Source organism: Python bivittatus, unplaced genomic scaffold (assembly GCF_059951505.1).
Source record: "Python bivittatus isolate LINGU-HERP-01145 unplaced genomic scaffold, Pbiv_v1 ctg000470_np1212, whole genome shotgun sequence".
In the NCBI taxonomy this organism is placed as follows: Eukaryota; Metazoa; Chordata; class Lepidosauria; order Squamata; family Pythonidae; genus Python; species Python bivittatus.
This window is the reverse complement of record NW_028277065.1, coordinates 3,735,417-3,796,364: the sequence shown is the minus strand read 5'-3', so window position 1 is coordinate 3,796,364 and position 60,948 is coordinate 3,735,417. Positions and strand designations below refer to the sequence as shown.

Sequence of the window (60,948 nt, the reverse complement as noted above, 5' to 3'; positions counted from 1 at the left end):
TCCACATAAGACTTACAATAGAGTAAATATGAATAGCTCAGATTTCTACATTTTTGCTGAATGAGCATACATGTATTCTTGTGTATATATGTGTGAGCATGAATACACACACACACACACACACACAAACGGGGGATCAATTAATGTTAAAAATGGGATGCCTGTGAGGGGATCAATTAATGTTAAAAATGGGATGCCACATAAATGTGCTATCCACCAATCCTTGACCTGGCACAGAAATGTATGCCTGCATGAAATTTTCTGTTACAATGGTCAAGCCCTATTCTGCCCAGTAAAAGGCCAGGAAGTTGTCCTTTCCTTACAGTTTCACCATGGGACAAGTTAAATGAAGTGATTGATGGATTCCCTTAGCTTGTTTTCCTTTCCATTGAGAGGGAGTTAAAGAAAATATACATATGAGTTAAGGAGGCATTAAAAAGGTAATGATGGGGTATGACCATGCATTTTTCTGAGCCTGTGTGACTACTTTGTGAACCCTGAAAACTGTGTGGCTCCCATAAGGACCAGACAGGTTGCCCAAATTTGCTTGCTTCAGTTCTGAATATTGTATGCCTCTAGTAAATATCAATAATATGCATTAATATTTACATTTAATATTAACAGTTCTTAGGCACCATGAGGATGAAGGTTTGGACCCTGAAGCAGCTGAGAGAAACAATCAGAATTTTCCACTGCCACTATTAATCAACTGCTGTTTGGGCTGTTTCAGATGTCTGTCCTGGGGATTGATTTGAAGATCTGAAGTCAGCAGGGGAGAACTTGTTTTGAAGGAACAGGGATCTCCCGTTGTTGTGTATCAGAATGAACCTAGAAAACAATTTCATGGCCTGGAAGAAAGGGGACATTTCTCAACAGCCTGATGTGGCCAACTGAGGTTCCTTGACTTCTTTCATAGTGTGTCTTGATGGGATGAGGCTTCTCCTAAAGAAGCAAGTCCACAACTTGGAAATCCTGCTGGACTCATTGCTACTGTTGGTTCTAAAGTACTAGTTCTACTTTATTATAAGATTATGTTAAGAGAATCTTGCAAGTCTGAAACTCTTTCTCCCTCTCACCTTTATAGTCCAAGAAACTGGAGAAGGTCCTTTCTGAGACATTTGCCATGCCCACATTCCTTCTGCAGACTCAGATTTCATTTTTCAGACCATTGTTTAGTCTGCAGCTCTTCCACCCCTATCCCAGGGTCATTCCCACATACCATTACATCACCATATTTTTGTATTTGTTAAGGTAAAGTGGGACAGGTTCTGAGACAGACAAGCAAACCAGAAATTAAGTCCAATGAAAAATGTTGGATGCAACTGGTGTAAACTAATGCTTAGCCTTCAACAGGAAAAACTAAGAGGTAATATGATAACTTCTGTATATCTGAACTGATTTCCCACACAGGAAATTTAAGACTTGTTCTCTATCATTCCAGGGTACAGAGTAGTGACTGTATTAAGAAATAGCAAATGAATGTTAGAAACAAACATTCTAATGTCAAGAACAGTTTGGCATTGGAACCAGTTAATCAAAGAGGCAGTAGATTCCCCAACATGCAAAGATTAAAAGCCATATGTTGAGGTTGGTCTAATTTGAATGCCTGGGGTGGCTTAAATGGTCTTTTTCAACTTTATGGTTCTATGAACTATGAGGCAATTGTCTCAGTCTACATAATGACTGACCCATCCCAGATTCATGTATTTTTATATATGTGGGCATGTGTGTATGCACACAAATACATATATAGCCTAGTCTTTCAAAGAATAAATGAAACAAAAGTAAAACTAGTAATTTGTTAAAATAATCTTAAGTGTAAGTATAGGTAGTTGTACTTAAATGTGCTATCATTTCATTGTAGGTAATAGAAGATTCACGACTTTTACTTTTCAACCAAGGGAAATCTCTTTTCTTAAGTCAATCTTTGAAGCCATTTTAATGATTCACAAGAAACTATATTTTAGTAGTCTACTTAGTAATCTTAATTCCCAATGGCATTTTCTCAGCATCCAATGTGTGTATTTTCTATTTAACTCATTGTTATTCATAACAATTTAAAGTGTGTAGAGCTCCATAGATTTTAATGAGAACATAAACTACAAGTAGTTAGTCCATGAGTGTAATGGTATCTCTGTTTGCATTTGTATTTAGAAGATTGCCCTTTCTGACACCAGAAGGAATATATAAACATCATAACAACTTTGTATCAACAAAATGAAATGTATAGCTCTATGTGAAAAGGCATTTAAAGCCAGTGAACCAGCACAGAAAATCCTTGTTTTGAAGGTAAGCCTTTTATTTATTTTATTTTATTTTATTTTATTTTATTTTATTTTATTTTATTTTATTTTATTTTATTTATTTATTTATTTACTTATTGCTGACTTGGGGTAATAGTTTTTTAAAAAAATATATAAATGGAGAGAAAGCACCATAGAGGAGAAAGAATGAAGAATCCTGATTCTATAGACATGTTTCCATAGGCCAAGGGATGAGCTTAAAAAACAAGCACTGTTTTGAGGACAACTATAGATACTTGTTTACATTTTAATTACAGGCATTTCTGCTCCACCTTCAATCATGCATTGAATATTTGGAAAGAGGAAGAAAATTTTAAAAGGATGGCAGCAGGAAAGGAGATTAGTGTATAAGGCTAAACATTGCATAGTTATAACTAAACTAGAATGCATGATCATTTTAATTTTTTAATACTTTTTATTAAGGATTTTAACAATACTAAAAAATAATACAAACTAATATCAAAAAGAAAAAAAGAAAACAGAAAAGAAATACAAAGTGCAAAAAGAAAAAGAAAGAAAATACAGAAAGAAAGAAATAGAAATAGAAATAGAAATAGAAATAGAAATAGAAATAGAAATAGAAATAGAAATAGAAATAGAAATAGAAATAGAAATAGAAATAGAAATAGAAATAGAAATAGAAATAGAAATAGAAATAGAAATAGAAATAGAAATAGAAATAGAAATAGAAGTGACTCCCGATCTTCGCAATAAGACTTTTCATTTGTCATATTTTCATTCTCTCACTCAGATGGTGTTTATCAGGGACTACAGTCTGATAAATCAGACTCTGAGACCTGGCTTCATTTTCCTTGAATACACCAATAATTCTGGAGTGCGAATATTATTCTTTGCTGGGTTCTTTACTATGTATACTCTTACATTTTTGGGGAATGGACTGATTATAACCCTCACTCTGGTCGATTTAGCTCTTCGTACGCCTATGTACTTCTTTTTGAGAATCTTGTCCTTTATAGAGATTCTGTACACTTCAGTAACCCTCCCCAAAATATTAGTGAATATTATATCTGAATCAAAAGGTATCTCCTTTGCTGGCTGTGCTGCCCAGATGTATTTTTTTCTTTCACTTGGAACAGTTGAATGCTACCTGTTGGCTGCCATGGCATATGACCGCTGTATGGCGATATGTTCCCCACTACATTATCCCCTGGTTATGAACCTAAATGTTTGTGCACAGATGGCCATTGCCTCTTGGATCTGTGGAATTGTAATGCCCCTTGGCAATGTAGTTTGGATCTTCTCCTTGCCCTATTGTGGCCCCAACCAGATTAATCACTTCTTCTGTGATGTGCCACCCCTGCTGAGGTTGGCTTGCACTGATACCACAAGGAACGAGATATCCATCCTTGCCCTAAGTGTGCTAATCACATTGTCCCCCTTTCTGTTGGTGTTGGTTTCCTACATTCGTATCCTTTTCACTATAGCGAACATGCCGTCAGTTGAGGGTCGGCATAAAGCATTTTCCACTTGCTCATCCCATCTCATTGTGGTCACTTTGTTCTATGGCTCTGCCAGTGCAATGTACCTACATCCAAAATCCAGCCACATGGAAGATATAGACAAGATGGTTGCCTTGTTTTATTCCATTATCACCCCAATGTTGAACCCTATGATCTACAGCCTGAGAAACAAGGAAGTGAAGGATGCCCTGAGGAAGTTGATGAGGGGAAAGAACAGGTTATTTTGTGAACTGGGCAAATATGTTTGTGGGAAACAAAAGTTTTAGTAAATAAATAACTATTATGTACATTAGTTTGAGAGACCAATGCTTATAACATAAGTTTTCATATTGTTTATACTCATTTCCATTTCAGATGGTGAAGTTATTGGATTTGGCTATAAGTTAGAGATGGGGAGTGGGACACTCCAAATCTTACATAGAATGCTCTCTACATACTCAGTCCTGCTTCCTCTAAATTTGACTAAGGAATATTAATCTTTTTAGTAGTAGGGGACATATATATTGCCAGGCAGTTGACTGGAGTTCATATATGCAATCTGATTAACCAGGATAGGATGAAAGAAGAACCTGGACAAACAGGCAAGTAACAAAAAAGCTTGAGGTAGATGATCTTCTGTCATCAAAAAAATACAGTAAGCATAAGACACTATTGCACAGTCCCACTTCAGAATAAATACGTTCTAATGCTATGTGGATTATTTGAGCAAGTTCCTCTGTTTTTCCACTCACATGTCCTGCCTAAATCAATGGGAAAGACCATTGCAAGAGGATGACTTCCTGATTTTGAAGTCTGGCCTTGGTGAAGAGTTAACAATTGCATGTGTTTTGGCGGATGAGCAATTACTATTAAGAAGGGAAAGAAAGAATAATGAATTCCTGAAGATCTTATTGCTAAACAATATCTCCAGAATATTTAATTAGTTAATTTCTGTTTTGGAGCCACTAACTCAAATTAATGAGAAGATGCCTCTCTGAGTCAGAATAGGATAGATGGTATTAGTAAGGACTATTCTGCTTTGGATAAGAATTCTCAGGCTGGGAATGAATTGAGAAATGCTCTTTCTATAAAGAGAACTGATAAGATACGCCTACTCACAGATTTTGATCTACACATCATGTTTTATGTTAAATATACTGAAATAATAGAGAAAATTTTAAAGTGATGTCACTCTTATTAAGTCAGGTCTTACATGGTTGAATCTGTCATGCTGAATTACAGAAAATTGTGTGACTTCCAGGCCAAGATTCTGACAAAAGAATTTTGTTATTCTTGAACATGCAGCGATTCTGCTAATGCTTTTTAAAATGAAAAATTCTCTACCTGATTCTCAAATATTCCTGAGACTTACGTTCCAAGGTGAAAATGTCTCCACATGTTTCTACAGAGATCAGTACTGAATTACAAAAGAGTGCATACTCCAGCTAACAGCACAGACTGTGTGGAACAAGAACTCTGTTCACCTATGATTCAGAATATTGGGAATCATTTATGAGACATTAATTTTACTGATTTTTGAATATGCTTTGTGTATTTTTTTCATATTGTTCTTTTTGGGTTCATGTTCATGTAATGTTTCTTTGTATATTAATGTGTGTTTGGGATATTTTTCAGGTATATTTGTAACTTGTTTCATATATTGTAAATGCATTATTTTGTTTCTTTCAATTTTCTGATGAAGAAGTATTCCCTCAAAATACAGTAGGAATTTTGATGCAATAAATAATTTTTTTTTCTCACACTATTTTTTTTTAAATTCTCCATTTATTTATGGATTGTGTTTTCTCTTCAGGTATTGCTGTGCCCAATGGCTCAAATAATTATACTAGGAAAGGTGAACGAGGGGCTATTTCAGTGAAGGTAAAGTTAATCCTAAATCAAAGCAGAGTTATAGTCAATCCAGACATCAATATCTATTAAAAATGTGTAATGAATGTGGAAAAGAATTAGCTAATGAGGGAGAGAAATAAATTCCAGCAGATAAATATTTCTCTATCAAACAAGCAGATGAGAGATCCTCCAAAAATGATTGAGATGACTCCTTCACTACAAAACAAACAAAAATGGCTGAAAGAGATTTCACCAGTCCCTTCCATATGTAGCAGAGCTTCTAACCTTTTGAATTGGTCATACTGTATTACCAAGTTTGATCACAAACACATAAACAAACACACACACAAAGAAATAGACAGATACCCATATATATGTATATATAACACAATAAATACACAAACCTACACATGCATGAACATATACTCAACTTCCCCAACAACCTAGGGGAGAGAGTACAAATTAGAGTGTCCTGACATGTTTAATTGATTCTTTCCGTTTCTAGTACATCCTTTTCCTATACCATAGATGATTTCTGGGACATTTTGTGGGGGAGAAAAAATGGCTGTCTTCATTTAAAAACAAAAACAAAAAACAGTGATTGTCATAGCTTTCTTTTGGAGGGATGGTATTCATGACTGGAGCCACCTGGAGATGGTTAGAAAGAATCCAGGATGCACATCAATGGTGGGTTTGCCCTTCCAAGCATGCTGGGTACGACCACCAGATTTGAAGCAATTCACCAGTCTTACTCTATCTCTGACAGTCATACAAATAAGCTAACAAAGCTTATTTTAACTTAGGAGGAGGGGGGGGGGAAAAGGAAAAAATGGAAATAATAGCTAGATGCAGGGTAAACCAAGGTCACAGATTACAGTGAATGCTATTAAAATTATGGACATCCACAGAGGGCACAGAGGGGTAAATGACATTTTTATGGCAACATTATCACACAAATTCCACAGGCACATAATGGGATATCCATATTGATGTCATTGTGCCCCTGATGTCATTTTGGCATCATGATTTGCTGTGGATGCCACTGCTTGAGGACAAGGCAACATATAACTGGACTTGTCAAGTAAGCAAGCAACAAATAAGAAAAGAAAGAAAAACAGGAAATAAAAATAGTCAGGAACAACTAAGATCCAGCTTGATTTATTTGAAATACTTGCTTAATATGAGTGAATATATACTGTAAGCTAATGAGCTATGTAGTAGAAAATGAACAGGATTGCTCATCTGCTTCCAAAGTACAATAATACTGTGTTAACTACCTTGTCTGGGAAACAACTATAGAAATTCTGTTTGAGAAGAATTGAACCTTCCATATTTTCAAAGTAGACCTACGGCTGTGTATTTCAGGTTATGGTAGGGAGGATTCCAGTAAGTTCCACTGAAATTAATGGAAGAAGTTAGTGAGAAAGCAGTGCATAGTTTCATGTTTCATGTCAATGAACATGTTTTCTATTTCAAATATCTGTGTGGGGCCTTCTCCAATATGTATGATAATCATGCAGCAGAGTCTCTGTTTATCATTTGTACCTTATATTGTATTAATATTAGGACTACCAGATGTGGGTTGCAAAAAATCTGCATCTAGGTTTTCTGTATCTCTTTGTTCCCATCTAGTGGTAGTCATTCAGATTTTTGCAGCCCACATCTGGTGTCCCTAGTTAGAATAATTATATTTAATTAAATCTCAACATTTTTTGTGGGGAATATCTAAAATTTCATAGTGAAGACTCAAACTTGCACAGAATTTGGTCCCTGGATGCTTATTTAGTCCTGGGTATGTTTCTCACGAATGAAAGCAATAATTAGCTTTAACTACCAGAGCTGAATGAAGATCAGGAATAAAACCATTTTACTAATAGCAAAGATACAACAAGTTTTGCATTATACTGTATTATGCAAAGGATAGAATTTTGTTGAAGTTCTGTCCCTTTGCACAATAGTCATTTCAAACTCTGTACTACTTATCTGTCAGAGCTTCCCCTTATCACAAATGAATATTGTTTGTTAGGTAGGCATTAGCTAAGTTTATTTATTCTAGTTTATACCATAAATAATATGACTTTGAAACATTAACACTTTTACATACTGAATCCCTCGATGTCTCATCTGCTGTTCCAATTAAGCATACTTTTTCAGCTAATTTAAACTGCCTCTGAGAAAAACCTAAGTGGATATCTGTCTCCAGGTACAGACCAAATATTTTAAGGGTGGAAGTATTCACCTTTGGGAAAGTGACAGCGCTTGAGTCCTCTGTATTTTTAATAAGCTCTCTGGACAGTAAGTTTGGATGCTTTGTTTACAAATTACGACTAAGGAATTAAAGACCTGTGGGTCCAGTTTAAAACTTCTTCATTATGTCTGTTGAGGAATATGCAGTTTAGAATGATTAATGAAGTCATCATTCAGAGTAAATTTTCCCGTTGTAATAAAAAAAAAAGAAAAAAAACTTCATGTGAATCACATGTCCAGAGACACTCCCCTTCCCCTTCCCCTTCCCCTTCCCCTTCCCCTCCTCCTCCTCCTTCTTCTTAACTTGGTTTCAAAGTCTGCTTGTTTTTCCACTATGTTCACTTAGTTCATGCAACAAAGCCATCAGCGCATGATGCAATGAGGGTTTTGTCTTTCAGCCAGCTTGTTGAAGAGCCTGAAAATGATAGGCTGAAAGGGAGTGATTGGACCAAGGCCACCTAATCGAGTTTTGTGCATAAGAAAATACAAGAACCTGAGTAATTCTGCTCCTAGTCTAGCCCCTTAACCACTGCACCTTACTGGGTGTCATGTAGAGACACATTTAAAGATCAATAATCAAGTTCAGGGAAAGAAAGTAAACAACATATCAGCAGAAATGGGTTACCAGATCAGAATCTTTAACTTGAACTACTTCGCTGAATAAAATATTTGAACAGAAACCCACAGCATCTGTTTTCCCAGGTGCTACGCCATCTCAGGTATCAAAAATTCCATCAAAAGCCTAATGAGATAAATGAACAGTAGAACACTTCTCGTACATGACTTAATGTAATATCTGTATCACTCTAACCTAAGAGCTTGAGGGATGGTAGACTGCATAAACCATTCAAATAGACAGAACACTTCTGTAATCTTTAAGTTCAATACCGCTCCAGCAAAATACCATAGTTGGACAATTCACAGCTATTAGATGCTAAGCCAGTCCCAAACTGTATGCCTCCCCTTCCCTTCCCTCCTCTCCCCATTTAGAACATTTAGAAAATGCTACTTAGACCCAAACTGTTGTGTCTTTCTCCTATCCTCTATGGTTGTTACCATCAAAGAATATTAATTGTGGCCTCAGCTCCAGAAGAACTCCTTTCTTACTTTAGAAGAAATGGACAGAATATAATTTACAGTATGTGTGTGTGTGTGTATGTATGTGTATGTATGTGTACACACACACACACACACACACACACACACAGACACAAACATAATTGTCTTTATGTGTTTACATTTTTATTATCATTGCATGTAATTTTTTATGTGTGTTGGAGTATCTGTGTGTGTATATATTGCATTGAGCTAAATGTGTTCATTTTGTTTAGCTAAACATATTCATTTTGAATATGAGCTAAAGAAGTTCATTTTTTCTCCCTATCATCACCAAATTATTTATATATAATAAATAAATGTGTGTGTCTGTGTGTGTCTTTGTGTGTGTGTGAAACAAGAGGAACTTAAAAGTAAAAAAAAAAAAGATTTAGCAAGGCTGAATTGACAGATTTGTTCATCCCTAATAAAAACAATCCAAGAAGAAATTATCCAAGAAAGATTAGGTTCTCTTAGAATCCTTCAACTTCTTAAGAAAGCAAGGTTAAAAGGTTGTTTGAGTGTCAAAGAAGAAGAAAGTGCAATCAAGTTTTGTCCCTCATGGCATCAAGTTGCTTATTGGGAGTTTCGTAGATGCGTCAGCCAATGGTCTACTTTGCTGTATCATAACCCTTTGGACTTTTAGTCAAGGTCAAATCAGACTAATTCCTCCTGGTGATGACATTTCATCCTGACAGAGGTGACAAGTTGCATGTTGGAATTTTAAGAAACATACATTGCTTTTACCCCTCCTGATGATTACTGCACAGTCCCTCAAGTACAATAATGATGTAAAGGAAATTAAAGTATCATTGGGAAATTTGCCTCCAAGGGCAAATCAAGGGTTATGTCTAAATCATCATGAAGTCTAAATCATCATACTCCAGATCAGTAAAGGATAGGCCACAGGTGAGATTAATCTGTTTAAAGCATGGCTCTTTCCTTCACTTTCTTCTTGGCTATGTGTAGATAAATCAAATGTGTAATTATCTAGTTCTCTTTTTATGAAGAATGTAACTGGCTTTTCATAATTGGCTTCTTTTTATCCATTTATCATTCACCATACACATTCACACACACACAATGTACCTGGGAGTCACATTACAGGTGCATCTTTTATTGGCAAACTCAACTAAAGGTGTTTTCCAGCACCAATGCTTAAAGCCTTTTCTCTAGGAATGCAAGGGATTTTATGTACCTCCTTAAATCCCTGTGTCTTGAAATATACAGGCATAATTATGCAATCCCTTTGTAAAGCAGAATTGCTTTTGTTTATTTTAAAGAATTTCTCATAATATCCAGCTGTATTTGCACTGGTGCCGCTTGTGTGTTTCTACATTCATAAACTGATTAATACAAATAATAATCAAATAATTGTTATAGTATAGTTGCAGTTTATAATTCTATAATGATATCAATTGGGCAGGATCCAAAGTGTTCACACCCAGATGAATCCAATGATCTACAGGTAGAGAAACAGGGACCTCACAAGGGCAAAAGACCTGATATTTTGGAAAGCAGGCAATTATACAGAATTTGCAGAAGATGACAGATTCAGAAAAGAAACCCAGTGTTTATTAGTTTGAGGGTTTTTTTTTTAAATCTGAGAACAGATAATAGAGCTAAAAGGGCCATTTAAATGATTCATACCCCATATGGGAATACAAATTAAAACATTCGAGTCTCTACTTAAACACATTCAGTGAAGGGTAGTTGACAGCTTCATTTGATAATCAATTCATTAATGAATTGCTCTTAGTACTAGGACATCTGCCTTCATATAACTTAAATTTATCCTTCCACTTCCTGTACTCTGAAATTAAAGTGAATGGTTTGATGTCTCTTTAACTCTGTTAAAAAATAGAATGATATCTGCTACTCAACTATTTTTTTTTGTCAAAGCTAAGCATTACCAGTTCATTCCATCATTCCATCAAGATCCATGATCACCTTTACCGCCCTTCTTTGAACCTATTCCATTTTGTGAATATTTCCTAAAGTAAGAAGTTTTAAAAATTGATGTAATATTTGAGAAAGAGTCCGATCAAAGCAGAAGGAAGTGGGATTCTTACTTTCCTTAATTTGGATATTGTAGTATATTGTTGCAACTTAAAGTAACATTTGCCTTTCTGCTGCTGTATCATACTGCTGACTCATATTCAGTTTGTAATTAACATTTTTTTAAAAAATTAGATTTGTTATAGCCATCCAACTCTTGTTCAAGATATTTTTCATAAGACCTACTGTTAAGCATATAACTTTATACTGTGTATCTGCTCATTGGATTTATAATTCCTAAATAAATGCCTTTTCTTAGGTTAACAATTGCATTTGTCTCTGCTAAATTGCATTCTCAAGATCTTTCTGATTTCTGTTGGTCTCCTAGAGTATTATTAATCCCAAATAGTTCTGTGTCATCTACTGTACATCATAAGCAGTCTGTTCACCTCCTCATTCAAATCTTTATAATGAAAATATTAAAGAATACTAAGAGTATAAAAATATAATTTCTTCTTTGAGACAGTTATGTACAGCTCTGGTTGCAATTGCTTATTTGTGAGAATGTTGTTGTAGAAGAAAGGTAAGGAAATGATTAAATGCATCCTGTTTCATGTCTCTTTTGTACTGAAAATCATTCTTTCTCATAGTTGCCATTCCCTAGAAAAAGAACTTTTTTTCAGTTCATTATTTTCTCTTGAATGTCTGTGATGCATCTTCAAATCTGTGTTGTTGGCAGGTTTCCATTACCTAGCATAAATGTACTTCACACTCCTTTTAATGCAAAATGGGTGCTTTGCATGTTATTTGACCTTTCAATCATTGACTTCCTTTGATATGAACTGTCTTTTGCTGGAAGATCCAAGTCATTGTTTTCAAGATCTTTTTTGTTTTTCATTGTGTTGAAAGGATTATCTTCAAATAACCTTCACTTCTCCACTTACTCCCCCACCACAGGTGCCTTTTAACTTTTTCAGCCTTTTGGCTAAGATCAAGTGTAGTGTATAATTTATTGCCATCAGAAAATTATATATGTTTATTCTTTCTCAGGTTGTAAAATGAAACAAGGCAGGAAATTGTCCCAGACCAGGTAACTAGCAAGCTGGCACATGTTTGTTTGGTGAAGAGAGAAAGAAACAGCTATTTTGCCCAGGAGATGATTTTTGACAACAACACTGTTGTGAGTCACTTCATATTATTGGGTTTTTCTGAAGTTTCAGGAGTGCAGCCATTGCTATTTGCACTACTTTTGGCTATCTACGTCATCACTCTTTTCTCCAATGGTCTTATCATTGCAATAATAAATGCTGATCACACTCTTCACATGCCTATGTATTTCTTCCTTACACAGTTGTCCTTCTTGGAACTTTGCTATACTTCTGTTACTATCCCAAAGATGTTAGAAAATCTGATGGTGGCACAGGCAACCATTTCGCAAATTGGATGTGCTTTACAGATGTTGTTCTTCCTCCTCTTTGGAGTAGCCGAGTGCTTCCTCTTGGCTGCGATGTCCATTGACCGCTATGTGGCCATATGTAGACCTCTGACCTACCAAACTGTCATGAATAAGAAAGTGTGTATGCAGATGGTGGTTGGGTCCTGGGTCTGTGGGAGTGCTGTGGCAATAGGACACACCTCCTTTATGTTCAGCTTGCCATTCTGCCAAATTGCTATCAGTCACTTCTTCTGTGAGATTCAGCCACTATTGGAACTTTTCTCAATGAGGTTCAAGTTATTGCAGTGGCTGTACTGGCAATCATGGTGCCCTTCTGGATAATCATCTTCTCATACAGCTGCATCCTTCACACCATTTCCAAGATGTCTTCATCACAGAACAAATACAAAGCTTTCTCTACTTGTTCTTCACACCTCCTGATAGTCAGCCTCTTCTTTGGTACAGCTGGTTTCATGTATTTAAGGCCAAAATCCAGTTATAGACCAACAACTGACAAACTCTTGTCTCTGTTCTACGCAGTTGTGACTCCACTGTTGAACCCTATTATCTACAGCCTAAGGAATAAGGAATTCAAAAGAGCTCTGTGGAAACTATTTAAAAAGGATTTCTCTCACTGAACTAGTAATCAACATATCAAAAAATTGTGCTGTTATCACAAATACAATCTTGTAATAAAGTGAAATGCACAAAGCTAAAAACATCAAACCATCCATTGTGATTTTCAGTCCAAAAGCTGATGTGGTACAATGATTACAACAGTATCTTATGAAGGATGGGTGATTCAACATATTCCAATACAAAGGAGATCTAAGCAATTACTGGCACTTTTGGAGCAAGTCAGTTCTTCTCTCCTTTAAGCATCCAATCATGATTTGGTAAGCTAGACAGGAGTCATTAACTGTGCTGGAGGTCAGTAAATATATGATTTCTTTCACTATGGTAGGATGGATGGATGGATGGATGGATGGATGGATGGATGGATGGATAGACGGAGGGAAGGAAGGAAGGAAGGAAGGAAGGAAGGAAGGAAGGAAGGAAGGAAGGAAGGAAGGATAGAAGGAAGGAAGGAAGGAAGGAAGATAATACCAACAAAGTACAATGGAGACATTGGACACTGGAGACCTTGGCCATCCCAACAATTATCCACCATACAGAAATCTGTCAAATTACATGTTCTTTTTTCCCCTAAACCTTGTCCTTAATTAAATACCGATGACAATATAGCTATTTAGCTATACCACAGGGAATAATCGATTCTTACTGCAAAGGGACAAGAATCATTCTACTTGTAAAATCCTCTCTGGATCAGTCACAGAACTGCTGTAAGAGATTCTCATGAGAATTCAGGAAATGGGAGAAATAAGGAATCAACCTTCACAGGGCAGATGTGAATGTAGGATGTTGATATTAATACTCCTGCTGCTACTGTTTCCTGAGTTAATGAGACAAGCTCAGGTTGCTAAATGTAAGGCATGGCATTTCCTGCCAAGACTTCACAGATATTCACAGTCAGGGGATTTCATCTATGGAGGTATCGCTTCATTGAGCACCTCCGAAGCCAACCAAATTTTCTTCAACCAACTTCCTCCTGGACCTGTCTTATCTGAAATGTTGGTATTCCTTCCTTTTTTTTCCTCTTCCCTACTTATGTCTCATACTTGGTAGGGCCCAACATGTAGGAAACATCTCTAGCACTCCTTACACAGCATTTCTATTCCTTCCAAGAAGGCAAAGGGTAGCTGCCTTGGATGTTGATGTTATCTGTGAAACAATTTCTGCATTCAGGCACTGACCTATTTCATTTGAAAACAACTTTAACAAATCAAAAGGAGTTTTCTAAAAGCTTCTCTTCTTCCATGAAGTATTTTTTTTCCAAAATATAAATCTGTGTATATATATATATATTATCTCTGTGTGTCCTTTTTGAGTCCAGCCTGCCTGGACTAGTCACTGCAATTTTCTCGGAAAGATTTCAGAAGTGGTTTTCCATTGCCTGCTTCCTAGGGCTGAGAGAGAGTGACTGGCCCAAGGTCACCCAGATGGTTTGTGCCTAAGGTGGGGCTGGAACTCATGGTCTCCTGGTTTCTAGCCAGGTTCCTTAACCACTACACCACTCTGGCTCTCTGGGTTTATCTGGTTTGGGTTATTGTTGTTGCTATTATTGCAAGTTGAACTTTGGAATTAAACTGTTAATTTAGGTAAAGTTTTTTCAAACTGTGGAAATTTGGATAATTAGAAGGAGCTTTTGTCATGATTATATTGCAGTATATCTGTTATTTATTTCTGGAATTTGGGAAAACTGGTATGGATCTGAATTTCAATAGCATATTACCTCTGAAGATGAGATTCAGCACAAAGATGGAATGCCGCCAATGTATATACTTGAAGTATGCTGCTGTTTTCAAATATGTCCTGACAATATTGGGTGAAATTTCCGGCTTAAATTATTTTCATTTCAATTCTCTACCAGTTTATAGGTATCTTCTGAAATAGTGTTTCTACCATCAAATCTTTTTCTCATACTCATTAGGAGTAATGGGCTAAGTCGTCTGGCTAACATCAGTAAAAATCAAGCTATTCGGCTCCCACGTAACCCCCCCCCCAAATATATCCTTACTGTAAACAAACTTACTAAGGTGGTCCACCATGTTCCCACTTAGATTCCCCAGATTGCATTGCATTCTGTCTTTTCCCCACAACCTTTGTAACTGTGATCATTAAAAAAGTGTTTCCTTCTCCATGTAAATTAGGCTAGCACACTGCTGTTAACAGGAGAAAAAAGCTGTTCTAATACTAGGAAATTTATGCCCTCAAGTGCAATACATCTTAAAAGAACAATTGCCTTCTTAATCAACATCTCACATTATTTTAGTGAACAATAAAGAACATTGTAATGAACAATATTGAAAAATTGACAGTACAAAACCAAACAGAAAATCTGTCCAATGCTAATAATATTTAATGGAAACCTTTTTGCAGGGTAGTGATGGAGAATTATCAGCACATCTTAGCTTTGGCTTTTGCTGTAAAGGAAATCAATGAAAACCCCAAGATGTTACCCAATATTACACTTGGATTCAATATTTATGACAAGTATTTAACTTCCAAGTGGACCTATCTTGCTGCAATACAATTTATCTCCTCCAACAACAACTTTGGGCCTAACTACAAGTGTGGCATCCAGGATACCCTATTGGCAGTTACCGAGGATCTGAGCTCTGAACGTTCTCATTGGAAACTCAATATTTTGGGCATCTACAAGATTCCACAGGTGGGACATGTAAATATACAGAGAATAAGGTAGAAACTGCATGAGAGATTTCATGCTAGCACATATTCCTTGTAGTTGCTCTTGAGAGTAGGGAGAAGGAGGCAGAGGAGGAGGAGAAAGAAAAGGGGAAGGGGAAGGGGAAGGGGAAGGGGAAGGGGAAGGGGAAGGAGAAGAAGAAGAAGAAGAAGAAGAAGAAGAAGAAGAAGAAGAAGAAGAAGAAGAAGAAGAAGAAGAAGAAGAAGAAGAAGGAGAACAAGAAGGAGAAGGAGAAAAGGAAGAAGGCTCAGACAAAAATCCGTGAATGGCATTACTAGCTGGAGCATCCGAGTCATCTATGGGGGCATTGAACTCAATCTCTTTTATAGTAGAAAGAGAAATCCTGCCCATATATATGATGGGGCTCCACCTACCTATAGTCCTGAGTTTTACACTAATTAGCCTTAATGAGTCACCCATTAGGGGACATGGGCAGCATACAAATTTAATAAATAAATAAATAAACAAACAAACTGGTTAATACTGCTGCTAGTGATTTGTAGCATTTTTTAATGCTGCCCAACCTTTGTTTCAGTTTTCTTTGTTTTCTATTTAGGATACTCCTATGTTATGGACTTTACCACAGCCAGTTATAAGACAACCATGATTTATTTATTTATTTGTTTGTTTGTTTCAGAAATTTATTTCAGGAATTTATTTCGCCTCCCACCTCACTCATGGTGACTCCGGGTGGCTTACAGGAAGCACTGGTGATCATCAGAGTTTATATCTCTTAATTAACATGGGTGATAGGATACATTTGACAGATTTTGCAATACATTTATAATAACTGGGGCTATGATTTTCCGCTTTTTAAAACTGCCCAATACGTTAATTGCTGCTAAATATATGACATGATTTTTAATACTATGCATACATTTATTTTATTTTATTTTATTTTATTTTATTTTATTTTATTTTATTTTATTTTATTTTATTTTATTTTATTTTATTTTATTTTATTTTATTTTACTTTATTTTATTTTATTTTACTTTGCTTTATTTATTTCTTATTTATCCATTCAGTCATGTCTGAATTTTGGAGACTGCCTGGACAAGTCCCTGCAGTTTTCTTGGCAAGGTTCTTCACAAGTGGTTTCACACTGCCTCCTTCTTAGGCCTTGGAGAGAGTGACTGGCCCAAGGTCACCCAGCTGGCTTTGTGCCTAGGCGGGACTAGAACTCACAATCTCCTTATTTAGACCTGGATGCCTTAACCACTGCGCCAAATTGGCTCTCATTTAATAATTAGGATACTCCTATTTTACATACAGTATTTGTACATTCTATTTGCTCAGGATTATTTTTCTCTGAGTGTTACACTGATTGAAAGATAGAAAAGAATTCCTCTGTTTTCAGTTAAAATACAATTCAGTAAGGTGTAGAAATTGGAAGTCAAGGAAAGACATTTTTAACGGAATAATACAAATCTGCTCAATGTGTAGGACTTCAGTAAAGAGGCCATTTACAACTGAACTCCACTGGTTGTAATACAATGAAGGGGAAAAAAACACAATCAGCAAATTGTCTTTACAAAATTATACAACTGAACAAAATCTGGAGGTCATGGCAATTGGACTTTTTTTCATTTTTGATTACAGACAATTCATTACTGTCCAAGCAGCTTCTTCAGTCTAACAAAGTGTTAGGGGACCCCATAAAAATCTTCCTTTTGAAGGAAGGGGCAATAGAGCCTATCCTACTACATAGAAACACAGCCATGCTGGAAAACTTTTATGGGGTCCCCTTAACCAACTTTTTTTTAGACTGAAAAAGCTGCTCAGGCAGTAGAAAAATGTCTCCAACCAAAAAGCAAAGAAGTCCAGTTGCCATGACTCAACCTCCAGACAATTCCACCTGGATGACTGACAATCTTCATAAACAAACTGAACAAAGTCCACTTTCACTGTCTTATTACAGTACTGTGCACTCATGACATTTTGAACAATGTATTTCTTATCTCAATGCATTTTCAGTTCACGTATGGCTCTGGAATGGTGGTTAGAGAAAAGACCCATCTGCCTGAGTACTATCAGATGATTCCAGACATACTTTATCAGTACAGAGGGATTATGAAATTACTCCAGCATTTCAACTGGAATTGGATTGGATTCTTTATTTCCAATATGATGCATTTACACAGTGTCATGAATGTCATCATTCCAGAATTTTCAAAACATGGGATCTGTACTGCAAAGGTTGATACATTCATGTTTTGTTACGATGTAGAGTATAAAAAATGTGCAACCAAATATTACAATCAAATCATGAATGGCAAAGCCAACGTTTTGATTTTCAGTGGAGACATGCGTTCCATGTTATTTCTGAGATGGCTGCTATCTTCCAGACCTCAACATGTCACAGGAAAACCCAAAGCCCATGTTTGGCTTTTGACCACTGGGATGGAGCTTAAAACTGTTACTGCAAAAATTGGCTTGCCCATAGTAGAATTCCATGGTGCTCTATCCTTTGCAGTTCATTCCAATGAAGTCCAAGGATTTCAGCAATTTGTCCAGGAAAGAAACCCTTTGAATTCAGAAGGAGATGGTTTCATCAGAGATTTCTGGGCTCAGGCGTTTAAATGTTTATTCCAGGACTCCAGGTTGGATCAAAAGAATTGGGGTGCCTGCACAGGATGGGAAAAGCTGGAGAACCTTCCTGAGCACATCTTTCCAATGAGGATCACAGGCCAAAGCTATAGCATCTACAATGCTGTTCATGCAGTGGCTCATGCCTTACACAGCATGTATTCCTCAATCTCCAGACACAAGGCAATGGATGGAAGAGAGAGAAGGAAGCTTCTCAGTCAGCAGCTCTGGCAGGTAATAAACCCAATATGTTTAAATAGAGAAGATGATAATGATAAGTGGCACTCTTGATGTTGGAGAGCTATAATCTTGCCAGTCCTGGCCAGTATAAATAATGGGCACAGATAGTTGGTTTTACAGGTCACGAAAATTTTATTCATGTTTATTTGAAGTTTTACTACTGTCTTGCGTGCATTCCCAGGAAATAACTAAAACTACAATTAACAAAACAAAACTAATCCATTGAAATAAAATTGTGATGTGCTTATATTATAAAATACTTCTCATTTTCCCATTACAATTTCTTTCTCATTTTTTTCAAAAAAAGTTTTGTTTTAAAGCCAATTTGAACCAAACTCAAGATATTGCAATTAAAAAAAAAAAGTTCAGAAAATTAAAGTTATAAAAAGCTTTAACAAAGAAAGGAAATCTGTTTTCATGCTTTGTCAGGTGTGTCACCTTTGAAATGTCCTTCAGTGCAAAGTTGGAGCCAACAGACCCTCAATCATTGTTGTCCCTTCTTTTTCACTTCAGCTGTCTTATCTCCTGAAATCATTATTGTTTAACAACAGTGCCGGGGACAAAATTTCCTTTGACCAGGATGGCTATCTGCTTGCAGGATTTGACATCATCAATTGGGTCACATTCCCAAACCAATCTTTTATTGGAGTGAAAGTTGGAAGGATAGATCCATGGGCACCTCCACACAAAGAACTCCTAATTAAGGAAGAGGCAGTAGTATGGCACAAGGGATTTAACCAGGTAAAATCATCTTAGGGACTGTTAGAGAGACTCCAGATACTTGATTTCTTCATTTATCTTCATGTCATTAATTCCACTGACTGTGGACTTCCCTGGACAGTCTACCTCATTCCGCAGATGGATCCAGCATCAATTCTTCCAAATAAAATAATCTGTTCCTGTGTATAGTTTTCTAGATTTCTCTCTGAGTGCAGCCAATTAAATGGAAGGATGTAGACCCTTTTAACAAGTGCTTTTAGAATCTAAGACATCAACAAGTCTTCGGTGAACATTCACTATTAAGCCCAAAATGCAGCAGTGGCAGTCTTATCGATGCTATGACTTTCAGGATGCTGTTCCAAAAGCATGACAGTTGCACTCTTAATTATTCAGAAACAAGTATAGCAATAAACTTCTATTATAAACACCTTTTCCCCCTTCTTTCCCTTGGTGAAAGTTTGAGTAATAACAATAGCCCTTCTTACAAACAAGGAGAACCTCATTGCCCCAGGCAGTGATGATTCCAATACCATAAGTTTGAGAATGATCCTTTTCATCTTATATTACCAATAGGTACAGCCTGTTTCAATGTGTAATGCCAATTGTCTGCCTGGTTATCAGAAGGAAAGAAAGGAGGGAGAGCCGTTCTGCTGCTACAATTGCATTCCTTGTCCTAATGGATGGATATCTGACAAAAAAGGTGAGGTGATACCTGAGATACACAAAGACAGAAGCAAAAGTCCTGCCTGCCTTTACAGTGTCCTGCCTCTGTGCAGAAAAAAATGCAATGGAGAGCAAAACATTTTTTTTTCAATTTCCGTTTTAATGTTCTTGGACAACTACTGAACTATGATTACTAAAAATTCTGTACTGATTTGTTGGACAATCCAATAATCCTTGTCTCGGTACTGTGAAGGAGCAAGGTTGCACTGCCCACCTAGATTCTAGGCTCCAACTTAAGTAACATGGTGAAGTTTGAGCCAGAGGGCTTTCACCCACCTTCAGCTAATGTTCCAGTTACAATGTCTACTTGAATCTTAATGCATACATTGGTAACTCAGGCCTTTATTGCCTATCCAATTGGACTAATCTATGACACTGTAGGTGGAACTGCCTTTGAAGGTGACCCAGAAGCTGTACCTCTTATAAAATGCAGGGTCTAGAATGCTAACAATCCCATTCCATAAATACAGAATAGCAACAACAGTAATGTAACTGTGCTGGTTACCTACCGGACCCAATTCAAGATAATGGTTATCATGTTTAATGCCCTATGTGGCACACATCCATAATATATCAGGCAATCCCTTGACATAATAGAATTGGCTTGAAATTCAAGAGTGGGTCCTGTTGTGAGTTCCCTTCTTCAAGAGGTCCAAAGGGCTAGTTCTGGGTCTTCTTAATGGACACCTTCCAGCTCTCAACAACCGTCCCTTCAGACTGTGTGCCTCCTATCCTGCTTGTGTTCAGAAAACAAGTGCAGTTGATAATGTTCCATGAAGCCTTTGCTTCTGGTTGATGATGGATTTCCATTGGGTGCTTTTCATTAATAACATTAGTTGCTTGTTTTGCTGGGTCCTGTGTAGCACGTAATATTTTGCAGCTGCCTGGAGTTGCATATTAGCATAGATTGTAAATACTAAAAAGAAATAATTTTAAACGTCTTTATTGCAGTCATTAATCAACACGAGGGAATTAGCATTCAAATATCCAAAACTAAACTGACAGTATTCCAAAGGTACATTACCTACCCAATTGAACTAATTTTGACACTGTAGGTGGGACTGCCTTTGAAGATGACCCAGAAGCTGTACCTCTTATAAAATGCAGGGTCTAGAATGCTAACAGTACCATCCTATAAATACAGAATAGCAACAACAATCATGTAACTGTGCTGGCTACCCATTACAAAATAATGGTTACCATGTTTAATGCCCTATGTGGCACACATCCATAATATATCAGGCAATCCCTTGACATAATAGAATTGGCTTGAATTTCAAGAGTGGATCCTGTTGTGAGTTCCTTGCTCAAGAGGTCCAAAGGGCTAGTTCTGGGTCTTCTTAATAGACACCTTCCAACTCTCAACAACCATCCCTGCAGAATGTGTGCCTCCTGTCCTGCTTGTGTTCAGAAAATAAGCGCAGTTGATAATGTTCTATGAAGCCTTTGCTTCTGGTTGACGATGGATTTCCACGGGGTGCTTTTCATTAATAACATTAGTTGCTTGTTTTGCTGGGTCCTGTGTAGCACGTAATATTTTGCAGCTGCCTGGAGTTGCAGATTAGGATAGGTTGTAAATAAAAATAAATAAATTGAATAGCTATATTGCAGTCATTAATCAGCACGAGGGAATTAGCATTCAAATATCCAAAACTAAACTGACAGTATTACGAAAGGTGCATTCATAGAAGGAATTTTGCCTAAAGGACAGGATTACATCAGAAAATGCTAAGAGGCTTGCTCAGGCTACCCATGTCCTCCAAAAGAGAATAGAGATAAAAATCAGCAATCCAGGGTATAAATTTTAAAATTTCAACATAAATTATAAGTACCAAAAAAAAAAAAAAAAGATTATTAGATAAAACAATACAATTATGCAAATGGGAGTTGAGAATTATAAACTTCTCTTACAGACCCCTGTCAAACTGGGACATGTTTTTTAAATGCTATATATTTTTTCAGGTATTAGGGACCTTTGGATTGACAGGTTTTATAGCACTGGGTGAGTTTCCTTCAATCCTTAGTGAAAGAAGTTTTAAATACAAGTTTAAGGACTTAAAAAACAATCTTTTGGAATAAACAGCAAAAGGCTGATTTGATGTTTGAATCTAGAAAGTTACAAGCAGACTAAGGGTCAAGATGGATTTGAAAAAAAGTTTTGGAATTAATTACTCTTCCAAAGGAACATGCTTTTGTTGTGAATACCCTTTAAAAAACAACATGATAGGGTTTGACTTTGAAATTTGGACACTAGACGGAACTAATAGAATTAAAGATTATAATTAAAGGAGAAGATTACTTAAATTTGACTCACTGATACAGAGAGAACAAAATATATTCACACTGGACATATTAAAGGATATTTTTCAACAAGCGACTCAGAAAATATTCTTATTTTTTATTCCTTCTCTTCTTTCTACTTTTCCCATTTCTGCACTTTCTGCTTTTTTTCCCTTTCTTTTCATTCTTTTAGGGATTTTTTTTTTGGTATTAGTTTTTATCTTTTTAATTGTAATTTTTAATAAAATTACTATTTAAAAAAGGAGTGGAGTAATTAGAGCATTTTGAAGTTCTGCATTAAACTGGCAATACAGAAGAGCAAGTTTGATAGTTTGACCTCTCATGAGTTGCGCGGGGATACTTGCAATGGATATGGTATTTTTTTATATCTTCCAGCCAGAAGTTCTGAAGGGGGAGCATGACATCAAGCTAAGGTGAAGAGGCTTCTCTGATTCAAGAAGTTAAGTTATGTGAGATATATAGCTGGTGACAGAGTGTATCTGAGGTTATCTGCCATAGGAAGCCGCATGGTATTTTTTGACTTTTAAGAATTATAGTTAGCTATTCATCCTTTCCTGGTTACTATACAGTGTGTTTCAAACCATGGAAATAAATAAACTTGCATTCTTCATAGACCCCCTAAAAAATTTTCGGAGATTTTGGTGCACCCCACAATGTTACTGTTTAACCTAGGGTCAGATGCACCAAAAAAAAAAAAAAAAAAACCCATATAAAAAGTAATATTCTTCCTTTGTTCCAAGGTATCCTTCATAAGTAACAGGCCAGGTATGATGTCCTTTCCCCTTGATATTTGAAAAAAAAAAAAAAAAAAGGCATTACAGATTCTACTGGTACTGCACTACTACTACTATTACTACTGCTGTTGGACAATGGAATAAAAATCACAATCTACAACTTTTTCTTACTAATCTTAAAAAATTTTGCAGATATGGCTGACTGTTTCAAATGTCCACAAGATCACTATGCAAACAAAGAACAGAACAGATGCATTCCTAAGATCGTAAGCTACCTGTCTTATGAAGAACCGCTGGGTATCAGCTTAGCCAGCTGTACACTCTTGTTGTCTGCTATCACAGTTCTGGTCATACAGACATTCTGGAAGCATCACAACACTCACATTGTCAAAGCAAACAATCGGGACCTTTCCTACATTCTTCTCCTCTCACTTCTGCTCTCTTCCCTTTGTTCATTGCTCTTCCTTGGCAGACCAGGAACAATCACATGTCTCCTCCGACAAACTACCTTTGGGGTCATCTTCACCATGGCGGTTTCCTGCGTGTTGGCAAAAACCATCATTGTAGTTCTTGCTTTCATGGCCACACAGCCAGGATCCAAGATGAGGAAGTGGACAGGGAGAAGACTGGCCAGCTCCATTGTTTTTTCTTGTACTTTTCTTCAAGTAGGTATCTGCCTTCTGTGGCTCATAACCTCTCCCCCCTTCCCAGATACTGACATGCTCTCCATGAGTGAAGAAGTTGTCCTCCAATGTAATGAATCATCCCCCATCATGTTTTACTGTGTTTTGAGCTACATGGGCTTCCTGGCCATTGCCAGCTTCAGCGTAGCTTTCTTTGCTCGGAAGTTGCCAGACACCTTTAATGAAGCCAAGTTCATCACTTTTAGCATGTTGGTGTTTTGCAGTGTGTGGCTGACTTTTCTTCCAACTTACATGAGCACCAAAGGAAAACATGTGGTTACCGTGGAGATCTTCTCTATCTTATCGTCCAGTGCAGGATTGCTGGTTTGCATCTTTGCTCCTAAATGCTACATTATTCTGTTGAGGCCTGAACTGAATAAAAGAGATCAGTTAATCGGCAGGAAAACCTGAAGATACCACCTTCAAAGCGGTTGCTGTGTGAATCTAACCAGGAGTGGGTTGGGATGATATCAAGGATATTTAAGCCATTTCGCTGTGGATATTTATTATCTATTTTCTTTTTTTCTAAAATAATTTTTTTAAAAAGTCAGCATTTACTCTAATCTTCTTGCTTTCCTTAGAATTATAGTCTTTCTCTATGTACTGTACCTAATTTTCTTTCTGACTTCATCACAGTAAAATCTCTTCATGGTAGGGAATTCTGAGAGGTAACAATCAGCCCTGGAGATTCATTCATATTTCTGGATGGATACATATTAATTCTTGGAACCTACTCTAACATTCCACTCACTGCACATGCTGACATCATGGTTAATGTCACCTACTTGATGAAAACAGAATTGCAAATACTGGATTTGCTTTCAGAACCACAAGCATTGCTGTGTAATTTTGATGTTTGAATAAAGGAAATTAAAATTTAGTAAGGTAAAGTAAAATGAAATTTAATGAATAATAGGCATTTTTAAATTGACATTGTGTTTTCTTTGGTTAAGAAAGACCTTCTATTGAGGGTGTGAATCACACAATTCAAATGGTGAAATTAAACTGTTGCAGGTTATATCCTCAGTTATGTTTGATAAAATATCTGTCTCTCTTTCTCTGCATGTACGTACCCCCTCATGTTGGCTTATCCAAGCGAAATATTCCCATTTCTTTAATCTCCCTTCAAAGGATCAACATTTCAGTCATCTTGCCTTTCACCCATCTCCAGGGGTTCTCAGAACACAATACATAAAGGGGCATCCAAATCAGAATCTGGCCTTGGTGTTTTAAGTTAATTCAGATTGAAAAGGAATTCCCTCATTCCATTGGTATTCATCACAAGCATCAGTCCTGACCTTTCCAGGCAGTGATTACAGCCTGGTCATCAGAAGGAAAGAAAGGAGGGAGAGCCATCCTGCTGCTATAAATCAGTGTTTGAGGCTGACTCACCAAAAAAAAAAAAAAAAAGGCTTTCTGGAATGCATGAGAGTAATCTCCAGATCTCTCTTTGATCCAGAGAGAATTATCAGCAGTTTGGATCCACATCCAGCTGCCTTTTGGCTGCCATGTCTCCCATGGAGTGCACGAGTCACTTTGCTACCTCACTATAAGTGCGACTGGGCCTTCCCTGATTCAAGTTGGGAAATTCCATCCAGAACCGCCTTGGAATTTAATGGGTGCCAGATAGGAAGCTCTTCCATGGCAACATGTGAGGATCTGTGAGACACTGAGCTGTCTTAGAGAGTTCCCTGCACTTCTGGCAATATAAGGCTATCCAGCTGACACACTGCAGGCCGCCTTCAGTAACATGCCAGAAAAGGGTTGAGTTTTTTGTTTTAACTGAGTGAACAAGACAAGTCCAAACTTCCTGGCCATTGCCAGCTTCACCGTAGCTTTCTTTGCTCAGAACTTACCAGACACATTTTTCAAGTAATTTGTAATCACATTTTTCACAGTAGTCCAGGTTGATACATTAAATTGAATTGAACTGAATTCAATTAGTTTGCTTAGGTGCCATCCATCTCGGCAGGCAGCTGCTAGCACAGGATGTGGGTTGGTAGCAGGAGGTATGTGTCCCGCCTTACTGTTATTGCACAACAAGGTATTGATGAAGTATCACACTAACTCCACACACATGGTTAGAATGATAGCTGAGACAGAAAGTTGAGAAAGGAAAGAAAACTCCCAAATCACAGGGCAGATCTCAGTTAACTGCAAGAATTATACAATACATGGTGAATAGACTGACCTCGAGTAGACAAAAAGCCTTTTCCTGACATGAAATCTGCACCTGTGGTTGGGGCATCCTGGACAGGAATGGTGTGGAAAGGATGGTTTGCTGCACTGCGGAGCATGGCAGGTCTGGAAGTGTGGCAGTGATGGTGAAGGCAAAGGCAGCGATCAATGTGCTGCTGGCCTTAGGCAGTGGAAGAGAGGTCAGGCTGGAGGGCTAACTGGGCACCAGTATGAGCCCTGTACTCGAGAATATGGGCTCAAGTTATTCGCATGCATAAGTGCCTTTATGACTTATATCTATAACTTCCCTCAACATATTCCAGTACAAAAGAAATTGAAGCAGTTACTGGCCCTATAAGAGCAAGATAGTTCTTCTCTCCTTTAACCCTTCAGTCATTCCTTGTTAAGAAGGACAGCTGTCATTACCTGTGCTGGAGGTCAAAAAATTATCTATCTATCTATCTATCTATCTATCTATCTATCTATCTATCTATCTATCTATCTATCTATCTATCTATCTATCTAAGGAAGAAAAGGAAGGGAGGGAGGGAGGGAGGGAGGGAGGAAAGAAAAGTTCATCAAAGAACATTGGAGACATTGGACATTGGAGACCTTGGGCATCTCAACAATTATCTACTATGCACAAATCTGTTAAATCACATGTTCTATTTTTCACTAAACCTAATTAAATACCAATGACAAATAAAGAAGATAAGAGAAATGGGGATTAAATGAGCAGAGCAGAGGAGGAAAAACTCCAGTAATATTACTGCTAAATTAAAATGAATATTATGTTTCTGTGCTGTTACTACTGAAACCTGCTATTTAACTATGCCACAGGGAATACAGGTTTCTTACTGCAAAAGGTCCAGAATCTTTCTACTTGTAAAATGCTCTCTGGACCAGTCACAAAACTGCTGTAAGAGATCCTCATGAGAATTCAGGAAACAGGAGAAAAAAGGAATCAACCTTTGCAGGGCACACTTGAATTCAGGATGTTGATATTGATGCTCCTGCTGCTCCTGTTTCCTCACACAGTGAGCCAAACTCAGGTTCCTCAGTGTAAGGTATGGCATTCCCTGCCAAGGGTTCACAGATATTCACAGTCAGGGGATTTCATCTACGGAGGTATCACTTTATTGAACCTCATCAATCCCAAGCACATTTTCTTCAACCAACTTCGTCCTGGACCTCTCTTATTTGAGTCGTTGGTATTCCTTTTTTTCCTCTTCCCTACTTATATCTCATACTTTGTAGGACCAACTATGTAGGAACCATCTCTAGCATTCCTTACACAGCATTTCTATTCCTTCCAAGAAGGCAAAGGGGAGCTGTCTGGAATGGTCATTTTCTGTGTGAAGCAGTTTCTGCATTCAAGCACTGACCTGTTTCATTTGAAGGCAACTTTAAGAAATCAAAAGGCATTTCCAAAAAGTTTCTCTTCTTCCAACAATTCCCCCCCCCCCCCGACAAAAGATCAATCTGTGTATAACTTTTCGTATCTCTGAGTGTGTGCCTTCGAGTTAATGTTGATTCCTGCTGCCTGCCTAGAGTACTCCCTGCAGTCTTCTGGGAAAGAGTTCAGAAATATCATGACAATATTGTGTGAGATTGTCTGCTTAAAATACTTTCATTTCAAATCTTTACAACATTATAGCGGTCATCTGAAATAGTTTTTCCTCCATCATACCTTTTTCTCATAGGGATGAGCAATGGGCTAAGTCAAATGTCTAACCTTGCTAGAAATAAGCTGTTCCACTCCCCATCATTTCTCCCCATACCTTTTGACAAAGGTATTTAGAAGAAGAATTTGTCATGGTTATAGGCAGACAAATGTGACGGTAATTTAGAACTCAAATATGAAAGGCCAAGTGGGTAGCTGAATTTGAATACCACAATATATGAGTTGTTAAGATGCTACTCATATCATTCCACAAACATGAAATGCCACCAATGTATATGCATGAATATGCTGCCATTTTCAAATATGTCCTGAGAATATTGTGTGAGACTGCCTGCTTCACTTATTTTCCTTTCCATTCTCCTCCAATTTATAGCTGTCTTCTGAAATAGCATTTCTTCCATCATAGCTTTTTCTCATTTTCCTTAGGATTAATGGGCTAAGTCCCCTGTCTATCCTCACTAGAAAGTAAGCTGTTCCACTCCCACCTAACCCCCCAAATATGTCCTTACTGTAAATAAGCTGACCAGGGCAGTCCACCAAGTTCCCAGTTATATTCCCAAGATTGCAAAGGATTCTGTCTTTTCCCCACATCCTTTGTAACCGTGATGATTGAAGAAGTGTCTGTTTCTTCACATACGTTATGTTAGTGCCATTGCTCTTAATCTTAGAAAAAAGCCAGTCTCATATTAGGAAATGTATGTTCTCAACTGTACTACAAATTAAAGGGACAATTGCTTTTTAATCAACTTCTCACCATATTTTAATGAACAATAACCAAAATTGTAATGAACAATATTAACAAGCCAACAGCAGAAAAATGAATTGAACATCGGTTAAATGCTTACAATATTTAACGGAAACCTTCTTGCAGGCTTGTGACAGAGAACTATCAGCACATCTTAGCTTTGGCCTTTGCTGTAAAGGAAATTAACGAAAACCCCAGGATCTTACCCAATATTACACTGGGATTCAATATTTATGACAACTATTTAGAATCCAAGTGGACCTATCATGCTGCAGTACAATTTCTCTCAACCAACAACAACCTGGTGCCCAACTACAAGTGTGGCATCCAGGATACCCTACTGGCAATTATTGAGGATCTGAGCGCTGAACGTTCCCATCGGAAACCCAATATTTTGGGCATCTACAAGATTCCACAGGTAGGATGTATATATGTAGAGAATAAGGGAGAAACTGATGAGAGTTTTCATGCTAACACATATTCATTGGAGTTGCTATTGCGAGAAGGGAGGAGGAGGCAGAGGAGGAGGAGAAAGAAAAGGGGAAGGGGAAGGAGAAGGAGAAGGGGAAGGGGAAGGGGAAGGGGAAGGGGAAGGAAGAAGAAGAAGAAGAAGAAGAAGAAGAAGAAGAAGAAGAAGAAGAAGAAGAAGAAGAAGAAGAAGAAGAAGAAGAAGAAGAAGAAGAAGAAGAAGAAAGCTCAGATAAAAACCAGTGAATGGAAGTGCTAGCTACAGCAACCAAGTCATCTATAGAGGCTTTGAACTCACTCTCTTTTAGAGGAGAAAAACAACTTCAGCCCATATATATGATACGGTCCAATCAACCTGTAGTCCTCACCTTTATAATAATTAGGGTTAATCTCCATTTTTAAAGAATGGTTAATACTGCTGCTAGAGATTTGTAGCAATATTTAACAGTAGATATCCTTTGTTTTAGTTGCTTTGTTTTATATTTAGGATAGTACAAAGTGATGGAAGTGACCACTGTCAGTTAGAGAACAACTATGATATATTTATTTCTTTAAGCAATTAATTTAAGCAATTTATATGGCTTCCCAACTCCCTCATGGTGAATCCAGGGGCTGGCAGGAACCACTGGTTATCATTAGGGTCTACATCTGTTAATTAACTTATGTGATGGGATATATTTGACCTATTTTGCAATACATTTATAATAACTGGGGCTATGATTTTCCGCTTTTTAAAACTGCCCAATACGTTAATTGCTGCTAAATATATGCCATGATTTTTAATACTATGCATACATTTATTTTATTTTATTTTATTTTATTTTATTTTATTTTATTTTATTTTATTTTATTTTATTTTATTTTACTTTATTTTATTTTATTTTACTTTGCTTTATTTATTTCTTATTTATCCATTCAGTCATGTCTGAATTTTGGAGACTGCCTGGACAAGTCCCTGCAGTTTTCTTGGCAAGGCGTTTCACACTGCCTCCTTCTTAGGCCTTGGAGAGAGTGACTGGCCCAAGGTCACCCAGCTGGCTTTGTGCCTAGGCGGGACTAGAACTCACAATCTCCTTATTTCTACCTGGATGCCTTAACCACTGCGCCAAATTGGCTCTCATTTAATAATTAGGATACTCCTATTTTCCATATTTGTACATTCTATTTGCTCAGGATTATTTTTCTCTGAGTGTTACCTGATTGAAAGATAGAAAAGAATTCCTCTGTTTTCAGTTAAAATACAATTCAGTAAGGTGTAGAAATTGGAAGTCAAGGAAAGACATTTTTAACGGAATAATACAAATCTGCTCAATGTGTAGGACTTCAGTAAAGAGGCCATTTACAACTGAACTCCACTGGTTGTAATACAATGAAAAATAAATGCAATCAGCAAATTCTTTACAAAATTATACAACTGAACAAAATCTGGAGGTCATGGCAATTGGACTTTTTTTTCATTTTTGATTACAGACAATTCATTACTGTCCAAGCAGCTTCTTCAGTCTAACAAAGTGTTAGGGGGACCCCATAAAAATCTTCCTTTTGAAGGAAGGGGCAATAGAGCCTATCCTACTACATAGAAACACAGCCATGCTGGAAAACTTTTATGGGGTCCCCTTAACCAACTTTTTTTTAGACTGAAAAAGCTGCTCAGGCAGTAGAAAAATGTCTCCAACCAAAAAGCAAAGAAGTCCAGTTGCCATGACTCAACCTCCAGACAATTCCACCTGGATGACTGACAATCTTCATAAACAAACTGAACAAAGTCCACTTTCACTGTCTTATTACAGTACTGTGCACTCATGACATTTTGAACAATGTATTTCTTATCTCAATGCATTTTCAGTTCACGTATGGCTCTGGAATGGTGGTTAGAGAAAAGACCCATCTGCCTGAGTACTATCAGATGATTCCAGACATACTTTATCAGTACAGAGGGATTATGAAATTACTCCAGCATTTCAACTGGAATTGGATTGGATTCTTTATTTCCAATATGATGCATTTACACAGTGTCATGAATGTCATCATTCCAGAATTTTCAAAACATGGGATCTGTACTGCAAAGGTTGATACATTCATGTTTTGTTACGATGTAGAGTATAAAAAATGTGCAACCAAATATTACAATCAAATCATGAATGGCAAAGCCAACGTTTTGATTTTCAGTGGAGACATGCGTTCCATGTTATTTCTGAGATGGCTGCTATCTTCCAGACCTCAACATGTCACAGGAAAACCCAAAGCCCATGTTTGGCTTTTGACCACTGGGATGGAGCTTAAAACTGTTACTGCAAAAATTGGCTTGCCCATAGTAGAATTCCATGGTGCTCTATCCTTTGCAGTTCATTCCAATGAAGTCCAAGGATTTCAGCAATTTGTCCAGGAAAGAAACCCTTTGAATTCAGAAGGAGATGGTTTCATCAGAGATTTCTGGGCTCAGGCGTTTAAATGTTTATTCCAGGACTCCAGGTTGGATCAAAAGAATTGGGGTGCCTGCACAGGATGGGAAAAGCTGGAGAACCTTCCTGAGCACATCTTTCCAATGAGGATCACAGGCCAAAGCTATAGCATCTACAATGCTGTTCATGCAGTGGCTCATGCCTTACACAGCATGTATTCCTCAATCTCCAGACACAAGGCAATGGATGGAAGAGAGAGAAGGAAGCTTCTCAGTCAGCAGCTCTGGCAGGTAATAAACCCCATAGTTTAAATAGGGAATATGTTGATGTTTTGTGGCACTCATGATGTTGGAGAGCTATAATCTCTGCCAGTCCTGGCCAGTATAATTCATGGGCACAGATAGTTGATTCCGCAGATCATGCAACTTTTATTCATGCTTATTTGAAGTTTTACTACTGTCTTGCGTGCATTCCCAGGAAATAACTAAAACTACAATTAACAGAACAAAACAAAACAAATCCATTAAAATAAAATTGGGATGTGCTTATATTATAGAATACTTCCAAGAAAACATGTCAAAGGAAACAACCTTAAGAGAGACATCAAGACAACTGGAGATTAAAAGTTGGATTAGAGATCATGAGTTTCATAATCGGGTTTTTCAATTTCTTTTCCATTTTTTTCAAAAAAAGTTTTGTCTTAAAGCCAATTTGAACCAATCTCAAGATAATACAATTAAAAAAAAACGTTCAGAAAATTAAAGTTATAAGAAACTTTAACAAAGAAAGGAAGTCTGTTTTGATGCTTTCTCGGGTGTGTCACCTTTGAAATGTCCTTCAGTGCAGAGTTGGAGTCAACAGAACCTCAATCATTGTTGTCCCTTCTTTTTCACTTCAGCTGTCTTATCTCCTGAAATCATTATTGTTTAACAACAGTGCCGGGGACAAAATTTCCTTTGACCAGGATGGCTATCTGCTTGCAGGATTTGACATCATCAGTTGGGTCACATTCCCAAACCAATCTTTTATTGGAGTGAAAGTTGGAAAGATAGATCCATGGGCACCTCCACACAAAGAACTCATCATTAATGAAGAGGCAGTAGTATGGCACAAGGGATTTAACCAGGTAAAATCATCTTAGGGACTGTTAGAGAGACTCCAGATACTTGATTTCTTCATTTATCTTCATGTCATTAATTCCACTGACTGTGGACTTCCCTGGACAGTCTACCTCATTCCGCAGAGGGATCCAGCATCAATTCTTCCAAATAAAATAATCTGTTCCTGTGTATAGTTTTCTAGATTTCTCTCTGAGTGCAGCCAATTAAATGGAAGGATGTAGACCCTTTTAACAAGTGCTCGTAGAATCTAAGACATCAACAATTCTTCGCTGAACATTCACTATTCAGCCCAAAATGCAGCAGTGGCCGTCTTATCGATGCTATGGCTTTCAGGATGCTGTTCCAAAAGCATGACAGTTGCACTCTTAATTATTCAGAAACAAGTATAGCAATAAATTTCTATTATAAACACCTTTTCCCCCTTCTTTTCCTTGGTGAAAGTTTGAGTAATAACAATAGCCCTTCTTACAAACAAGGAGAACCTCATTGCCCCAGGCAGTGATGATTCCAATACCATAAGTTTGAGAATGATCCTTTTCATCTTATATTACCAATAGGTACAGCCTGTTTCAATGTGTAATGCCAATTGTCTGCCTGGTTATCAGAAGGAAAGAAAGGAGGGAGAGCCGTTCTGCTGCTACAATTGCATTCCTTGTCCTAATGGATGGATATCTGACAAAAAAGGTGAGGTGATACCTGAGATACACAAAGACAGAAGCAAAAGACCTGCCTATCCTTACAGTTTCCTGCCTCTGTGCAGAAAAAAATGCAATGGACAGCAAAACATTTTTTTTTAATTTCTGTTTTAACGCTCTTGGACTACTACTGAACTATGATTACTAAAAATTCTGTATTGATTTATTGGACAATCCAATAATCCTTGTCTCGATACTGTGAAGGAGCAAGGTTGCACTGCCCACCTAGATTCTAGGCTCCAGCTTAAGTAACATGTTGAAGTTTGGGCCAGAAAGCTTTCACCCACCTTCAGCTACTGTTCCAGTTACAACATCTCCTTGAATCTTAATGCATACGTTGGTAAATCAGGCCTTTATTGCCTATCCAATTGGACTAATCTACGACACTGTAGGTGGAACTGCCTTTGAAGGTGACCCAGAAGCTGTACCTCTTATAAAATGCAGGGTCTAGAATGCTAATAGTCCCATCCCATAAATACAGAATAGCAACAACAGTAATGTAACTGTGCTGGCTACCTACCGGACCCAATTCAAGATAATGGTTATCATGTTTCATGCCCTATGTGGCACACATCCATAATATATCAGGCAATCCCTTGACATAATAGAATTGGCTTGAAATTCAAGAGTGGGTCCTGTTGTGAGTTCCCTTCCTCAAGAGGTCCAAAGGGCTAGTTGTGGGTCTTCTTAATGGACACCTTCCAGCTCTCAACAACCGTCCCTTCACACTGTGTGCCTCCTATCCTGCTTGTGTTCAGAAAACAAGTGCAGTTGATAATGTTCCATGAAGCCTTTGCTTCTGGTTGATGATGGATTTCCATTGGGTGCTTTTCATTAATAACATTAGTTGCTTGTTTTGCTGGGTCCTGTGTAGCACGTAATATTTTGCAGCTGCCTGGAGTTGCAGATTAGGATAGGTTGTAAATAAAAATAAATAAATTGAATAGCTATAGTGCAGTCATTAATCAGCACGAGGGAATTAGCATTCAAATATCCAAAACTAAACTGACAGTATTACGAAAGGTACATTCATAGAAAGTATTTTGCCTAAAGGAAAGGATTACATCAAAAAATGCTAAGAGGCTTGCTCAGGCTACCCATGTGCTCCAAAAGAGAATAGAGATAAAATCAGCAATCCAGGGCATAAATTTTAAAATTGCAACTTAAATTACAAGTACAAAAAAAAAAAAAAAAAAATATTAGTAGATAAAACAATACAATTATGCAAATGGGAGTTGAGAATTATAAACTTCTCTTACAGACCCCTGTCAAACTGGGACATGTTTTTTAAATGCTATATATTTTTTCATGTATTAGGGACCTTTGGATTGACAGATTTTATAGCACTGGGTGAGTTTCCTTCAATCCTTAGTGAAAGAAGTTTTAAATACAAGTTTAAGGACTTAAAAACAATCTTTTGGAATAAACAGCAAAAGGCTGATTCAATGTTTGAATCTAGAAAGTTACAAGCAGACTAAGAGTCAAGATGGATTTGAAATAAAATTTTGGAATTAATTACTCTTCCGATGGAAGATGCTTTTGTTTTGAATACCCTTAAAAAAACAACCCCCCAAAAAACCTGAACATGATAGGACTCGACTTTGAAATTTGGATACTAGAGGGAACTAATGGAATTAAAGATTATAATTAAAGGAGAAGATTATTTAAATTTGACTCACTCATACACAGAGAACAAAATATATTCACACTGGACATATTAAAGGATATTTTTCAACAAGCGACTCAGAAAATATTCTTATTTTTTATTCCTTCTCTTCTTTCTACTTTTCCCATTTCTGCACTTTCTGCTTTTTTTTTCTTTCTTTTGATTCTTTTACGGATTTTTTTTTTGGTATTAGTTTTTATCTTTTTAATTGTAATTTTTAATAAAATTACTATTTAAAAAAGGAGTGGAGTAATTAGAGCATTTTGAAGTTCTGCATTAAACTGGCAATACAGAAGAGCAAGTTTGATAGTTTGAACTCTCGTGAGTTGCGCGGGGATACTTGCAATGGATATGGTATTTTTTTATATCTTCCAGCCAGAAGTTCTGAAGGGGGAGCATGACATCAAGCTAAGGTGAAGAGGCTTCTCTGATTCAAGAAGTTAAGCTATGTGAGATATATAGCTGGTGACAGAGTGTATCTGAGGTTATCTGCCATAGGAAGCTGGATGGTATTTTTTGTCTTTTAAGAATTATAGTTAGCTATTCATCCTTTCCTGGTTACTATACAGTGTGTTTCAAACCATGGAAATAAATAAACTTGCATTCTTCATAGACTCCCTAAATTTTTTTCGGAGATTTTGGTGCACCCCACAATGTTAGTGTTTAATCTAGAGTCAGATGCACCAAAAAACAAAAACTCATATAAAAAGTAATATTCCTCCTTTGTTCCAAGGTTTCCTTCATAAGTAAGAAGTCAGGAAAGGTCCTTTCCCCTTGATATCTGAAAAAAAAAAAAAGTCATTACATATTCTGCTACTTCTGCACTACTACTACTATTACTACTGCTATTGGCCAATGGAATAAAAATCACAATCTACAACTTTTTCTTACTAATCTTAAAAAAAATTGCAGATATGGCTGACTGTTTCAAATGTCCACAAGATCACTATGCAAACGAAGAACGGAACAGATGCATTCCTAAGATCGTAAGCTACTTGTCTTATGAAGAACCTCTGGGTATCGGCTTAGTCACCTGTACCCTCTTGTTGTCTGCTATCACAGTTCTGGTCATACAGACATTCTGGAAGCATCACAACACTCACATTGTCAAAGCAAACAATCGGGACCTTTCCTACATTCTTCTCTTCTCACTTCTGCTCTCTTCCCTTTGTTCATTGCTCTTCCTTGGCAGACCAGGAAGAATAACATGCCTCCTCCGACAAACTACCTTTGGGGTCATCTTCACCATGGCGGTTTCCTGTGTGTTGGCAAAAACCATCATTGTAGTTCTTGCTTTCATGGCCACACAGCCAGGATCCAAGATGAGGAAGTGGACAGGGAGAAGACTGGCCAGCTCCATTGTTTTTTCTTGTACTTTTCTTCAAGTAGGTATCTGCCTTCTGTGGCTCATAACCTCTCCCCCCTTCCCAGATACTGACATGCTCTCCATGAGTGAAGAAGTTGTCCTCCAATGTAATGAATCATCCCCCATCATGTTTTACTGTGTTTTGAGCTACATGGGCTTCCTGGCCATTGCCAGCTTCAGCGTAGCTTTCTTTGCTCGGAAGTTGCCAGACACCTTTAATGAAGCCAAGTTCATCACTTTTAGCATGTTGGTGTTTTGCAGTGTGTGGCTGACTTTTCTTCCAACTTACATGAGCACCAAAGGAAAACATGTGGTTACCGTGGAGATCTTCTCTATCTTATCGTCCAGTGCAGGATTGCTGGTTTGCATCTTTGCTCCTAAATGCTACATTATTCTGTTGAGGCCTGAACTGAATAAAAGAGATCAGTTAATCAGCAGGAAAACCTGAAGATACCAACTTCAAAGTGGTTGCTGTGTGAATCTAACCAGGAGTGAGTTGGGATGATATCAAAGATATTTAAGCCATTTCATTGGGGATATTTATTATCTATTTTCTTTTTTTTTTTTAATATTTTTTTTAAAAAGTCAGCATTTACTCTAATCTTCTTGCTTTCCTTAGAATTATAGTCTTTCTCTATGTACTGTACCTAATTTTCTTTCTGACTTCATCACAGTAAAATCTCTTCATGGTAGGGAATTCTGAGAGGTAACAATCAGCCCTGGAGATTCATTCATATTTCTGGATGGATACATATTAATTCTTGGAACCTACTCTAACATTCCACTCACTGCACATGCTGACATCATGGTTAATGTCACCTACTTGATGAAAACAGAATTGCAAATACTGGATTTGCTTTCAGAACCACAAGCATTGCTGTGTAATTTTGATGTTTGAATAAAGGAAATTAAAATTTAGTAAGGTAAAGTAAAATGAAATTTAATGAACAATAAGCATTTTTAAATTGACATTGTGTTTTCTTTGGTTAAGAAAGACCTTCTATTGAGGGTGTGAATCACACAATTCAAATGGTCAAATTAAACTGCTGCAGGTTATACCCTCAGTTATGTTTGATAAAATATCTGTCTCTCTTTCTCTGCATGTACGTACCCCCTCATGTTGGCTTATCCAAGCGAAATATTCCCATTTCTTTAATCTCCCTTCAAAGGATCGACATTTCAGTCATCTTGCCTTTCACCCATCTCCAGGGGTTCTCAGAACACAATACATAAAGGGGCATCCAAATCAGAATCTGGCCTTGGTGTTTTAAGTTAATTCAGATTGAAAAGGAATTCCCTCATTCCATTGGTATTCATCACAAGCATCAGTCCTGACCTTTCCAGGCAGTGATTACAGCCTGGTCATCAGAAGGAAAGAAAGGAGGGAGAGACCTTGTTGAAAGTCAAATAATGTATGCAACAGTTGGAAGAACAGCCTCATATTTCCAGTGCCACTGAAATAATTCCCCCTGCTTCTTTTTCCAGTAATTGGTAGATATTTCTGTCTTCACATTGACAACGCTAATACTTTTCTGATGGCACTTAATAATTTAATATTCCAATGTTCAGTTTAGTCATGTGCTCCTGGTGTTGGACACTTCAAGAAATCTTTCTTTAAGATTATCATTGACCCTATTCTGCCAAACATAAATTGTCATGCTATCTCGGAAGGAAGGAAGGAAGGAAGGAAGGAAGGAAGGAAGGAAGGAAGGAAGGAAGGAAGGAAGGAAGGAAGGAAGGATTAAAAAAAAACAAAACCCTGATATCTCTCTATTGTTCCAAACCTTGATGTGAGATTTAGGTTATGACTACTTTTAATTTGCTAGATTCTGCTAGAAATGTATTTAAAAAGACCAACAAACATTAAGAGGGGAACGGAAGAACAAGGATGCCTGGTAAATTGAGCAACTCTTCTCTTTCTTCTTCTCTGTCTCTTTATGTTTATCTAGTACAGTTTTATCTCTCTGTCTCTATCTCTGTCTCAGCATCAGAACCTGATGGAATTGGATTCAACTTAGAGAATCTCTGGTCATGAAACAAATTTATTGCCATGACCATGGTCTTCATGTTACTTTTGCAACATTTGTGATCACCTGCAGCATATCAGGGTCAAATAAAGATGGATTTGGCAACATTATATTCCTAAGAATTATCACGCTGAAGATTTCTTTCGTGGAACCTTGTTGAATAGGATTCCCCCCATGACCATCTGCAGAACATTAGGGAGCATCATTTAGAGTCAGTACCAGTAAAATATTGTTCCACAAACAATTTTCCTTAGGATATTCATCTTTCAATGATACTGTAAGGTTGAATTTTCCATATGGATCTCAGTTGCACTAATGAAAAACATGATGAAGAAAGCAGCCTCTAGTAGAGGAAAAAGCCTTCTCTTTGCATGAGATCTACACCTGAGGTTGGGGCATCCTGGATGGCAATGCTGGGAAGAGGATAGTTTGCTGTTCCAGGCAGGGTGGCCACCTGACAGTGTTGCAGTGACAGTGAGGGGAAGAGTAGTGGTCCATGTGATGATGTCCATAGGCAGTCAAAGTAGAGTCAGGCTAGAGGGGTATTTAAGCACCAGAAGAGCTACCAGAAGGTTTTCTACCAGACGTTGGGCTCCAGGTATTGGCCTTCATTTTACGTTTATCTCATATTTGTACTTTGCTCTCCCTATAATGCAATAAAAAAAATCTGTATGGTATCTATATTATCTATCTATGATTCGCCCGCCACAAAAGAAACCTAAGCAATTACTGGCCATGGGAACAACTTTTGGAACAAAGTGTTATCACATCTACCTGATCATTTGTCAGGGTTAGTCCAAATTGATATTGGTGCAACAAGTAACAAGATATGGCATTTTTCTTTCAAACTTGAACAGGAATAAAACTTAACCATGACTTGAAATAACTACATTTTTCACAGTAACAGGGCTATAAATTAAACTTGATAGATTCTATGCTAATTTGTTCAACACGAGTATGAATCTAATACAGCTTCAGGGTTAAATAATGTTATGACCACTTTCTTTTCAAAATCAAAATGAGTATTATGTTATGGTATCACATTTCATTTTCAATGCTTGGTGGAGTAGGTGATTCAGAAGAGCCATTTTCCCTAATTATTTTTCCAAACATGTCCAATTCCACTTCCTATCACTAGATTTCATAGAAGGTAAAGGTTTTTTTTTTTTCTCCCTACATTCAAAGACAAGTATACTTCAGGTAATCAAATATATGTTAGGAAGGAAGGAAGGAAGGAAGGAAGGAAGGAAGGAAGGAAGGAAGGAAGGAAGGAAGGAAGGAAGGAAGGAAGGAAGGAAGGAGTGGTATTTCCAGCCATGTTCTCAAATTACCCTCTGGAGTTGTTAGGCATCCTCCAAAATAAATGAAATGAAATGAAATGAAATGAAATGAAATGAAAATTACTGTGTATGAATGTAATAAATCACATGTTCTTCTTTCCCAAATAACGACCTTCTTCTAGAAAACTAAGTAACTAAAATTAACAAAGAAGATAAGGGAAATGGGGACTTCATGCAAACAACAGCACGGGAAGAACTCCTCTATACTGCTTAAACAATCTGAAGATAAACTGTGCTATTATTACTGATACCTGCAATTAAGCCATGCCACGGGAACACAACATTTTCACTCCAAAGAGACCAGAGTAATTCTACTTGCTAAATCCTGCCTGAGATTGTAGTGACTAATAATAAAACTGCAAAGTGTTGTAATCAGAGATTCTCATGATAATTCAGGAAATTGGGAAAAAAGGAATCAACTTTTGCAGGGCAGATGTGAATTCAGGATGTTGATATTAATCCTCCTGCTGCTACTGTTTCCTGACACAGTGAGCCAAACTCAGGTTGCTAAATGTAAGGCATGGCATTCCCTGTCAAGAGTTCACAGATATTCACAGTCAGGGGATTTCATCTATGGAAGTATTGCTTCATTGAGCATCTTCAAACCCAAACACATTTTCTTCAGCCAATATCCTCCTGGACCTGTCTTATCTGAGATGTTGGTATTCCTTCCTGTTTTTCCTCTTCCCTATTTATATCTCATACTTGGTAGGACCAAACATGTAGGAAACATCTCTAGCACTCCTTACATAGCATTTCCATTCCCTCCAAAACAGCAAAGGGGAGCTACCTGGGATGGTCATGTTCTGGGTGAAACAGGTTCTGCATTCAAGCACTGACCTGTTTCATTTGAAGGCAACTTCAACAGATCAAAAGGAGATTTCAAAAAACTTATTTTTCTGATAAAAGAAATATATAAATAATAAATTATATATTTATTATATTTTATATAAATAAATTATATTTATTATAAATTTATAAATATAAATTCTATAAATATAGAAATTTTCCAACAAGTAATCTCCATATCTCTTGTTTGGGTTGTTGTTGCTGTTCTTGCTATTATCATAATCATTACTACAGCAGTAAGTTCTCTTTTTAAATTACAATTTCAATTTAGCAATTAGAGAAAGTCATTTTATATACTACTGAGACGTTTTAACATATTTCAAAATGTGGATCTTTTGACAAAGGTATTTAGAAGAAAATTTTGTCATACTTATATGGAGAAATAAATATGAATGTCATTCTGATCTGGAATATAAAAAAACAAAGTGGATAGTTGAATTTCAATGGCACATTGCAATAGTACATTGAAATTAATCTCAGAAGGTGCTTTCCACATCATTTCCATAAATATGAAATGCCATTGTATCTATTTGCTATTTGCAAATATGTCTTGACAATATTGTGTGAAATTGCCTGCTTAAATAATTTTCATTTCAATCCCCCACCAACTTATAGCTATCTTCTAAAATAGTTTTTCTTTCATCAAAGCTTTTTCTTGTAGTCCTTAGGAGTAATCAGCAAGTCACCTGTCTAACCTCACTAGAAAATAAGCTATTCCACTCCCATGAAACCTCCCAAATATGTCCTTCCTGTAAACAAGCTTACTAAGGCAGACCACCATGTACCCACTTTCTTTTCCAAGATTGCATAGGATTCTGTCTTTTCCCCACATCCTTTGAAACTGTGATCATTAAAAAAGTGTCACCTTCTCCATGTAAGCTAGGCTAGTCACACTGCTCTTAAGAGGTGAAAAAAGGTGGTGTCATATTAGGAAATGTATGGCCTCAAGTGTAGTACATATTAAAAGAGCAATTGTCTGCTTAGTCAACATCTCACAACATTTTAATGAACAACAAACAAAATTGAAATGAACAATATTAACAAGCTGAAAGTACAATAGTGAACTGAAAATCTGTCAAATGCTGACAATAGCTAATGGAAACCTTTTTGCAGGCTTGTGACAGAGAATTATCAACACATCTTAGCTTTGGCCTTTGCTGTAAAGGAAATCAATGAAAACCCCAGGATCTTACCCAATATTACACTGGGATTCAATATTTATGACAACTATTTAACTTCCAAGTGGACCTATTATGCTGCAATACAATTTCTCTCCTCCAACAACAACCTGGTGCCCAACTACAAGTGTGGCATCCAGGATACCCTATTGGCAGTTACCGAGGATCTGAGCTCCGAACGTTCCCATCAGAAACCCAATATTTTGGGAATCTACAAGATTCCACAGGTAGGTCATTTATATGTAGAGAATAAGATACAAACTGCATGAGAGTTTTCATGCTAACACATATTCATTATAGTTGCTATTGACAGTAGAGAGAAGGGGAAGGGGAAGGGGAAGGGGAAGGGGAAGGGGAAGGGAAGGGGAAGGGGAAGGGGAAGGGGAAGGGGAAGGGGAAGGGGAAGGGGGAGGAGGAGGAGGAGGAGGAGGAGGAGGAGGAGAAGAAGAAGAAGAAGAAGAAGAAGAAGAAGAAGAAGAAGAAGAAGAAGAAGAAGAAGAAGAAGAAGAAGAAGAAGAAGAAGAAGAAGAAGAAGAAAATAATCAGTGAATGGCAGTCCCAGCTGGAGTATCCAAGTCGTCTACCCGGGATATGAACTAAATCTCTATTAGTGGAGAAAGTCATGCTATGCCCATATGTATGATCTGGCCCCCATCAAGGCTTTAGTCCTCAGATTTCAAAGAATGTTCATTAAAGTTGCTCTTAGTTACAAAAAAACTTATCTTTTTATTATCTGTTATAGGAGAACTATGACACAGTATACTGGTGCTCATCAAAGTTCGCAACTGGTTGACTAACTTGTGTGCTGGATTTAATAACAATTAGGTTAATAGATTTAATAATAATTAGGCTTAACCTCCTGTTTTTTTTTAAATGATTAATATATTAATTGGTGCTAGAGATTTGCAGCAATTTTAAATGTGTATATAGTTTGTTTTACTTTGTTTAATTTTATATTCAGGATACTCCTGTTAGAGACTTATTTACTGTTGCAGAGTTGTACACTTTATTTTGCTCAGGAGTATCTTTCTCTGAGTGCTACACTATTGAAAAGTATGAAAGAATTTTTACTTAAAACACTTTTCAGTAAACTGTAGAAATTGGAAGCAAAGAGAAGACAGTTTAATGGCATTACCAAAATCTATTCAGTGCTTGGGGCCATTTACTATTAAACTCCAATGATTGTAATAAGTGGAAAAAAATACAATCAGAAAATTGTACCAATGAACAAAGCCCATTTTCTCTGGCTTATTAAACTGCTGGACACTCATGACCTTTTGAACAACATATTTCTTATCTCAATGTATTTTCAGTTCATGTATGGCTCTGGAATGGCGGTAAGAGAAAAGAACCATCTGCTTTATTACTATCAGATGACTCCAAATGTATTTTATCAGTACAGAGGGATTATGAGATTACTCCAGCATTTCAAATGGAATTGGATTGGATTCTTTCTTGCCAATGGGATGCATGTCATCATTCCAGAATTTTCCAAAAATGGTATCTGTGCTGCAAAGGTAGATACATTCATTTTATGTTACGACGTAGAGTATATAAAATGTGCAAGAAAACTTTACTCTCTCGTCATGAATAGCAAAGCCAATGTTCTGGTTTTCAGTGGAGACATGCGCTCCATGATATTTTTGAGATGGTTGCTATCTTCTGAAGTTCAGCATGTCACAGAAAATCCCAAAGAACATGTTTGGCTTCTGACCACTGGGATGGAGCCAAAAAGCTTTATCCAAAATGAAGATTGGTCTATACGAGAATTCCACGGGGCTTTATCCTTTGCAGTTCATTCCAATGAAGTCCAGGGATTCCAGCAATTTCTCAAGGACAGAAACCCTTTGAATTCAGAAGGGGATGGTTTCATCAGAGATTTCTGGGCTCAGGCATTTGGCTGTCCCTTCCAGGGCTCCAGGTTCCATCATAAGAATGGGGATGGCTGCACAGGAATGGAAAAGCTGGAGAACCTTCCTGAGCATGTCTTTCCAATGAGGATCACAGGCCAGAGCTATAGCATCTACAATGCTGCCCATGCGGTGGCTCATGCCTTACACACCATCTATTCCTCAATCTCCAGACACAAGGCAATGGGTGGAAGAGAGAGAAGGAAGTGTCTCAGTCAGCAGCTCTGGCAGGTAATAAACCCCATAATTTAAACAGAGAAGATGGTGATGATTTGTGGCACTCATGATGTTGGAGAGCTATAATCTCTGCCAGTCCTGGCCAGTATAATTAATGGGCACAGATAGTGGGTTTTAGAGGTCATTATTATTCTGGTCACTAAAACCTTTAACTGCTGCCCCGTATGCATTTCCATAAAATGCCTAAAATTTCACTTAACAAAAAATTTAGAAAATCTATCCTGTGATATGAAATTGTCAGGGATTTTCTTAAGTAATATTTAAAAGGAAACATCCTGAGCATAACAAGGGTAAACCTAAACCACATTCTTTTAAAAACTTATATTCTAAAGTACATAGGGAAAATGGTTTGAATCGGAAGATACGTGAATGGAGGTGAATCGGAAGATACGTGAATGCAAAATCCTTATGTAGAGGATTTTCTATGTCTGGATCTCCCTATAGTGTAGAATCATCCCACCATCCAATATCATATCATATCATATCATATCTATCTATCTATCTATCTATCTATCTATCTATCTATCTATCTATCTATCTATCTATCTATCATCATATAATATCATATTATATATGTGTGTGTGTGTGTGTGTGTGTGTGTGTGTGTATTCCCTTCTCGCCCATATAAGCGTTATGTGCCTTCCTCAATCTCAGGTCCTCTACCAGAGGCCTGGGAGTTTGAAGGTTCTGGGCAGTACCTTAGCTCTTACTAGCACTGCACTTTTCTGGACAGAGAGCTCTGATGTTGTTCCTGGAATCTGTTGATGCCACTGTCCCATGATAGGAATCACAGCCCTGAGTGTTCCTACCACCACTAAGACCACTTTGGCCTTGACTTTCCACATCCTCTCTAGTTCCTCCTTCAGGCCCTGGTACTTCTCCAGCTTCTCAGACTCCTTCTTCCTGATGTTCCTGTCACCTGGCACTGCTACATCATCACTGCTGTCTTCTGGTCCTTTACTACGATGATGTTTGGTTAATTGGCCAGTATCTGCCAGTCCATCTGGATATGGAAGTTCCACAAGATCTTAGTCCTGTTATTCTCCATGACCTTCTGGGGAATCTCCCATCAGGACTTGGGAGGGTTTAGCCCATACACTGTGCAGATATTCCTGTACACAATGCCAGCTACTTGGTTGTGCCGTTCAGTATATGCTGTTCCTGCCTGCATCTTACCCGCTGCCACTATGTGTTGGACTGTCTCTGAGGCTTCTTTATACAACCTGCACCTTGGGTCCTGTCTAGTGTGGTATACCCCTGCTTCTATGGATCTGGTGCTTAGTGCCTGTTCTTGTGTTGCTATTATTAGTGCCTCAGTGCTGTCTTTTAGTCCAGCCCTTTCCAGCCACTGCTAGGATTTCCCAATGTCAGCCACCTCAGCTATCTTTCAATGGTACATCCCATGCAGGCACTTGTCTTGCCATGGTACTTCCTCCACTTGAACTTCCTCCCATGTCTGGTGCTGCCTCATGCATTCTCTCAGCAGCTCATCTTTGGATGCTATCTTACTGATGTACTCCTGGATGCTCTGGGTTTCATCCAGGACAGTGGCTTTGACACTCATCAGACCCTGCCCACTGTCGTTCCAGCTGGTGTACAGTCTCTGGGTGTTGGACTTGGGGCGGAGACCTCCACACATTGTGAGGAGCTTCTGGGTCTTCACATCAGCAGCCTCCATGTACTCCTTTGGCCAGCTCACTATACCAGCAGGATATCTCATGACTGGCAGGGTGTATGTGTTGATGGCATGGATCTTGTTCTTCCCACTGAGCTGGCTCTTCAGGACCTGTCTTATCCTTTGGTGGTACTTGGATGCTGCTGTCCTCCTTGCCTCCTCATTGTGGTTTCCATGTGACTGTGGGATACCAAGGTACTTGTAGCTGGTCTCTGTGTCTGCTATGTGGCCCACCCCATCAGTCTTAACTACCTTCCCTCTTTTCACTCCTATCTGGCCACACTTCTCCAGTCCGAATGACATCCCAGTGTCCTCACTGTAGATCTGAGTCAGGTGGATCAGTGAGTCGATGTCTCGTTCACTCTTAGCATACAGCTTGACGTCATTCATGTAGACTGTCAGGCCCAGCTCAAAAGCAATGGTGAAACAGTCCAGTCCAGTATGGTTCCTTTATTAGCTTACACCTTGTATACAGAATCTTGCCGAACTAAATCAATACTACAGTAATTAGTGTGAGTCTCCCCTGTGAGATTCTGGGGAGTGGCTATCCTGAACGTCTTTTGCTTCCCATGCTCCTTCTGCAGACTATGTTGCCTCTTGCCTCCTCCTCCCTCCCGGAATGCACCCCCTCCTTCCTGATAGCCTTGATCTCCCACATCACTCTCCTCTCATAGATACATTCCATCACATCATCCTCCGCCTCAAAGTCAGACCCCCCCTCCAAGTTGTCAGGGGAACTGGACAACAGTGGTAGAGATGAAAGTGCAGATGTGGTGCTTCCCTCTGAGTTGCCTGATGACTCCTCCATATCAGGCAGCTCCTTCTCCAAAACAGCTACAAAGTTAGGAAGATCAGCTCCCCTGCCCCTTGGGAGATGGATGGAAGTCGAAGGCTGAGCAATTTCTATCTGAGCACTTTCCTGCCCCAGGCCCCTGCCAAACCTTTCACCCATTCACTCACAACTTCCTCTGCTTGTTCTTGAACATGGGGAGATTCAGGTAACTTGTGAGGCTTTGGCTTGTTAGGGAAATGCTGATGAAAGTTGTGAACCAATACAGGAGTGTGTACATCCCTTGCATTCTCCCACACATGTTCTGCCTCTGTGTACCCCTTTCAATGAATTAAACATTGAATTCCCTTCCCCAACATATCAGCTGCTGTGCTCTGTAATGGAGGGGGTGGCAGTGACGTTCCAGCATCAGGTTTTGGCTGCACATCCAGTTGTTCTTCCAGGTCTGCTTGAGTCTGGGTTGTAATGTGGAGTTGGTCTATCTCAAGTTGTGAGTGCAGCTTCCTCTTCATTATGTTGAAGATTTGGATAACTAGTTGTTTCTCAATTAGTGTGGATGTAGGTCTTCTGTCCATGCACAATTTTCTCATACATTTTATATATCCCCTCTCATTAGGTCTACTGTTGTAGTAGCATTATAATATAATATAATATAATATAATATAATATAATATAATATAATATAATATAATATAATATAATATAATATAATATAATATAATATAATATAATATAGGAATGTTATTGTTCAAAATATAATGTTATATTATATCATATAATATAATATAATATAATATAATATAATATAATATAATATAATATAATATAATATAATATAATATAATATAATATAATATAATATAATATAGGAATGATGTTATTGTTCAAAATTATGTCCATGGTTGAACACTTTTCTACTTCTGTCTTTGTTAAGTCATCAAGCTAGAAACCGGGATACTGGGAGTTCCAGTCCTGCCTTAGGCATGAAGCCAGCTGGGTGAACTTGGGCCAGTTACTTTCTCTTAGCCCTAGGAAGAAAGAAATGGCAAGCCACTTCTGAAAATCTTGCCAAGAAAACTGCAGGGACTTGCCAGGCAGCTGCCAGGAGTCAAAACTGATTTCGAAGCCCAAAAAGAAAGAAGCAAACAAAAATCCATAGAAAGAAAACAGCTCTCAGCAGAGACATGAAGACAACTAGAGAAAATCTTGTCCTATAAACAATGACCGTAATAATAGAGGATTTCACGCTATGCTTCATTTCTTTTTCAAAATTTTCATCATTGTGTTTTAAAGCCAAATTGAACTAATTTTTAGAACAGGGTCATAAAATTAAATGTGTAAGAAGTTTTAACAAATAAAGGAATCCTGTTCTGATGCTGAAATGAATGTTTTCAATGTCTTAAATGTCAGATGAGCCTCCTTTGCAATATCCTCAATCTGGAATTGGAGCCAACAGAACCTGAATCATATTTATCCCTTTCTTTTCAATTCAGCTTTCTCATCTCCTGAAATCATTATTGCTTAACAACAGTGCTGGAGACAAAATTTCCTTTGACCAGGATGGCTATCTGATTGCAGGATTTGACATCATCAACTGGGTCACATTCCCAAACCAGTCTTTCATTGGAGTGAAAGTTGGAAAGATGGATCCATGGGCATCTGCAGACAAAGAACTTCTAATTAAGGAAGAGGAGATAATATGGCATAGGGGATATAACCAGGTAGGTAAAATCTTATTACTATCTGTTGGAAACACCTGAGCTTTGTGAATTCTTGATTATATTCATATCATTAATTCCAGTGAATATAGGTTGAAATACACACCCTTAATCAGAGGCTTCTAATATCAATTCTTCCAAAGAATACAATTTCTTCCTGCTTATAGTTCTCCAGTTTTCCTATAACTGCAGTCAATTAAAGAAAAGAATTTATATCATTTTATCAAGAGCTCTTGATTTTTCCCAAGGTATAATGGTGGCTAAAAATGTAAAATCTTAGGTTCCCGCACACCAAGAGTTCTCCATTGATCATTCAGAATTCCAACATCAGAATTTCCATTGGGTTGGGCTTTTGGGAGCGGGGGTGGGGGGGGTGGGGTTGGGCTTTCTGACACAGCATTGTCTCTCACACCTCTCACAAGATTCAAGCTTTTTCTTAAACTGTAGAAATTTCAGTTAAATCAATAACTTAATATTAGAAGAACATTGTTTCTTCTTCTTCTTGCTAAAAGTTTCAGTATCAGTTATTCTACGTAGAAAAAAGTGGAACGTTGATTGCATGCCATGTTCTGGCCCAAGCATGAATGATTCCAAGGCCATGCTGTTGAGGATGACTTTCATCTTATATTGCCAACAGACACAACCTATTTCTGTGTGTAATGCCAATTGCCAGCCTGGTTATCGGAAGGAAGCAAGGGAGGGAGAACCGTTTTGTTGCTATAATTGCATTTCTTGTCCAAGTGGGTTGATATCTAATAAAACAGGTGAGGTGGTGCCTAAAGTATTAATAAACTGAAGCAAAAGAAGAGAAAGTGCTGCTAATACAACATGAATTTCTATAGCTATTTTTTACCTTTCCTATAATATGAATAACCACATCTTACTTCTGTATATAGTGTCCTACCTGTTCGTAAGAGGGAATGTAATGTGCAACAAAAATATTTTAAACTTTGTTTAACACACTTCGGCCACCTCTTAATTAAGATTACTAGAAAATGGATTTAGATTATCTCAGTAATCCAATAATACTGTTCCCAAAGTTGCACTTCCCAACAAGATTTTGGGCTGCAGCACAAGCAACATGTAGGAGTTGTGGCAGGAATGCCTTCTCTCACCTTCAGCTAGTGTTCCATTTACACACCTATTTGAACCATGATGCTCAGCAGTGGTAACTCCTTCTTTTATTGCCCACGAATTTGACTAAGCTGTGACATTGAATGTGATACTGCCTTTAAAGATGACCAAGAAGCTACAGGTGTTATAATATTCAGAGGCTAGAATGTTGGTAGCCAGATTCAACAGGTGCAGAAAAACAGCAATATTAGCATTTTATTAATACTAGTGCTGGTTACCAGTATGGTTCTGGACCTAATTCAAAGTATAGTTTGTTATCTTAAACAGATTATATGCCTTAGAACTGTGATATATCAGGGAAAGGTTTGACATAATGGAATCTGCCTGGCTAGAGATGGCAGCCTTTCCACTCTCAACAACCTCCCTGTTGTGTGTATACCTCCTATACTGTTTCTCTTTCAAAAAGTAGCACAATTAACACTGTTTCATGAAGCCTTTGGTTCTGCTTGACAATAGATTTCTATCACACTGATTATTTGCTTTGTTTACTTGGTCCTGTATGGTATTTTCCATTTTGCTTTCAACATTCTTTGTTTATACTTACCATACAGATCTGGAATTGCTGTAATTAATAAAAATAGATACGATAGATAGATAGATAGATAGATAGATAGATAGATAGATAGATAGATAGATAGATAGATAGATACTTTCACCATCCACAAAACCACTCTCAAATTGGTGCAAAAATCACAAATTGTGATTTTTAGCTTTTAATGTTGAGTCAGATTCACCAAATACAAGTTATTTAAAAAAATGATAATCCTCCTTCATTCTAAGGTGTTATTCATTCAGTAATAGGCCAATTTTTATGTCTTTTCCCATTGATCTCTGAAAAAAAAAGTCAGTACAGGTTCCGATAGTAGCGTACAAATACAACTAAACAAATGGAGTAGAAATCACATACTATTGCTTTTTCTTACTAATCTTGGAAAGTTTTGCAGATATGGATGACTGTTTCAAATGCCCACAAGATCAGTATGCAAACAGGGACCAGAATGGATGCATTCCCAAGATCATAAGCTACCTGTCTTATGAAGAACCGCTGGGTATCAGCTTAGCCAGCTGTACACTCTTGTTGTCTGCTATCACAGTTCTGGTCATAAAGACATTCTGGAAGCATCACAACACTCATATTGTCAAAGCAAACAATCGAGACCTTTCCTACGTTCTTCTCCTCTCACTTCTGCTCTGTTTTCTTTGTTCATTGCTCTTCCTTGGTAGACCAGTCACAATCACATGTCTCCTCCGCCAAACTACCTTTGGGGTCATCTTCACCTTGGCTGTTTCCTGCGTGTTGGCAAAAACCATCATTGTAGTTCTGGCTTTCATGGCCACACAGCCAGGATCCAAGATGAGGAAGTGGACAGGGAGAAGACTGGCCAGCTCCATTGTTTTTTCTTGTACTTTTCTTCAAGTAGGCATCTGCCTTCTGTGGCTCACAACCTCTCCCCCCTTCCCAGATACTGACATGCTCTCCATGAGTGAAGAAGTTGTCCTCCAATGTAATGAGTCATCCCCCATCATGTTTTACTGTGTTTTGAGCTACATGGGCTTCCTGGCCATTGCCAGCTTCGGCGTAGCTTTCTTTGCTCGGAAGTTGCCAGACACCTTTAATGAAGCCAAGTTCATCACTTTTAGCATGTTGGTGTTTTGCAGTGTGTGGCTGACTTTTCTTCCAACTTGCAGGAGCACCAAAGGAAAATATGTGGTCACCGTGGAGATCTTCTCTATCTTATCGTCCAGTGCAGGTTTGCTGGTTTGCATCTTTGCTCCTAAATGCTACATTATTCTGTTGAGGCCTGAACTAAATAAAAGAGAGCAGTTAATCAGCAGGAAAACCTGAAGATACCACTTTTCCAGTGGTTGCCTTGTGAATATAACCAGGATCGGGTTGGGGTGGTATGAAAGATAGTTAAGCCATTTAGCTGTGGATATTTATTATCCCTTTCCTTTCCTTTCCTTTCCTTTCCTTTCCTTTCCTTTCCTTTCCTTTCCTTTCCTTTCCTTTCCTTTCCTTTCCTTTCCTTTCCTTTCCTTTCCTTTCCTTTCCTTTCCTTTCCTTTCCTTTCCTTTCCTTTCCTCTCCTCTCCTCTCCTCTCCTCTCCTCTCCTCTCCTCACCTCTCCACTCCTCTCCTCTCCTCTCCTCTCCTCTCCTCTCCTCTCCTCTCCTCTCCTCTCCTCTCCTCTCCTCTCCTTCAACCTTTAATCTATTCTGGTTGCCTTGCTTAGAACTATAGTCTTTCTCTAGGTACTGTACCTAATTTTCTTTCTGACATGAACACCATAAAATCTGTTCGTGGTAGGTAATTCTGACAGGGAAGAATCAGCCCTGGAGATTCATTCCTATTCCTGGATGGATACATATTAAACCTTGGATCCTACTCTAACATTTCACTCACTGACAATGCTTATATCGTGGTTAATCTTACCTACTTGATTAAAAAAAGATATGCAAATCCCGAATCTGGTTTTACAACCACAAGCAGTGCTATGTAATTTCAGTATTTGAAAAAAGGAAATTAAGATTTATTAAAGTAGAGTAAAATGAAATTTAATGAACAATAGGCATTTTTAAATTGATACTGTAGTTTCTTTGCTTAGGAAAGGCCTGATATTGAGAGTGTGAATCACAGAATTTAAATTGTCAAATTAAACTCTTGCAGGTTTTACCCTCAATTCTGTTTGATAAAATATCTGTCTCCCTGTCTCTCTGTATCTAAGCAGCCGAAAAGTTCAGCACCTTGCTCCCCAAACCCCTAAATCAGTTTCAGACATTGAATCAATTTGGAAAGCTATATTAAATTTGAAAGCAAGCTCTTTAAAACTCAGATGATTTCTAAGGGGTTGGAACAGCCTCATAATATACTCAGTGTTACTTCAATTGTTTCCCCTCCATATTTTTCCAGCAAGGTAACTATGCCTTCACATTGAAAATACTAATAATTTCTTGATACCAAATATAAAAGAAATAAATTAGGTCTTTAGGCACTGGATAATTGAAAATCCCAATGTTCTTTTGTGATGTGCTGCTCTTGTTGATCACTTCAGGATATCCTTGCTTAAGGTTAGCATTAACAATCTAACCTCTCACATATTACTATGCTACCTCCTACTTTTCCCATCTCCTTTTCCCCTAGCAAAGAAAGGGGAGGAAATCCATATATATGCCATATATTTTTAGTATCCCAAATATTGATGTTAGAATGCCATTGCAATTCCTTTTAATTTGCTAGATTCTCTAGAAATCTATTAACAAGACTGCATACATTCAGAGGAGAAGGGAAGAACAAAGATGGTAGTCAATTGAACAACTCTTCCCTGTTTTTTTCTTCCCATCTTTCTCTCTCTCATTCTCTCCCTCCCTTTCTTTTCATTCTGCATGGCTATTTCCATCCTTGCTATCCAAGAACCTTTTCCCTTTTGCTTATCAGAAGTCTACCTTTTTGCCTATTTCCAAATTATCTTCTATCCTTGATTGTGCTTAAGAAGTGCTTATTTTATGTAGCTATTTCATATATCATCTTAAATATCTTGTCTTTTTTTCCTTTAACAAATAGCTGTAGGCCTTTTTTGTTTCTTTGCTGTAGAAAGAAGCTTTAAGCTTCCGCATTTATTTCAATACTCTTCATTTCCCCAACTATAGATGAATTGTGTTAATACTCCAATAAAGTGAAACTTGTCTCAAAACCTTCTGCTTCCCTAGCATTTTTTCAACTCCATCTATCTCTCATTGAATTTAATGTAGTGATTTCTCACTAATTCTTAATTGCTTCTTTGAGTGTGTTATATCACCTGGACATTACATATTCTTTCTGCTCAGTTCCTGAAAGATTGTGAAACTATTATTGTAAAGATGATGACAGTGGTGATGATATGATTGCCCTCTATGCCATTAATCTCAAGTGTTTAATAAAGTGCATTGATTCTGGATTCATGATGTTAATAGATGTTTTGCTATATTGGATTCTTTGGTTAGCTGAAAAAACCCATTAAGCACTGGGGGCTTGAAGTAGGACTCTGCACAAAGTGACACACAGTGGATGCTTTCCCAGGTTTCAAGGTGCTGCAAAGAAATTATATATGATTTAACTTCACAACATAGGCAATTCTTATGACACAATATGAACGCAGTTCCTATTTGATCGCCATTTTCACTTTATGATTTTGCATGTATTGTCTCGTTCTAGTACATAATTTCTATTAATATCAAATGCTAAGTAATGCCACAAAGTCATTTTTCTATACCTTTATGGTTGATAGCCCAAATAATGATGGGTCCTTTTAAATATAATGCTCTAGGAATGTACCCAGCAATGTTGGACATCAATTTTGGAACCTAGACATAAAATCAAATGTATTTGACTAATAGTAGCAAAACATCAGAATGGGTTTGATAACACCTTTTCTGACCAATAAATTTTATTTTATTAATTTCATTAAAAGGCATAAGCTCAAGCTGCAACTCGCAAAACCTCCTGCTTTTAATATAATTCCTTTGCTTTTCTTCAGTGAGCTAAACCTATCCCAATTGTGCAGGAATTAAAATTGATAAGCTTTAATCTTTACCATCCAGCTAAATCCTAGTTGTTTTGACAGGAGCAGCATGAAAGTGTAACATACATTAATACAGGAGAGAGCAAAGTTGCCCTGTTTAAAACCTGACAAACATTTGATATATACATTTTTGATGTATATTTATCCATCACATTGAAGGAGGATATAGTATATAAGAATTGAGCCGCCCAGACTCACCCGTTGGGGGAGATGGGTGGCATACAAGTCTGAAAATACATAAATAAATAAATATAAATAAGAATTCCCAAATTAGAATAAAAGAACTGGAATCTCTAAAATGGTTCAGAAATTCTCAAGATGGTTCATTACTTCAATGTAGGTTCCTGCTTCAATTCACATATGGAGAAATTTGATCTGATGGAGACACTTGATCAAAAGTTGATCAGATCAAATCAAATCCCCTCTTCAAAGATTTCCACACTGCTAAAGATCACCTCAAGTTAAAAAAGAAGAGCCAGTAAATCAATTTTATGAGTCTCTTTAAGAAGCACAAAACAAAGTTAACTTGGAAAATTATTTCATTCATTCATGCATGCATGCATGCATGCATTCATTCATTCAAAATATTTATATGGCCACTCAACTGGTGGCACACACCTCTGGGTAACTAACAACAATGAGAAAAAACACAAAGATTAAAAAAAAATGCAAGAAAAATCATCAATAAAACCCATGCACCCTTTTCATCTACTACACCCCTTTAGCCATACAGTCCCCTGGGCTCCAGCATTACTATCCCAATACCTGGGCAAAAAACCAGATCTTCACAGATTACCAGATTAAGAGGGCCAGGGCCAGGGCCTGCCAGATTTCAAGGGGAAGGGTGTTCCACAGGGCAGGGACTGCTATGGAAAAGGCAGGCTTCATAGGTGCCACTAGATGGCAACATTTAAGGGAAGGGACATGGAGCATGCCCACTCTATATGATCGAGTGAAGTGGGTGATATACTAAGGGAGTGGAAGTCCCACCAATAACCTTGCCATGTAACATGTAGGGGTTTTAAAAATGATAACCGGCAACTGGAATTACACAGGGAAAGAAACCAGGAGCCAGTGTAGCTCATATAACAATGGTTTAACATAGGCAAACTAAGGGGAACACAGTACCATGCGAGTTGCCACATTCTGGACCATGATAACTTCTGGCTGGATTTCAGGTTCCACCCCAGGAAGAGACCATTGCAGTAGTCCAACCAAGAAGTGTCCAAGGCATGTCAGCATAACATAAAATATCTTCTTCCCAACTTTTCTGTTTGATAAAAGGACACAGTGTGACCACATATGGTTCTGTATTGCACTGAAACAGGCAAAACCAAATAGGTTCTAGTACAACAGGCATGGAGGAATAGATTGATTGACCAAAGCAAAGCAAAAATGGCACTTTAATTGCAAAATATAGGTAAGGTGTCCCCTTGAAGTACAGGTGGCAGCTGTGGACAGTACAGTTCTTTCACAGATATATCTGGTGAACCTGTTGTGTGCATTTTTAGAGCTGAAAGCCCTCTGGCAGTCACTCATGCCCCAGTCCTCTCAGGGATAGACTACTGCAATATGCTTTACATGGGGCTGCCCTTGAAGACTTCTTGGAAGCTATAGCTTCCAGAATGCAGTGGTTTAGGAAGGTCCTAGGCATGCCCTGTTACTCACATCTGTCACTACTTCTTCGCAGACTATGTTTGTTCTTGTTTGACTCCCAAGGGCAATTGAAGGTGCTGGTTGTTTATTTATTAATCCATTTTATATGGTTGTTTATAACACATAAGTGACACTTGGTCACTTATCACTTTGTCACTATAGGTCACTACCTATACAGAGAGCCTGATTATTTGAGGGACAGCCTGTCTCCAATAGTTTCATCCTGACCAGTAAGATTGAGCAGCGTGGGAATGCATGAGGTCTTTTCAATTAAAGAATGTCATCCAATGGGGCCTAGGAATACTGCTATGTTGCAACACCTGCCAGATTGAATGGGTTCCCCAAAGATGTCTTTACATCTTTACAGCTCCCATCATAGAGTCGTTTGACAAGTCTCTGAAAACATGGCTCTGCTTCCAGGGGTTAAGATGGCTGTTGTATCTCTGTCAGTTCTCCTTTGATGTATTGCATTGTTTGCTCTGGATGTACATGTCTTTCTTTCTTTCTTTCTTTCTTTCTTTCTTTCTTTCTTTCTTTCTTTCTTTCTTTCTTTCTTTCTTTCTTTCTTTCTCCCTCCTTCTTCTCTTCTCTTCTCTTCTCTTCTCTTCTCTTCTCTTCTCTTCTCTTCTCTTCTCTTCTCTTCTCATCTCCTCTCCTCTCCTCTCCTCTCCTCTCCTCTCCTCTCCTCTCCTCACTTCTCTTCTCTTCTCTTCTCTTCTCTTCTCTTCTCTTCTCTTCTCTTCTCTTCTCTTCTCTTCTTTCATTTTTTTCCCTACTTTTCCAGATTCATGACCACAAAGTTCCTGTGAGTTGGGTGGCCTCTAAACCCAACAGAATGAGTAAATAAATAGTGGATAGCCTCATACAAGGCTATCCACACAAAAACAGACATTGCTCCATTCAATAAAGAAATGGAAGTACCCGAAAGAGTCTCACACCCCTTTGGCTCCTAACAGAATTTGCTAGATTCTCTAGAAATCTATTAACAGGACAGCATACATTCAGAGGAAAAGGGATGAACAAAGAAGGCAGTCAATTGAGCAAGTCTTCTCTGTTTCTTTCTTCCTATCTCTCTTTGGCTGCTCACAGCTCTTTCTCCTTGTAAGACATAGCAACAGAGGCTAATAGATGGCAGCTAGGCATCTTGGGTATGTTGAAGCTGCTGGATGTTCTGGTATGCCAGATTGCCTTTGAAGTGCAGAAAAACTACAACCATCTCTTATGTTTGCCTAACTGTCTAATCCTACAAGAGTTCTCTTTCCTGGGATTCCTGAAGGGTGATGAGGTTACCTGCAATATCTTTTTGATACTATGCTAAAACGCAGTACAGTCCTCATGTTGTAATTCATGACAATAAAATGTTCCAGAAGATCCAGTATTTGCAATGTGAAGGCTATTGGTATGCATAATTGCTCTTACAGAACAAGATATCGATGAAGACAGACCTTAAATGCATGGTTAGAATGATATTTCAGACAGAAAGTTGAGAAAGGAAAGAAAACAAACCCCAAAATCACGTGGCAGTTCTCAGTTAGTTGCAAGGATGGTGCAACACATGTTCAAGAGACTGCCCTCCAGGAGACCAAAAGCCTTTTCCTCACATGAACTCTGCACCTGAGGTTGGGGGATCCTGGACAGGAATGATTTGGAAAAGGATGGGTTGCTATTCTGTGGAGCATGGCTGCTCTGGTGGTGTGGCAGTGACAGTGAAGGCAATGGCAGTGATCAATGTGCTGATTGCCTTAGGCAGTGGAAGTGAGGTCAGGCTGGAGGGCTAACTGAACACCACTGCGAGCTCTCTGCTACCCAAACATGGTCTTACATTATTGGCCTTTACTTGTTATATCTATAATTTGCCTTCAACATATTCCAATACAAAGGAGATCTAAGCAATTACTGGCCCTTTTGGAGCAAGTCAGTTCTTCTCTCCTTTAAGCATCCAATCATGACTTGGTAAGCTGGACAGGAGTCATTAACTGTGCTGGAGGTCAGTAAATATATGATAGGATAGAAGGAAGGAAGGAAGGAAGGAAGGAAGGAAGGAAGGAAGGAAGGAAGGAAGGAAGGAAGGAAGGAAGGAAGGAAGGAAGGAAGGAAGATAATGCCATCAAAGCACAATGGAGACATTGGATACTGGAGACCTTGGTCATTCCAACAATTATCCACCATACACAAATCTGTTAAATTACATGTTCTTTTTCCCCTAAACCTTGTCGTTAATTAAATACCAAAGGCAAATAAAGATGATAAGAGAAATGGGGATTTAATGAGCAGAGCAGAAGGGGGAAAACTCCAGTAATATTATTGCCAGATTATGATGAAAAATTGTTTTTCTGTGCTGTAATTACTGAAACCGGCTATTTAGCTATACAACAGGGAATATAAGATTCTTACTGCAAAGGGACCAGAATCATTCTACCTGTAAAATCCTCTCTGGAACAGTCACAGAACTGCTGTAAGAGATTCTCATGAGAATTCAGGAAATGGGAGAAAAAAGGAATCAACCTTCACAGGGCAGATGTGAATGTAGGATGTTGATATTAATACTCCTGCTGCTACTGCTTCCTGAGTTAGTGAGACAAACTCAGGTTGCTAAATGTAAGGCATGGCATTCCCCACCAAGAGTTCACAGATATTCACAGTCAGGGCATTTTATCTATGGAGGTATCTCTTCATTGACCATCTTTGAACCCAAACACATTTCCTTCAACCAACTTCCTCCTGGACCTGTCTTATCTGAGATGTTAGTATTCTTTCCTTTTTTTTCCTCTTCCCTACTTATGTCTCATACCTGGTAGGGCCCAACATGTAGGAAACACATCTAACTCGCCTTACACAGCATTTCTAATCCTTCCAACCAGGCAAAAGGGAGCTGCCTAGGATGGTGACCTTCTCTGTGAAACAATTTCTGCATTCAAGCACCGTCCTGTTTTATTTGAAGACAAGTTTGAAAAATCAGAAGCAGTTTTCAAACAGCTTCTCTTATTCCAACAAGTATTTTTTCCCCCAAAACATCAATCTCTGTATGTCTTTTTGTGTCTCTGTGTGTCTGCCTTTGAGTCAGTGCTGATTCCTGGTGCCTGCCTGGACTACTCCCTGCAATTTTCTTGGAAAGATTTTGGAAGTGGTTTTCCATTGCCTGCTTCTTAGGGCTGAGAGAGAGTGACTGGCCCAAGGTCACCCAGATGGTTTGTGCCTAAGGTGGGGCTGGAACTCATGGTCTCCTGGTTTCTAGCCAGGTTCCTTAACCACTACACCACTCTGGCTCTCTGTGTTTATCTGGTTTGGGTTACTGTTGTTGCTCTTATTGCAAGTTGAACTTTGGAATTAAACTGTTAATTTATGTAAAGTTTTTTCAAACTGTGGAAATTTGGACAAAGATAATCAGAAGGAGCTTTTGTCACGATTATATTGCAGTGTATCTGTTATTTATTTCTGAAATTTGGGAAAACTGATATGGATCTGAATTTCAATAGCATATTACCTCTGAAGGTGTGATTCAGGACCAAGATGGAATGCCGCCAATGTATATACTTGAAATATGCTGCTGTTTTCAAATATCTCCTGACAATATTGGGTGAAATTGCCTGCTTAAATTATTATCATTTAAATTCTTCACCAGTTTATAGCTATCTTCTGAAATAGTGTTTCTACCATCAAATCTTTTTCTCATACTCTTTAGGAGTAATGGGCTAAGTCATCTGGCTAACATCAGTAAAAATTAAGCTATTTTTCTTCCATCATGCCCTTTTTTCATAGTCCTTAGGAGTAATGGGCTAAGTCCCCTGTCTATCCTCACTAGAAAGTGATCTATTCCACTCCCACCTAACCCCCAAAATACGTCTTTACTGTAAACAAGCTTACTAAGGCAGTCCACCATGTTCCCACTTACTTTCCCAAGATTGCATAGCATTCTGTCTTTTCCCCACATCCTTTCTAACTGTGATCATTAAAAAAGGATCTCCTTCTCCATGTAAGTTTGGCTAATCACACGGCTCTTAACAGGAGAAAAAAGGTGGTCTCATATTAGGAAAATTATGTTCTCAAGTGTACTACAAATTAAAGAAACAATTGCTTTTTAATCAACATCTCACCATATTTTAATGAACAATAAACACAATTGTAATGAACAATATTAGCAAGCTGAGAGTAGAAAAGTCAACAGAAAATCTGTCCAATGCTAATAATATTTAATGGAAACCTTTTTGCAGGGTAGTGATGGAGAATTATCAGCACATCTTAGCTTTGGCCTTTGCTACACAGGAAATCAATGAAAACCCTAGGATGTTACCCAATATTACGCTGGGATTCAATATTTATGACAACTATTTAAAATCCAAGTGGACCTATCATGCTGCAATACAATTTATCTCCTCCAACAACAACCTGGTGCCCAACTACAAATGTGGCATCCAGGATACCCTATTGGCAGTTATTGAGGATCTGAGCTCTGAACGTTCCTATCGGAAACTGAATATTTTGGGCATCTACAAGATTCCACAGGTAGGACATGTATATGTAGAGAATAAGGGAGAAACTGCATGAGAGTTTTCCTGTTAAGACAAATGCATTGTAGTTGCTATTCACAGTAGAGAGGAGGAGGAGGGGGAGGGGGAGAAGAAGAAGAAGAAGAAGAAGAAGAAGAAGAAGAAGAAGAAGAAGAAGAAGAAGAAGAAGAAGAAGAAGAAGAAGAAGAAGAAGAAGATCAAGATCAGTGAATGGAGCACCCAAGTCACCTACAGGGGCGTTGAACTCAATCTCTTTCAGAAAGAGGAGAAAGTTTTGCCCATATATATGATAGGGCCCATCTACCTATAGTCCTGTGCTTTCTACTAATTAGACTTAACATGGATTTAAAAAAAAAAAAAATGGTTACTACTGCTGTTAGAGGTTTGGAGCAATTTTTAATACTACATAATCTTTGTTAAGGGGGACGCGGTGGCGCAGCGGCTTAATGACGCTGAAAGTTGCCGGCCAGAAATGGTCGACGCTTCAGTGGTTCGAGTCCAGCCTTCGCGTTAGCAGGGTGAGCTCCTGTTTCCTCCCCAGTTCCTGTAAACCCAACAGTTCAAAAACTCACATGAGTAGATAAATGGGTACTCTCACTCCGGTGGGAGGAAAAATGCTGGCGGCGCCTTGCAAAAAAGGAGTCGGGAGCAGTTGCCGGTAAGCGCAAAAAACTGTGCATGCCCAAAAAGGGCGCGAAGCAACGGAAACCCCGCCTCCTGCGTTTGCCAGCTGGGCTCTGCCCTAGGAAGGAGGCCATGGCAAACCACTTCCGAAACAATTGCCTTGAAAACTGCAAGGACTCGTCCAAGCAGTCACTGCAGAGTCGGTAACGACTGAGCGCAGATAAAAAAAAAAAAAAAAAAATCTTTGTTTCAGTTTGCTTTGTTTTATATTTAGGATACTCCTATGTTGTGGACTTGACCACAGTCAGTTATATAACAACCATGATTTATTTATTTCCTTATTTAAGAAATTTATTTCAGGAATTTATATGTCCTCCCAATTTACTCACGGCGACTCAGGGCGGGTTAAAGGAAGCATTGCTCATCATCAGAGTTTACATCTCTTAATTAACTTGGGTGATGGGGTACATTTGGCAGATTTCACAATACCTTTGTACTAATTACACCTAAGCTTCTTTGCTGTTTAAAATGCCCAGTATGTTAATTGCTGCTAAAGATACTGTATGCAGTGATTTTTAATACTATATATAGATTTGTTTTACTTTGCTTTATTTACTCCTTTATTACCCATTCAGTCATGTCTGATTCTTGGCAATTGCCTGGACAAGTCCCTGCAGTTTTCTTGGTAAGGTTCTTCACAAGTGGTTTCCCACT

At 38.0% G+C, this 60,948-nt stretch overlaps 5 protein-coding genes and 1 pseudogene across 5 annotated transcripts; all 6 read left to right on the top strand.

Moving 5' to 3' along the window:
• The first annotated feature begins 3,171 nt into the window (after nt 1-3,171).
• LOC103055344 (olfactory receptor 10A7-like) lies at nt 3,172-4,050 on the top strand. The gene has a single exon (XM_007443703.2). The coding sequence runs from the start codon at nt 3,172-3,174 to the stop codon at nt 4,048-4,050; it is 879 nt and encodes a 292-aa protein (XP_007443765.2).
• Nucleotides 4,051-12,110: 8,060 nt separating this feature from the next.
• On the top strand, nt 12,111-13,027 carry LOC103055097 (olfactory receptor 10C1-like; annotated as a pseudogene).
• Nucleotides 13,028-15,396: 2,369 nt separating this feature from the next.
• Nucleotides 15,397-24,116, top strand: LOC148215664 (vomeronasal type-2 receptor 26-like). The gene is made up of 4 exons (XM_088143152.1): nt 15,397-15,681; nt 19,058-19,285; nt 19,838-19,964; nt 23,215-24,116. The coding sequence occupies exons 1-4, from the start codon at nt 15,397-15,399 to the stop codon at nt 24,114-24,116; spliced, it is 1,542 nt and encodes a 513-aa protein (XP_087999278.1).
• A 2,836-nt stretch (nt 24,117-26,952) lies between these two features.
• LOC148215663 (vomeronasal type-2 receptor 26-like) lies at nt 26,953-36,478 on the top strand. The gene is made up of 5 exons (XM_088143151.1): nt 26,953-27,011; nt 28,439-28,730; nt 32,081-32,308; nt 32,861-32,987; nt 35,577-36,478. The coding sequence occupies exons 1-5, from the start codon at nt 26,953-26,955 to the stop codon at nt 36,476-36,478; spliced, it is 1,608 nt and encodes a 535-aa protein (XP_087999277.1).
• A 3,183-nt stretch (nt 36,479-39,661) lies between these two features.
• On the top strand, nt 39,662-48,338 carry LOC148215662 (extracellular calcium-sensing receptor-like). The gene is made up of 5 exons (XM_088143150.1): nt 39,662-39,702; nt 41,360-41,651; nt 42,738-43,565; nt 47,530-47,757; nt 48,267-48,338. The coding sequence occupies exons 1-5, from the start codon at nt 39,662-39,664 to the stop codon at nt 48,336-48,338; spliced, it is 1,461 nt and encodes a 486-aa protein (XP_087999276.1).
• Nucleotides 48,339-49,831: 1,493 nt separating this feature from the next.
• On the top strand, nt 49,832-50,734 carry LOC148215661 (vomeronasal type-2 receptor 26-like). Its single transcript, XM_088143074.1, has one exon. The coding sequence runs from the start codon at nt 49,835-49,837 to the stop codon at nt 50,732-50,734; it is 900 nt and encodes a 299-aa protein (XP_087999200.1). The 5' UTR covers nt 49,832-49,834.
• The last annotated feature ends 10,214 nt before the right edge of the window (nt 50,735-60,948 follow it).

Coding starts and splice junctions, on each gene's coding strand:
- LOC148215663 (XM_088143151.1), top strand. CDS start 26,953: ATGGCATTCCCTGCCAAGGGTTCACAGATATTCACAGTCAGGGGATTT. Junction 27,012..28,438: donor AGGGGATTTCATCTACGGAG/GTATCACTTTAT, acceptor ACCTTCTTGCAG/GCTTGTGACAGAGAACTATC. Junction 28,731..32,080: donor GCATCTACAAGATTCCACAG/GTAGGATGTATA, acceptor TTTTCACTTCAG/CTGTCTTATCTCCTGAAATC.
- LOC103055344 (XM_007443703.2), top strand. CDS start 3,172: ATGTATACTCTTACATTTTTGGGGAATGGACTGATTATAACCCTCACT.
- LOC148215661 (XM_088143074.1), top strand. CDS start 49,835: ATGGATGACTGTTTCAAATGCCCACAAGATCAGTATGCAAACAGGGAC.
- LOC148215664 (XM_088143152.1), top strand. CDS start 15,397: ATGGAGAATTATCAGCACATCTTAGCTTTGGCTTTTGCTGTAAAGGAA. Junction 19,286..19,837: donor GGCACAAGGGATTTAACCAG/GTAAAATCATCT, acceptor TATTACCAATAG/GTACAGCCTGTTTCAATGTG. Junction 19,965..23,214: donor ATGGATATCTGACAAAAAAG/GTGAGGTGATAC, acceptor AAAATTTTGCAG/ATATGGCTGACTGTTTCAAA.
- LOC148215662 (XM_088143150.1), top strand. CDS start 39,662: ATGCCACGGGAACACAACATTTTCACTCCAAAGAGACCAGA. Junction 43,566..47,529: donor TCAGTCAGCAGCTCTGGCAG/GTAATAAACCCC, acceptor TTTTCAATTCAG/CTTTCTCATCTCCTGAAATC. Junction 47,758..48,266: donor GGCATAGGGGATATAACCAG/GTAGGTAAAATC, acceptor TCTTGCTAAAAG/TTTCAGTATCAGTTATTCTA.